This window comes from Phodopus roborovskii, unplaced genomic scaffold, assembly GCF_943737965.1.
Source record: "Phodopus roborovskii unplaced genomic scaffold, PHOROB, whole genome shotgun sequence".
In the NCBI taxonomy this organism is placed as follows: Eukaryota; Metazoa; Chordata; class Mammalia; order Rodentia; family Cricetidae; genus Phodopus; species Phodopus roborovskii.
In genome coordinates, this window is record NW_026126549.1 from 5,968,004 (window position 1) to 6,040,092 (window position 72,089).

The 72,089-nt window shown below is 38.0% G+C and overlaps 2 protein-coding genes across 3 annotated transcripts; one reads left to right on the forward strand and one right to left on the reverse strand.

The window, feature by feature from the left end:
• Positions 1–271: 271 nt before the first annotated feature.
• Positions 272–3,478, forward strand: Scgb3a2 (secretoglobin family 3A member 2). The gene is made up of 3 exons (XM_051200963.1): positions 272–440; positions 2,764–2,963; positions 3,312–3,478. Exons 1-3 carry the CDS (start codon positions 386–388, stop codon positions 3,333–3,335), a joined length of 279 nt encoding a protein of 92 aa, XP_051056920.1. The 5' UTR covers positions 272–385; the 3' UTR covers positions 3,336–3,478.
• Positions 3,479–6,916: 3,438 nt separating this feature from the next.
• CUNH5orf46 (chromosome unknown C5orf46 homolog) lies at positions 6,917–19,894 on the reverse strand. 2 transcript variants are annotated; one of them, XM_051200776.1, is made up of 4 exons: positions 19,794–19,894; positions 13,679–13,844; positions 10,634–10,712; positions 6,917–7,078 (listed from the first exon to the last, which is right to left on the reverse strand). In XM_051200776.1, the coding sequence occupies exons 1-3, from the start codon at positions 19,861–19,863 to the stop codon at positions 10,658–10,660; spliced, it is 291 nt and encodes a 96-aa protein (XP_051056733.1). In that variant the 5' UTR covers positions 19,864–19,894; the 3' UTR covers positions 6,917–7,078; positions 10,634–10,657. The 2 variants fall into 2 exon arrangements, with proteins under 2 accessions (XP_051056733.1, XP_051056732.1); XM_051200775.1 differs by having other exon boundaries at positions 10,634–10,715.
• Positions 19,895–72,089: the final 52,195 nt, after the last annotated feature.

Genomic DNA, 72,089 nt, shown 5'->3' on the forward strand with positions numbered 1-72,089 from the left:
GCATTTCTTTATCCTGACATAAAACCTTCGCATTTTCTTAAGTGTTCTCCCAAGAGAGCAATTCTTTGCTATCTGCCATAGTTTCTATATGAGGGCTTGGGAAAGAACTACTTGAGACTACTTCCGTGTGTGGCTTTCCTTCTCATGAGGATGTGATGAAAAGTGGAAAACCCTCCAGTGTGTTTAGTTAGGAAGCATGCCCTTCATGTTCTTCTTTGCTGGGGTGAGTCAAAAGGCAGTGGTTGAAAGTCAGGTCTTCACTGTATATATTAGTACGTGTGGGGAAGCATCCACTGCTGTGGCAGCAAGCAGAACTGTTGACTCCGTGGAGTTTTTGAGCTTTCGACTGCGTTCCAAAGTACAGGAAAACACACGGACAATAGCCATGAAGCTGCTATCCATCTTTCTGCTGGTGACCATCGGTATTTTTGGTTATTCTGGTAAGTCGCCATCTGGTGCATCGATAGTTCTGTACTTCCCTGTTTCTATTGTAATAACACAACTAAGCCTGGCATACAGGCAGTGGAGTGTGATAAAAAGCATTTCAGAGTCACTGAAGATGTTGGAAGATAGTGGAGATCCTCTATCAGTCAAGCTAAGCCAATGTAAGTACTACCTCCAATGCAAAATAAATTAGCCAGCTCCCGCTGAGGAGCCACAAACCCATTCTGCTCTTGAGCAATGGACATCAGTTTTTTTTTAATCTTTAATAGATTTTTCAAGTTATTCTTGCTGTTATCTACAATTAATCAGGTTGTTTGATGGATTCCCTTGAAACAATTACATTTATCAACTATAAAAATCTGTTGTAAAGGTGCTTATGGTTGGTCATGGGATGAGACTTCTACAGAAAATATTGCACTGCTCCCTGAAGCAGGCAGAGTGCGGTGGGTGTACCAAGGGGTGAAGTGTTTAATTTTTTTAATAAGGCACAGAGGCTGGCTTCTTGGAAAGCCGAGTCACTCCTTCTAGAGAGAGAGTCACTGAAACTATCAGAGTGAGATGTTTGGGTCCTGAGAAAAATGCTTGATAGTAACCATTGTTTACCAAGGGTAAAAGGTTCAAAGAATGTTCCCCAGAAAGATATAGACACTCACAGACATGCTCAATGTGACCAGTATGAAGAATAAACATGAAATGCCAAGTGCTTCCTGCACTTAGGATTGGGACCCAAGATCATTGTTTGTATTGGATTGTTTTGAGAAATTTGGCCAGTTTTGAATATTTCATTGTTACACGATGTACAAAGTTTTTGTAGACAAATATGGCAGCAGAAATGAGCATGGATCAAAATAAGAATCACTCTATGAGGGGAACATTTGAGAGGGGAAATAGGTGATAGAAGATGCAGACAGGGTGTGGGGCAGACTAAGTTTCATAATTTGAATCAGGCAACAAGAAGCTTTTCGAAGAAAAAAATGAACCATGGAAGGAAGGTCTTAGCTAGTAAAATACAGATTCTTATGTGAATGCTCACATATAAGCATGTATTTATGTACCTGCACTGGTTTTCCAAAAAACATATTACATATTTTCTATTGTTTGTTTTCCATGCAAAGTAATTTTCTTCCTTTTTATCTGGAAGGAAACCATTATTATTCTAAATTGCAATTATTAACTTGTCAGTTGTGCTAATTAATGGGCTTTACATGATATGTGCACATATTAATACATCCTGAACTAATCACATGCAGTTTCCCTTCTCTCTACATGCCCCTTCTATAAGTAGCTTGCTCAGCCTCTAAATGTCCCTTCTGATTTCTTCCTATCCTCATCCTCTTTGCCCCTTCCTAATTGCTAGTGACTACTATTCCTTAAACCAAAGAGAGAAAATGCAATCTCCCCATGAAAAACTTTGATAAACCCCATAATTATGGGTATGGCATTCAAGGTTTTTAAAAATCTTATTTTTATGAATTTTCACAGCACCACCTTATAATATATCTGTTGGCCATACCCACTGAAATTCTGCACTCTGGTCTCCCTCTCTGGACAGATGAATCTACTAAATATATGTGTGTGTGTACATACATACATACATACATACATATGTATACATTCATTTTCACATCTCAATGATTTATTGATTTTTGTCTAAGTGCCTTCTTTCTTCTTAATCCCAGAACTGTTCCTCCTCTAACTGGTGGCAATTATGATGTAACACTGAGCTGAATTGATTTCATGGACTGTGATCTAGTCCATTCATGCTTGGCCTTGAAAGGAGAAGTCTCATGGCACCTCTCCTTTGGCCTGAAAGCTGTGGCTGTGGACAGCATATATACAGAGTCCTTCTTACAATCACCTGAATTAGTTTTCAGTCCTTTCTCTTATTACATGTCACAGTCAGTTCTGAGCATCAGGCACAACAACAAACACAAATACCTTACTCTCAAGGAGTTTCTATTCCAGTGAGAAGATAAAGCTGGTAAAATGACACATATATAATATTGTAGGTTAACAATAAGAAAAATGTGAGAAAAGAGTAAGAGAAGATTTCATTCAAATATGATTGCTGCTACAGGCTTCTCTATGGGCTAACATTTAAAAAGAAACCAGAGCACAGGAGGAAGGACTATAGTTATCTGCAGAGAGAAAGTTCCAAAGAGATGGGCTGTCACATGCAAAGTTTCAAATACATAAATATTCATAAAAATGCAAATGAGTGGTGTAGGCTAGAGATTGTGCTGGACAGAGAGGAAGGTGATGGAGCCTCAGACAGAGAAGGGTGTACTGTGCTTCACTCTGTTCTCCTTTGCTCTGCAGCCACTGCCTTCCTCATCAACAGTGTCCCTCTTCCTGTCGATAAAGTACCCTTACCTTTGGACAACGTTATTCCCTTATTTGATCCTTTGAAGATGCTTCTGAAAACCCTGGGCATTTCTGTAGAACATCTGGTGCAAGGGCTGAAGAAATGTGTGGATGAACTGGGACCAGAGGCTTCAGAGGCTGTAAAGAAGCTTCTGGTAATTACAACTTGGATGGGGGAGTTCTTGTTTTCATGGGATAAGCCTTAGCTACACAAATGCCCTCTCATTGTTAATACATATATTGTTTCTTCTTCCTTGATAATACTAATGAAATATGCATATCCCAGAGACTCCAAAAAAGCAAAATATCTGCACTTATGGTAATAACATTTGAACAGTACAAACTGTGATTTTTACCTAATTGCACAGCCTAAGGGGCACTGAGTCTTTGCTTCAACATTAGCAAAAGGTTGTCAAATAGAAAAGTGAATGTGGATATATTAGAAAGTTGCAAATTATATGTAAGCTAGGCCTAGAATTTTACCTTTATATGTTATTTTTCAGGAGGCCCTATCACACCTGGTGTAACATCTGCATAAAGACTGAAGGCTGGAGTGGACAAAGAAGGATGTGCACATCCATGATGGCTGAATCTCATTCTACCATTTGTAGACTGAATGTCCCAAACTGTAGTGGGCCTAGAAAAGAATGAATAAAGCAGTGAAAATATTTGTTGCTCAGCTTGTGTTCATTCTGGAATTTAACATTTAACTAGACAATTTTCCTCTTGGGTCACAGTGTGTAGAGACTCGGTTATTGGATGGATAGTCTAGCACATGAAGGATGTACTCATTACATTCTTTTACCTGTATAACAAATATCTCCACTATCCACCATTATTTATCTAGTGGTATTTCTAGATTCATCATCTTCTTATTCTCTCATTAAAATTGCATTTAAAAATGAAAAAAAACAAGTAATGTTCAGTAATACTACTACCATGTTGATATAATGCAACTCCATAATGCCAATTTATATTATGTCTGTACTACATTAAGATCATCCAATAGCTTTAATGGGGCTTATCTCAAGTTAGGTCTTTATTATATAATCCTTAAGCAAAGTGTTTATAAACTCGTTATTTCTTTTGCTAAATCTAGTATCTGCAACAACATTGAACTTGCCTTTCCAAGGCAGAGTCTTTGCTTATGTTATGGTCACTGGCAGGATAGATTTCAACCTTCTGTGCACAGGGCTCTTTTCTCACATGTCTAATTTCATTAGTATCATTTTTATGTATATACTGTAGTCTCAGACACATAAAACTTTTAACTGAACCCCTTTAATGCTAACAGACTATGAAAAAAAATAAATTCTTTTTTCTCCCTATGGAGACTGTTATTGTATTCTACATCCTTAGGCCTATCACAGTCTTAGAACTATTTGCTGTCAGGCAAATTTCTTTCTTCTTACTCTGCTCTATTTTCTGCTGAAGGAAGACAGCAAATAGCATGTTGTTTGCCACAGATTAGGCTTCTGTGGGTCACAGGTCAGTGGACTTTGGGAGGCCCGGAGAGTTGCCAGGCATTGAAGAAAGAATAACCTACTGTGAGAGTAGCTTCCTTTGCTTCCCATTGGTGGAAGTCTCTAAAAGTTCAGGCCACATGTCCAAGGTTCTGTGTTCTAGTTGTTAGAACTGCAGCAAATCCAGATTTTGCCAGGAGACTCCAGTCTCTGGACTCTGATTTCCTGATTACATATGTAATTTCTTTCTCCAGCAAAGGTGATTGGGGCTTTCCCTCTTGTCAGTTTCTAAGATGTGTCTCTGATACTGACAAAATTTTAAGTTCTGTCATCCACTCAATCAATTCTAATATCTGAATCAACTCCTTTATATAGTCCAAGGACGTAAGAGTACTACTATTTCTTAGTTGAATTTGACTAATACTATAATAATAGAATACCTTGTTTGGCTGACATTGTTTGGATATTTTTCTTTTTCTTTCTTTTTTTTTTCTACTTCTTCCTTTCTTCCTTTTTTCCCCTCCGGATTTTGTCTGGACTCAGTATGGGTTTATTTCACAATAAATCCATTGTAGATAAAAAGAGAACTAAATATTCCAAGCCTACTGAACATTGTAGCTTAGCTTCACAAGATGCTGTGGAACACTAATATATACCTTAGCCACCATGTAGCTGTCTGGAAGCCATGGCTTGACACCACAGCCTGGGATGATCAGAGAGAATCTTATTGTTAATGTTTCTATCTCAAGTTCAAAATTTGAACTGCCATTTCTACAGAATGCTTTTATACTATTGTAAAGTAGAAAACTCATGAAGTCAGGACTATTTGTAGATGTACCTGGTGAAACTTCCTGTTTCATTTTCTCATCTTATCCAAATCTGTAATAACAGATTAGATTGCTAACTACAGTAATAAACAGTCTCAAATCCTAGTGTTGTATGCATACAATATTTGACTCACATTATATGACCAAGTTTGGTTGACAATAGTCTACCACACATTATCTGAATTCTTTCTCCAGCATTTTAGACCAAAATAGTAACAGAGAAAGACAAATTGGTGAAACTATGGTCTGATTCTTAAAACTCTTAGTTGAGGGGAAAGATCATGAATTTAAGAGGGAATGGAGATGAGTGAATATGGGATGATTAGAGAGGGTAACAGGGGATGATGTACATACACTACACATATATGAAAATTTAAAAGTACTTTAATTTTTAAAAGCTATCTGAATGTGGTACATATCATTTGCAATTATTCTTTTTGTTGGCCAAAATTGCCTGATCACTACTAACATATTTTAGAAGAGATATAGTATATAGTTCCTCAATAAGAAGTAAAAGTATCATACACATTTGAATCAATATAACATATTCCCTCACACTTTAAGGTAATTACCTGACATACTTCTATTATATTTAGAGTTTTGTGCCCTACCTATTTTTAATTTTTTCTTTCTCAGCTAATTTTTTTCTATTTGATCATTAACTTCCAATTTCTTTAAATGGCCCCTATTTTCTGATTTTTACAACAACTGTCCTAGGATTCTAAACTTGAGTCCTCCCCCTTTACTTCATATGGAGTCTCAGCATACCATGATTCTAATTGTTTTGAACTTTGAAATCTATCACTGGTCTTCATCTCTTTTTTTGAAAAGAGATTTTGTTATTTTGTTACTTGTCTGACAACTAACTCCAAAAGATGGCCCTTCTAAGGTTCAAATCAATAGGCCTGCATTTAAACTTTCTGTCTTTCAAAGCACAGGGCTGACACACCTATGGATCCACAGAGACTGTAACAGCATGCACAAGACCTGCATGTATTCAAACTAGAAACAATCCTAACATAGAAAAGAGAAAGTGGACACACAGTCCCACTCGTAGCCAAGAATTGATTTGAAATTGAAACATGCTGAGAAAGGGAAAATTGTTTCTCACCAGTGAAATGTCAACCACATTTCAACACAAGCGTCACACCCAGGATCCCAGGAGACCATGAGTGGGTATGTATGCTAGACTCCAGGGCTGCCGTGTTCACCTTGCTCAGGAATTCAGTCTTGTCCTCCTGAACATATTGGGTAGTTGTGGGAGCTTCTGTCTGTTAAGTGGGGACTCAGCTCCATACACTGAAGTGGTAGTGTGAAAAGGGGCTGCACTAGCAATTTAGACACTCTGCCTCGTCAACACTTTGATATTCTAGAAGACGAACATTGGCCATGGAAGAGAAAGAGACACTTGAATGAAAAGAAGAAAATCAGTGGATAAGTTCTGAGTTTACTGACACACTCTTTCTTTAAAAAATTTGTAAAATATTGAAAGGCCATATATCTTTAGAAATTAAGAAGTTAGTTTTTGGAGCAAGAATCAAATCCTCTGTCTACAACATACTGGCTTTTTTATTTTAAATGTGTGACTTCGTCTTTTAGAGTCTGTTATGATACATGCATATTGTATATACAAGGAAGTCTTGAGCTTGTTTATGTACATATGTATATGTAATGTATAATATCATATTTTTAATTAAAAAAATAAACACACCAGGGAAAAATGCCAGGAACCACAAAAATCTCTGTAAAATCAAGTATGTAATTCTATAACTCCAACAGGATACTTTTTTCTGACTTTGTAGAAGGAGGAATGCAAGGTCAAAGAGCTCAAATGAATTATATTTGTCTGAAAGTGGAGATCCAATCCTGGTGACCTGCTGGGAGCCTTGAGGTCTCTGGTTCTGGATGACTTTGTGCAACAGAACTGGATGTTCAGGATCTGGCTGCCCTTGCTTTGTCCAGCTGCCAGATGGGTGTGGCCTTCAAAACACAAGTAGAGAGATGTGAAGAATTGTCATTTTTCCTTAAAAATCAAGTGAAGACTTTCTACCTTTTTAATGCTTCTGTGCTTTAGAGCATGAGAGGATTTACAATAAAATCAACTGTTAAACAGACTTGAGAAAATAATGTAACAGAAATAAACAAAAACTCAAGGTATACAAGCAATTACTCAGCTCCAAAGGTAAGGATGGAGTGTGTGCAGAACAAACTTAAGGATAAACAGAGACATCATTGTCTCGGTGACCTGAACACTTGTCAGATGGAAAAGACACAGTAGTCACATGCATCTTATGATTTGAGGAGAGCAATTTGGCCTAGGAGAGGCCACTAAAGTGGCCCAATTTTAATTCTGATCAGTAGTTGTATTAGAACTTTCCAATTAATTTACTAATTTGTAGGTATGACAAAGCAAATCTAAGCACAAGACTTTGTGTTTCTTAACCAAAGTAATGTGAATAGAATTAATTTAAATTAATTAAAAATTAGTAAAGGGCATTCTCATCTACTGCTTCTTCTAAAGACCTTAGTTAGCTAGTGAGACTTATCTCTTCTGGGAGGGGGAGGAAAGGCAGTTTATAGCCAAATATGTCAAATGATTTAAGATATAAAAAGGAACAAATTGAATTCAAATGGCTTCAAATAATTCAGGACAGTAATCCTATGAGGATTGGAAGTCACATCAGTGTAGGGGAGGAGAAGTTGGGAGCATTTCATATTAATCAGGTGTTCAGTTGCTGGAATACTATTATTTTCTGATATCTGTCCTGCTCTCTCTTCATCCCTGATACTGTGTGTTGGCTTAGCACAGTTCACCTTCTTTGTAAAGCCTTGATCATGCTCACCCGTCCTCCAAGGGTTCCCTGTTTCCCTACCCCAAGACATTCGCCAAGCCCTCCCATAGGTACCTGTCATTTACATGCATGTGATAGCCCAGATGACAAGCTTCCCAGTGGCAGCACTGACAAAGTTAACATGCAATTTGAATAGATTAAATACTCACTAAAGGACTGTGTAATTAAAGTTGATATATGATGTAAAAAAAAAAACATTGCTAAAAGAAATGTAGGACACCTATGGATCCTCTATCAATTATCTTTAATAGTGTATTTTAAAAGATTTATTTTATTACTTATATGCATGTATATGTCTCTGCGTGCACATGCATATGTTCAGGGAAGCTAAAAAGTTCTTGGTTTCCCTGGAGCTGGAGTCATACATTTGTGAGAGGCCCCACATAGAAGCTGGGAAGCAAACAGGTCCTTTGAAGGGCAGTAGGCACTCAAACTTCTTAGCTAATGCTCCAACCTATCTATCTATATATCTTAGTTTAAGAAATAAATAGAAATATGTTCACACTTTCTGAGCTGGAGAAAGAGACATTGCTGTGAATCACTTAATGGTAAAGTAATGACTTGCTTTTGATGAGATAAGACAATTACCATAGAACCGAAACTTTTCAACTACCCATTAGGAGTTATCTATAACTATGTTGTGGTCATTTAAAGAGATGTTCCTTATAAAAATTCTATTTATTTATTCATTTTTTACAACACTATAATGAACCTTTTTTTTTTTATGGATCATTACGGCATCTAGAGTTCATTCAGAAATCTGTTTTTTTTTTTTTTTTTTTTTTTTTTCAAGACTTTTAAAGTGAGTAGCTAAAAAAGAAATCCTTACATTTCATTCTGGACTAATTACAGTTCTTTAGTGTTTCAAATTCAAAAGGAGAGAAATGAGGCATCAGGAGGTGGAGCCAGCCATCCATGGAGGTACAGACAACAGGTGTCCACCGTACAGGTTGAACTTGTACCATCATGCTGCCACCTGAGCATTTACTCCTCCATAATGCCTCATCTACTTTATTCCTCTTACGCCGAAGCCCAGCTTGGCCCTGTAAGAATTTGGGATATGGGCATACATGATTACAGGTGTATGATAGGAGCCTGAATGAAGACAAAGTATTAGGGCACTTGAAAATAAGAGGAGAGTTCTTCCCTGAGAAGAAGATGGAAACATGAACACACAAGTGAGTGTTTTTAGAAGCTTATCTGGCTTTGAGCAAGAGTTGGAATTATGTGTGTTGGGAATATCTTGATTACAATGTCCAGGCCTTGTTTCCACCCTTCAAAGATCATGAAAGAGTAGGCTGTGTTCTAGCATAATGTAATAGTGGCTTTCTGAGCGCACATTGGCCACACCTATATTATGAAATGGAGCCAGTAGAGAAAAGGAACTTTCCCAGCTCAGATAACAACAGAAGTTGGGAAAGGCCATGATTTCTGGAGGTGTACATAAAGCAAACCAACCACCCAAGAGGGAAGTGTTTCAATTTAGCATGCATCATGGCTTAATCATTACTCTCAGCTGCTTCCTCACATGTCCTTCTCTGCTCTCTAGTAGTGACATATGGCTTAGATATAGGACGCATACCCTGGCATGAGACTTAGTTCCAGCCTTTTTCCCCCTTCCTTATTAATGTGGCCATAGCAACAATTGTTCCCATGCCTTCCTTTCTTCATTTGGGAAACTTAAGGAATGATGTTTGTCTTCCAGAGACTTCACCTCAGGTATATATCCAGAACTTAAAAATGGAGCAGTAACTCATTTCAAGTCAGGTACTGATATTGCTTTTCAATGTCTAAAAATGTTTGCTTTTATCTGTCAACCCAAGCTCTTAGGAAATAACTGAGTAAAGAAAAAAAGGGGGGTGGTGTTCTGGGAATTAAAACCATATGGTTTGCACATAAACTAGATGTGTCTATGTGTTCTCTATGGATTAAGAGCAGCAAATTCCTCTCTTCCCATGACTGACTAACTGTGTGATTACATGATTCCTTAGATATTTTTAATTGTTTAGGTGTGCACAACCCTCTTGTTTCATAGGTGCACTGGTACAAAGCAAGCTAGAGTTTGGATGTGGAATATTCCCCCAATGTCCTTGGTGTGAAAGACTCGATCACTAGCTCAGTGCTGTTGGGGGTGGTGGAAAGTCTTCAGCCTTGAGGGTGTGACCCAAGGTGATTATGGGACTCTTGTTTCCCCCTCTTTCTCTTCTTGGCCATGAGCTGAGGGGTTAATGGGCTCCTGCTACGATGTAGCTATCACCTCACTATTGTCCCAAAGCAGTGACACCAGTGCATTGGAGAAAGAAACCTTGAAAATCAAAAGCCAAAGTAAGTGATTACTTTTTATAACCCGATATGTCAGACATTTGTAGAGGGGACAGAAATCTAGTAGCAGGTTCTAAGGATGACTGTAGCAGGGACCAGACCTCTTCATCTGCATTGCTCATTGTTTCATACCACACTTGGCTTCCTCCCCTAAGAGTCCCCCAGTAAGTTGACAAGTAAGATGATAAAAATATAGATATTGCAGTATAACTTTTAGAAACAAACTACAGTTAGGACAAAGAAGGAACAACAACAATGAAAACTTATCTTTCTGGTTATAATTATGTATGAGTTCCAGAAAAATCAATGAATACAATTATCCAAACCCCTGTTTTCTGTGTGTAAAATGCTATTCTTTTACCTGTAAAGTATAAGTTAAATTACCTTAGGATGTCACTTTTGAAGGTGGCTGTCCAGGGTCCTCATCAAGTTCCATAAAACTTCTTGAAAAAGAGAAGAAAAAATTAAAAAAAAGACAAAAACAAGAGTTATGCAAATTAATGGGAATATTAGCATGATCGCACAAGCATACTGTCTCATTTCCTCCTTTTCTTTTTTAATTTCTTTAAATTTAAAATTTTTATTTTATTATATGTTTTAAATTGAGTCTCAGTTGTTCCCTAGCTAACTTCACACTTGTGATCCTTCAGCTTCAGCCTGGCTTACAAGCCTGTGCTGCAGTACCTAGGACTAAAACTCCTCATAGTTGAGGCATAATTTTCTTCTCCAGATTTTCCTATATGAAAGTGAAGTAAGACCCATGATTTCCACAATAGTTTATAGTTGTCAAGATATTTGTGCATGATTATCTCTGAACTCAGTAAAAAAAAAAAAAAAACCTATGAGTTAGTGGTCCTTTAATAGAACCCCATAAGTATTATGCATTTTATATATATATATATATATATATATATATATGTACGTACATATATATGTGTGTGTGTATGTATATATATATGTGTGTGTGTGTGTGTTTGTGTGTGTTTATGCTAGCTATATATAAGCATATATATATATATATAATGCTACAACTTAAAATGGAATTTAACACAATATGAATTTGAGTTTGTTTTACTAATTTTTATAAATAATTTGCAAGTGAAAAGAAGATAAAACCATATTTTCACAACAAATGGCTGATAGACTGCAAAGCTCAAAGGTGAACTCTCTAGAGTGATGATTAAATGTCAGACACACTACCCTCTGTAGCTCATAGTCTGGGAAGCAGGTTAGGATTTGAGAAGATGAAAGATGATGCAAATATGGTTTTATGCAAATGTATGTGTTTTTAATAGATTGTAGTCTAATGAACAACAGGGACAAATTCAGGACAGGTCATTTAAAACAAATATGGGGACATCACACAGATTCATATTAAGAATGAAAACCTGCTGGCAAGAAGCTTCATTTGACTGTGAATGAAAACTCTTGAAAGAAATCTATGTCTTCAGAGACTGACTGGCTGATCAGAATTGTGGAGAGACTGGAATCTTACAGTTCCAGAGACTAATTACTTTATCTTGAGCTGGTTCTCACCTTCCAGAACAGCCATTCCTTACCACCCACACTTCCCCACCCCACCTCATGTGGTAACTATTGCCTTGGGACAGTAGATTAAAGTATTTTGGAATCTTTTAATTTAGAAGACCACTAGTTTCTACCATTCCAAAAACTAAGAATGTCATCAGATAGCATCTGGAGCCCATAGAACAGATTCTCCCATCTCAATACACCTGTTTCTGTTACTTACACATCAATATTTTAAAAACTTGTCTTGATTTATGACTTTCTCTGCCCTGTAACATTATAAAAACTTCATGAAACTGCCTTCATGTGGGAGCATGGAATTTGGGATAACCTAAATCTGTGTTCCTGGGCATGGTCACTCAAAGTGGCTTCAGAATAAACCATCCCCTTTTGAGATTTGCTGTGTAATTGGTGGAAATACACGGAAGAGTTTCAGGAATGATAATGAATGAGCAAATTCATGGTGTTTTAGTTTTGATGATGACATGAACAAATTTATATATAGCTATATTTTATTTGTCTATTTTTAACTATTTAAATTTTAGCTTACATTTCCCCTAAGAACTTTCCTATGGGCATTGGCCCCATTGCCTACTCTGGAAATAGTCTTTGAGATTCAGATAGAATTTATCTTGCTAGTCATTTGTAGTTTTTCTTGTATCAGTTCATGTTATCTAACCACAAAGACTGAGTATTTTTTAAAGAAGGAGTTTACAGACTAGATCTTGTCTTTCACTTACATCCTAAAGTTTCACATATTAAGTAAGACTCTGGCAAAGCTGTTTCTGGAAGCTTCCTCTCATACAGCACCTCCAACAATACCCATGGTCTTCCTTTGTGAAGGATTTCTGTAATATGTTTTACATCCTGACTCCATCCTCAGCTACATTTATTCACTTGAACAAGAAATATTTTGCCTTTGAACAAAAAGATCCTTTAGGTTTCCATAGTTGATTTGAAATGCACGGGCTTTAGGTATAACCTCTAAGTTCTTTTCCTTAACTATTTTATCAAATGAAAAATTACTTATTGATTGTCTGACACCATGGGAAAGATGCTATGATATTATACTGTACTTCATATTTTAATGAAATATGAATAGAACTTCCAGGTTTGGTAGAACTTTGGAGCCCAGCTCTGAAGCTGAGCACCGGATTAGGTGTGACTTTCACAGCAGAATTACCCACAAAGCTTGTTAAAAATTACACTGTTAGCCCTGACTTTGAGTAGCTATACTATGGAAAGTAGGGAGACTAACTCAAACATAATTATCCACTGTATTGTGAAACTGGTAGGAGTTATAGTTTTGCCAAACTCTGCTTAGGTTTCTTGGTAAAACATTACTTAAAATCAGCAGTTTTCAGGGGTACAGACTGAAAAGTATGAAGGATAAGGATAGGTCATGTCAAATCTAATGAGTATGAAGAAGCAGTCTGGGAACATTAGAAAGATTCTAGTGTGTATCACCCTTCATGGTGGCCAATGCACTGCTCCTGGGAGTTCTGCACATTATGGGTAAAGGGAGATGATCAACTACTTCAACTAGCCCTCCTGAGCTACTCATACTAGAAACCAAATACAGGACTCCTCACATTCATTGTCAAGACCACAACTTGTCTTCCATTTCTCGGTTTTGCATCCTTTTGCCCTCCTATTAATGACCCTGAAATTTAAAAAAAAAAAAAAATTGTGTGAAGATCTTGAGGGAGCATTCTCGTTCTAGAATTTGGGGAAATTCATTCATATGTAAAATGTAACAACATTACATTTTATTTTTTCAAAGAAGAATGAATGCATTGGTTCCATTTCTTTTGGTTTCATGAATGTGATCCATATCTACAGTGAGACTGTCAAAAGCAAGCTTAATCTAAGTACTTACGATCCCCTGGACATGGACCGAAGGATGAAATCCACTGCATTCTCTATGATCTCTGAACCCAAGAGGCTTAAAAATTTGGGGAACTCTGGCTCTGGTTTTTTACTTGAGTCTTCTGGATTGTTATCTGATTTCTCATCTGAATTGTCATCTTCCTTTGGTTTGTCATCTGAAAAAAAAAATAAAATAAACAGGAAGGCTTTTCAAATGTAATTCTTAGCAACCAAAACAGAAATTCTGTTTCTCATGTAGGAGCTATTGAGCTCCTTGGTATCCACCTGGTACCAACTCATTAGTCACATCTTCCTGTTTCTGAGCATCCAGTCCTGTCTGGCTGAAGTCTTTACAACATTATCTCATTATTACTAAAAACAAATGAGTAACAGACATAAGTATTTAGGTAGATGTTGGCTACATTTGGTTACCAAGAAAAGAAACAACACACAGAGGTACCTATTTTTCTTTTTGTAAGATTTTTATTCATTCCTTGAGAATTTCATGCACTGTATTTTGAGCGTGTTTACTCCAGTGCCATGCCCAACTCCTGCTTACCACCCTTCCCACGCTCCCATCTTTACCATCCAAATTTGAGACCACTTCTTTTTCTTTTGTTCTCTCCCCCATCAAGTCCAGCTGGTGTTTCCTAGATAGTTTTGGAACTTGAAGATTCCAGTGTCTGGTCAGTCTATCAGGGTGAGGTGTTAAAGACAACTGACTTTTCTCAGTAGTGATCAAATACCAAGAGTTCCTCAGCTAGTGCTGGGTTTTGTGTCCAGCCCCACCCCTTTTACCTGTCTTTGCAGAAAGATTTATTGTCTTGAACTATATTAAATAGTGTAGATGGAAAGTCCAAAACTATCAGTTATATTTCAAAATTAATCAATAGGTCTGTTTAAAAATGAACCTCTTTCATGCTGAGATTTTATTTTGCTGGACTTGTGAAGGTCTTATGTATGCTGTCACAATTGTGTGTTTATATGTGTATCTACCCTGCTGTGTTTGGAAAACAATGCTTTCTTTAGGTTATCAACTACTATCCTTCCAAGCCCTTTTCCATGAGGATCCCTGAGCCTGGGAGAATGGTGATATATGAACCTGCAGGGCTGATCACTTCACAGTCTTTTGTACTCTGCCTGTTGACAATTGTGTGTCTGTGTACAGGATGTCTCTGTCATTTACTAGAAGTAGAGGCATCTCTGAAGAGGACCAAGAGATGCTCTTATCTACAGGTACATTGCATTACACTAATGTCAGTGCCAGGCTTGAGATATAGAAAACTTATTTGTTCATGCATTATAGGACACTACTGTTTCCATGTGATTTATGTGCCAATGGTAATATAAATAAGGAAGATAAAAATCTTCATGGGTTGTTTTGCTGTGCACATATCTCTAATAGGTAATTCACATGAACTATGTCATTTTATTGTCATGATTCTATGTGTTAATAAAATTAATAAGCCAGTTTACAATTGAAGAAGTAGAGTTAGACAGAGATTCCAGAGCTGTTATAAAGAGAAAGAATTACCAGGCCATGTTTGTCTGATACCATAATCTAGATTATTATTATCATTACCAAAGTCATGATTGTCTGATACCATAATCTAGATTTTTACAGTATTCTGTGATAAAACTATGTGCTCTTTGCAGAAAAGGCATAAAACCTGCACTTTATTTATGAGAGTGAACAGAAGATAAATGACAAATAAATTCTGTTAGATTTGTAACACCAATAACTCTACGAACAATGATTTGTACAAATCCTGTTTAATTTTTCTCCCTGGGTAATGCTTTAAGATATGCATTTTTTTTATCATATTGAATGGGGAAATTGATAATATTTGGGAACCAAAAGGCTGTGCAAAAGCAAGAGAAGAAAGTCTGGTGACTATAGGACTCATAACCTTGTCCTTCATCCCTTGGGTATTAATGGTCTTCATTTTTATGAAATGAAAAGGCCTGGGAGAGTGGCATAAACTACAGTGTGCTGCCTTCTCACTGAATACTGACAATAAGATGACAATAGTTTTTTATTTTATTAACAGAAATATGGTGCCACCAGACTCTACATAAAAAATGCTGAGTGCCTTAATCAATTTCAATTGAACATCACATTATTTTTACATTAAGACTGATAAATGCAATAGGTAGAATTAACTCACAATAACCATAATTCATTGCTTATTTAAAAATTCAAATTTATATTAAAGTCAGTTTTAATTGTTTTATTGAGGTATCTACAAGTGCTTGACAAAATTAATTTTAGGAAATTCCATTTAAGTCTATTTAAAAATTGAATTTATCTTGCCCTTGTTTCTAGAAGTTTATGAGATTTAAGATCAATGCTAATCATCGTTTGTATAAAAGTGATTTTTCAGGATACATCTATCTTGTATCCCCAATACAACTTTTGACTCATAAGGTCTCAACTCCTTGGCACTATTTCCCCACACATCTTTCAGGACTACCAAATGATGAAAAAGTGTGGAGGTTTATGATTTGTTCTAAAATAGAAACTATTAGTAAAAAACATATTAAATTTTGTTTTTACTATGTCATAATCAAATATTTGGTAGACTCTTATTCTGAAGTTGAAAAAGATACTAATTAAATATTTATTCATACAACAGTTGAGTTTTTCATTTTTTTTTGCTTTGGTTTCTTACAGTGTAGAGTGTATACAGAACCTTTTCATTTGAGTTAAACTAAAGATGGCAAATCTTACATAGAGGTAGCATGACTGAAGTTCCCAGAATGGGTTTATTTTCATTGTGAGAAGAAACAGATGCCTTTTATGGAGTACCTGCCAAGCAGTACTGGGCTATTAAATCTTCACCGACCTGTATCCTTACCCCACTCAGTGATGGAGTCAAGGTTTCCAGAGGAGAGCAAAGATGCTCTGGGAAATTAAACAATCCACCTAAAGTCACTCAGTACTGAGCCAGTGAATGATTTTGAATTCTGTCTAACTCCAAGGAGCATGGTCTTCACCTCCACAGACTGGTTCTCCAAGGACACTGGCCAAGTGTAATGCAGAATGCCCCTGCACAAAAGAAGAGTCCTCTTTTGCAACTCATAACAGTTTTACTCACTTTTAATGTAATACTAAACACTAGCCTTTCAATATTGGAGGATCCAGGACTAGATTACAGGACATAGGGAATTAGTCTGTTTTTGGTCCATATTCATATTCATATTCATAGAGTCTAGTGTGTGGTATGCCACATGGTTTAAGGTCTTACAATCTGATTTTGTTTTCAACAAAGTGTTAGTCATGTACTTTTGCAAATCACATTTAACCACTGTCTTTTAGTTTATTCGTTGTGATGTTGTTAGGATGAAAATTATTGATGTTTAGGTAAAACTTAGGTAAAAAGCAAAGCATTTATGTAAACCTTCATTAGACATATATTTTGGTTTGATTAAGCTGGTATTTGTAACTACTATCAAGAAAGCAGATTAATAGGAGAATAGGACTCAACTGATAGTAGAATTTTGACATCAACATATTAAAATTTGACTTTACAGTAAAGTCTTATCCTTTACATACTTTGAATAATTTACCAAGGTCATCCATGACTTACTTTGTCTTTCTGGTTTTCTATTCCATTCTGGAATCAAAAATAATTACAAAAGACTCTTATCATAATACTACTAAATAAAATAAACATGCCATTTTCTCTGGTTGGTGCAGATTGGTAAACTAAGATTGCAGAAGTAAAGATTTTTCCAAGGTCAACTGGGTCCAGGCACATCTCTGAAAATGACCTATAGCTCTGGTGAGCCACCTGTGCTCCTGTTTAGGAAGGTCATGGAGCCCACACTGTATTGTCTATAACCACTGTCTAGTCCACAAACAGGAGGATCAACATGGAAGAAAAAATTAGTGTTTACAGGTGAAGTCACCCTCAATCAAGACCTTTGACTTTTTCTCAGAAGTTGGAACAAATCGTAAAAGGAAGACCAAATGATCCAAGAGTTCCTTGCAATCCCCAGAGATCCCTGAGGATCAGAATCTCAACTAGTCTTGAAAAAATGAAAATTATCATTTGTGAGCATCTGCTTGGTCTTATACACCTGACAAGAAAGTACAACAAATGTAAAGAGTAATGTGAGTTAACTGTTCAGAGAATCACACTTGCAGACATTAAGCTTTAAGTACACGTGAGATGGTACTTAGACAACCATGTCTCACTAATACTTTACTCCTTGGTGTGGGAAAATGTCACCCAAGATGGAAGACATCAGGATGTTGGCTCCATTTTAACACTAAACTGTCCACTTGCAGCCAAGAAAGATGGGACCACTCCAATGTTGTTTTCAATTAAAAAGCATACAATGATTAAATTTCTTCTTTTTCTCTCCCTCTCTAGAAGTCATCAGGGAGGAACCTCACACTGTCCTTCTAGCCACTGAAATAGCTACGGAAAGCATATTCTGAGTTGATCAACTCTTTAGCCCAATCCAGAGGGCAAAAGTCAAGAGTAAAACAAGAACCAGACTGATTGGATGCATGCCCCTGTGAGCCCATCAAGATATTCTGGTGGGTTTTGATTTGGGTATTTTGAATGTATCTTCTATTTTGGCTTCCCTTGATTCTTTGTCTAGGGCTAGCAGTGCTAATTACCTTTTGTCTTCTCTTTCATATATCTTTCTGGGCACTAGTCAAGGACTTCCTTTCCTCTCTAAATGTGGCTTTATTGAAATTATGAATGCTCATTTGGGGTTTTGTAGATAGACCCACTGAAGTGGTACCCTATCTGCTGTGCCTAATGACCTCTTTCAGCTATAAGAACCCAGACAGAGGAATTTAGAGTTAGAGTTCTTCTAGGTCATTAATAATGAGAACAGGAGATAAAAATCAACTAAGCAGTTTAAGGCCAAAAAAACAAAAAAAACAAAACAAAAAATCCCCCACAAAAACAACAACAAAAAACTCCAAAACCTAAAAGTACTCAATTCTTTCTCTGCTAAAAGCAAGAAATGTATTTGTGTCTCTTAGCAACTTTGTCTTTACCAGAAGTTAAAGATGCTGGAAGGGTTTGGTCCCTGATATGGCTCCTAAATGATTCTAAGGTTAATGGGTCATATTATAGTAGCAATGAAGATCCCTTAATGTAAGACACCTTTGGTCAAGACGATAGAATTTCTGGCCTGGGTGGATACCTAACATTCCACTTGTACCAGATCAATCACTTGGCTATGAAGGTGAGTTCCCTTTAATACATGCCCCAGAAATGGCTGGAATAAGTTTCACTTTACAGAGACATCGTACTTTTTTTTCTCCCAGAATTCCCACCCCTCGCACAGTTGCTTACCAAGTTCCAGCCAGGCAGCTTGGTGAGATGGCCAGATAGTCTGAAATATGCACTTTCCCTTGTCCCTTGGGTTTTTCTGATACTTCAGGCCTTCAACTCCTTTTCTTAAGCTGCCTTCCTGTCCTGCCACCATGTATCTGATCTCCACACTGGTAACTCAAAGAGCATTCCTTATTTTTGCTCAGCTGAGATGTACAAATTGCCTGGGGTGTTTTTCTTTTAAACTCTAATAAAACTGTCCTCAAACTTAAAAATAATTCATTTACACATGATAAGATTAACATGTAATATTTATTTAGTGATTTTTATTGACTGGGCACTATTCCAAGCTGTTGCCTCTTTTATTTTAATTCCATGGTACATTTGTGTGACTGCTAGCAATTAATGTTCCTTATTTGTATCACATATCACATCTAGAGATATTTGATATCATGCTCCAATTTACATTTCTCTTTAGTAGTGGAACCATTATAGAGTACTACTGAAAATTATATCTTCATCAACATAAAACACTCCACAGACACTTCTCAATGAATTTATAATGTAATAGTGTCCCTTCCTTACTTAAGAATACAAGAAAGGTGTCATTCCAAACACCATACATTTACTGCTGTTGGAGGATACAATCAGAATCAAGTTCAATAAAACTGCTTTCTCTATTAGATGTGTTTCCAACCTCCCAGCCCAATGTTCTTTCTGTGATACCAAAATGTCCCTCCCTTTTTATGTTCCATGCCAGCTCCCGCCCATCACTGCTAACTAAGGCAGAGTTTCTTCTGGGCTGTAATCAGAAACACTTACCTGCCTGGCTTGTCAGGATTAGAGCACACAGTCCTAGGACAACTGTCAGTCGAAAAACTGAGAGGGCCATTCCTGCTGTTCTGGGTATTGGTGCAGATAAATTGCTTGAGTGCACTTGAAGCTTTGCTCCATTTATAGGGCAGCTGTGGTGACATCATCTGCTGTGGAAATTAGGCTGTTGCACAAGACGTCTGCACAGCTTGCTTTGCGATGTCCACCAATGAGCTCGGTCCTGTTTTTTAAAAAAATCAAAGCAATTCCTTTTTTTTTTTTTTCTTTTTAAAAATCTGCATTAGCTTACAAAGGATTGGGTTTTGTTTAGGCATTTTCCAGACAAAATTTGCCTTTGTCATTTCTTCCCCCTCCCTTCTCTAGCTCTTCATTCTCACTGGTTGCACGCCGAATAGCCTCCTATCAATTTTAGTCACACGCGACCGTTTGCATTTCCCCCACTTTCTCTTTACTTCTACTTCTTGTCCCCCTCTCGTGGCTGCCAGTCTAGTTTCATAGTTCACACCCCCCACAACTGATCATTTACACTCACGTAAACATTAAAAGCTAAGATTTTCTTATGAGGCAAACCACGTGAATTTTGTCTTTCTGAGACTAGAGGACCTTCTACTTTCCAGAAACCTTGTCATTTCATTTTTTTCCTTATTAGGCTACATTTCATCATGCAGGCTTATGTGAATGGAATCCATCTCCTAGATGTTGTCAATAGTACAGCAGCAGTCAAGATGAGTGTACACTAATCTCTGTGCTAGTACATATAGTCTTTTGAGTCTATACCCAAGAATAGTGCAGCCTAGCCATGTGGTAGTTCTATTTTTAATTTTTTGGAGGAATGTCCATATTGGCTTCAACAGTTTACATTCCCACCAACAGTGAATAAAGGATTCTTCTTTCTCCATAACCTTATTGGCCTTTGTTGTGCTGGTCATAGCCAAATTGACTGGGGTAAGATGGAGTATCAAAGTGATTTTAATTTATGTTTGCCTTATGATTGCTAAGGGTATGGAACATTTAAAATATGTATGTCTTGTTTTTTGTGATTCATTTTCTTTTCAGGATTATCTGTTCATCAGTTCACTTATTAAGTGACAGTTTTGTGGTTCAGGGTGTTTAATTTTTGCTGTTCTTTATATGATCTGGATGTCAGCTTCATCTCTGAGGTGTAGCTGGTAAAATGATTGATAGTAGTTTCCTAACTGTGCAGAAACACTTTAATCTTATCTAGTCCCATTTGATACTTAGGGATATTATCTGTGTTATTGAAATCTCATTCAGAAAGTTCTTGCCTATACCTATAATTTCAAGTGTATTACCTATGTTGTTTTCTGCTGGAACATCAGCATTTAGGGTTTTAAATTCAGATACTTGATCAATTTTAATTGGTGTTTTCTGTTCAGGGTGAGTAAAGTGGACCTGAGTTCATAGATATCTGGTTTTGCTGGTACCATATGTTGAACAGATGCTACAGACATGACTTGATCTCCTTCAAAATTCCAATGAGTTTCCTCACACAACTAGAAGAAAACAATGCAAAAACATATTTGGAAACAGTAAAGGCCATGCAAAGACAGAGCATTTTAAATTTATTGATTATTTTAAGCAATAGTTCTATTTATTTGAGAATTTTATATAATATATTTTGATCATATTCCTTCTCCCACCCAGCTCCTCCCAGACCTCCCCCACATCCATACATATCCAACTTTATTTTCTTTCTCTTTCTTGAGTAAACAGAAACAAAAGACAAAAAAAGCATGGTGTCCAATTTTTTCTGGCTGGCTGCTCCTGAGCAAGGGGGTGTACCCCGGTGTATGGTTGATACACCTATTGTTACTGCACCGAAGAAAACTGATTTTCCCTTTCCCATCAGCTATCAATTATGAACAGCTTCTCTTAAGAAGAATGCATATTTCTGGAAGTATCACAGTACCAGATTTCAAATTATACTGTGGAGTTGATAAATTCAACCTCCCACTGGCACAAAAATAAACATATAGGTCAATGTCTCTCTCCATGCTTGGTGTTGACTTCCCATTCACAGATGGGCATGCCATCCCAGATCATGTTCCTTTTCTCTACCCATATGCTTTGTTGCTGGGATAACTTTTCAATCATCTCTCTTTAAATAATTAGAACTTATTCCTCAGGTTTGGGTCCAAATGGCCATACTCTGTAATTGTTGTGATATCCATTGTACCTTAATCTTTCTATATCTTCTTCCTGCATTAACTGCCCTTACAACACTTAATTTCATTGCCCAAGAGTTAATTACTTTAATTGTTCTCTTCCTTCATCCTGTGGATCTGTCTGTCTATCTATCTATCATCTATCATCTTTCTATTCATCTACTCATTTACCCATTATCTATCTATATGCCATCTACCAATCTATCTACCCTGTTAGCTATCTATGTATCTGTCATCTATCTTCTGTTTTTTTCTAGTTATCTATCTATAAATAAAACATTTAATAAAAATAGATACATACTATCAAGGTTTTTCAATCCTTTCCTTTCAAAGACCTGACATTGATCGTCCTTAAGTAAAAGTTGTTCTGCAGACTGTATCTCCCACTAGCAAGCCTTCATCAAGCTAGCATTATGCCATGTGTCTCACTGCTTATGATGGGGCTCTGTGCTTATATTGTGGGTCACTGGGAAAAGACAATCCAGTGACCTCCATTAACTGTGTGATAGATTCTGGCATGTGGCCATGTTTGCTGGAAAAAAAATGTGAGAACATTCCAGAGTGGCATGCTTTTTTAATGGACTACAGGAAACAAAAGCATTAGACATTGTAATTTATGATAGAATTTGGCTGGCTTAGTGGGAGATCAACAAGACAGAACAGGTGAAACCCCATGTGAACTGCTTTTATTAGTTGGGTAACAAGAAAATGGCATTGTCCTAAGTATCAGATTGCTAGCACCATGTCTACATGTAGAAGACAACTAATAAATATATAATAAATAAATGAAGTAATGGATATTTTTGAGAAGGGAAACCTAGCACTGGATGCTGCATGTATCTCTGTCAGCTGGTGCCACTCTGAGCTCTGGCTGCTCTATCTGTAAAATCAGAACATAATGTTTTCTGACCCATGTCTCCATAGTACTTTAAAAGCAATGATGAAATGTCTGATAATCTGCACAGAGCCTGTCATGCATGCCAGGCTAATAGCAGTTGGCCAGCTATGCCAGTTGGCCAGCCACAGGCATAAGCAAATGAATTTGACTTAGATACAGAGAAAAGAAAGAGGGTTTTACCCATGCTCGTAAAAGGAAGCAAGGGATCTTTTGTTAGAACACATCTCTAACTTGATTAAGGAAGTATGCAAATGAAAGGACTATGCTTTAGCTCCCATGAACATTGATGTAGTCCTCAGTTTCTCTCACCTTGGGTTCAATATCTGAAAAATAAGAATATTTATATTTCTTGTCATTGTCTATAGTTTTAACAGGAAAATATATGTGGGCAGGTAGCAACCGTCTTGTATACTCTAAGGGAAAGTAAATGATGGGCATATTCTTCTTTCCCCTCTCTTGCCCTTTTCTTCCCTCAACCTCCTCTCATCACCCTCCCCTCCTCTCCTCTCCACCCTTCCTTCTTTCTTCTCTTCTGTCTTGCCTTCCCTTATATTACACTTCAAATAATCCTATCCCACCCTTTCCCATCTTGTTCTCATGGACTGCCCCAGGAAAGAAGTGATATTTAACCATGCAAGAAACATTGAGATTCAGACTATTATTGCTAATAGGATACTCTGGTCACATGATAAATTAGATACAAGACATAAACAAAGCAGCCTAAAGCTGCCATTATTATCTTTATTTTATATAATCAAATACAAGTTTAGAAAGATTAGGTAGTTTTTTTTAAAGGTCACAAATTCTATATTAGACAGAGCAGGGGATTGGACTCAAAGTTGTGTGACTCCAAAGAATCTTCTAGTAACCATGACAATATATTGCACTGAGCTGCACTGGCAGAGACCCTGGATCAAGCAAGGGGAACTGCAGTCCCCAGCCTAGTTCACTAACTCTACATCTGCTCTGTTCTTTGTATTGACTTCTGCGGTTCTTAGTGGCCTCTGGAGGAAGTGTTGGTCTTCTGCATCCATGTTTGGCCTCACTTTGATATAAAGGATGTGAGGTGCCCACAGTGCCTTCTTAATTCCTGGCAAAAGGCAAATAGGAGATGAAACTTGCGGACACCATGTGATAACTAACTACACTGAAGAAGTGCAAATGAGAAGTATATTTCACAGAATATAGGTATATTAACATATTGTTTGAGATAAAATTGGTTTTACCTTTTTAGCTAACACTGAAATTTAATAGGAAAATCCTGTCTATTTGTGGAATCTGGAACTATGCGTGGTTATGCCCTCATAAATGTTTGCATACATAAAATTTTATATCATGGAGTTATGTAGAGGACCAAAGTACATGATAAAGGAATAGTATATTAAAAAAATGAGTAATGTGTGAGGAGCTCAAATCGTGCATGACACTAGATGCTCTTTAATAGGATTCCCTAAGAGAATCCTTCCTGGAGTAGATTTACCTCATTAATACTGCTCAAAAAGTCACAGGACCCTCACATATTCCAGCTCCATTTCAGATGAGGTTTCAGACTTGCCCTGGAAGGGATGTTTACAGCTCAGGTGAAACTCATTCTTCAGTTACAGAGGAGTGGCAGCACTCTGTCACTGTAAGACCTTCCTGTCTGTGGCTTGTCACTTAGCCAATTCTCATGACATAGATTCATTCATTATTTATTCTGTGTACATTTTTGAGCTTGTATTGTTTGCCATGTATTCTGCTTTGCATTGGGAAATATATAGCACTAATCCTATTTTGCTTAAGGAGACAAACTTTAACCCAAGAAGTTCCATTAGCTATAGGAGTGATAGATGCTAATGGAGTTGTGGCAGATTCCTACAGGACATTAATCAGCAGGGTGTGAAGGATCATGGAGGGTCATTTGGGTGTTGAACGGTAATTATGTGAGTGTTGGCTATGCAAGCAAGGTATAGAAAAGACACTTTAGGCACAAGGAATGAAACACATGCAGGCAGAGCCTCCTGGAAGAACAGAGCCTGATTCCAGGAATTAACCTTCCACTTCTGCAGTGATCATGTCGGAAATGACAATTAAAGCGAGCTGACTGAATTCTCAAATTTATTTCAGTTATTGTACATATTCCTGAGAAATAATGAGGTGAAAGAAAAGAAGGAAGAAGAAGAAAGGGAAGGGGGAGGAAGGAGAGAGAGAGAGAGAGAGAGAGAGAGAGAGAGAGAGAGAGAGGGAGAGAGAGAGAGAGAGATGTTTCCAGATAGGGAATAAAAAAGTTCTCTAAATATTAATATTAAAACTCCAGCAGAAGTTAGTATCCTACTATGCTTCCTAACCAGAATTTTCAAAAGCACACTCCCATCCACATCATTACTACTTAGAAATGCAGATTTTCATTAGCTCTTATCCCCCAAAACCAATTTTCTCAACAAAGTCCTGTGGATTTTCTTTTCAGATATCCTTAAAATTTGTTCCTCCTATCTCCACAGGAAACGGTACCTACTCCTGGAACTTCACCTGGTGCATAGTGTGAGAAACTTAAGGTCTCTATTTTGTGACAGTCCCCATTCCAGGTTGCCCTCCACATTGCTTCCATGGTATTCATTTTTAAAGCAGTAATTACATTTACATCCTCTGTCATCTCCCTCACCTGATACTGTGGGTCCTTACACACAAATAACAGGTTTCATCCACATTTGCTGTTAAGGCTTTCTCTCAGGAGTACAGTAGAATCATCCTTAAAGCACAGGTCAGATGGCTTCCAATCAGTGTGTGACTTCCCCAGAGGGAGAATTTGCTTGGCATGTTCTGGAATGCACACACTGGTTGTTTACATTCCATGCACATTCTGGGTTGGTATCTATACCCTACTTACTAAATCACTTAGCGTTCCCTGAGTTCCTGAGTTTTTATATGGCAAGCAGCTTATGCTCTCCAACTTCATGTCTCCATTTCCAGCAAGAAGATTATCAGAGTGTCAATTTCATAAAATTTTATAGGTGTAACTGAGATTTTCAGTGTTTCTAATAAATACTATAACACATCAACATGTTCTGATCATGTATTACAACCCTTTGACTTTTTTATCCATGTCACTCCCTCTATTATCTTACTGGAGCACATCTTCCAGGTAGCTTTACATACTTATTATTCTGCTTAGAATAGCCAGCTCCCACCAACTCATCATTTAAATATTGCATCCTTCTTAAACTGTGATCCCATCTCTGATTTAATCCATGACAAATCAATCACTTCTTCTGTCAGCTCACTGTGCACACACCTTCATGATAACATACACTGCCACACCATATCTGCCACACCAGTTAAGCTACAGGATCCTCGGGAATGAGCCATGCCTTATTTATCCTTGAACACCCTTTGCCTTGAATACTCAGCAATGACTGGTAAGCCAAGAGTGTAGTTAAATATATTGAATGTCCAGTGGGTGTCTATTAAATGTGTGAATAGCAATTACAAACAGAGCTGGTTTCAGATGCCCATTGGAATGAGATTCTAGGCTTGAGTTAAAGGATCAGGCATAAACAAGGTGGTTAGGTGTTGTGAGGCTTTTGTTTTGATAGTAGCTAAAACATGTCTGAGGGAGGATGTGACATTTAAGATGAAGAACTATGACATAGTTCATTTGGACAAATTAGGTGGAATGAGAGAGCCAGATGTACATGTATACATATCTAAATATCTGCTGTCTTCCAAGGAACTAAACTCAGGACCTTAGGTACAATAGATGCTAATCTATCACAGAGCTACCCCCTTAGTCTCCTCTCCAGTGTGTCCTGTATCTGTTTCTGTCTCTCTTTCTCTCTTCTGTCTCTCCATTCTTTCCACATATATGTATGAATAAATACTATTTTGCCAAAATAATTACAGAAAATAGTGATTTTTTTCCTAAATATTGAAAACTAGAGCACTCGATTATCATTATAAAAATTCAGTATGAAAATATGTGAAAAAGGATTTGACAGCAAATGAAAACATTAATAATTACATTAAGTAGAAACAAGAAAGTCAGTAAAATGGTTAAGTGAATAAAGAAACTTGCTACCAAGAATGATGACCTAAATTCAATCCCTGGTACCCGTATGATGGAATAATCCCCATATAGTATCTTCAGACCTTTACATGGCTTGTCCATTGCACACACACATCCAATAAACAAATGAATGCTAAAAATTTTTTGAAGATTACCAAAAGATGTAGCATCAAGGATTATTCAAAAGAAATCCATATTGTTTATGTCCGTATCAAAACACATAGTATTCATAACAAAAAGTATTCAGAGTTATGGTGAGGCATTACAAGTCTACAGGGAGTTAATTAACTAAAAAACATTACATGATTGGTTTATAAAAATAAACCAAAGCCTATGAGGCAAAAGCTAACAGCCAATGACAATCAAGTTTCCCAATGATTCACAGAACAACCTCATGAAGAATACAGAAGAGTTGCTAGCAGTCCTCTTTTTTCTTGCTTTGCTTAACCTCAGTGGATATCCAAAGATGCAGATGGTGTCAATATATATATATATGTATGTATGTATGTATGTATGTATGTATAATGTTTTAATACCCATACATTTCTATGATCAAGTTTAATTCACACATCAGACACAGTAAGAGTCACATAACTCTTGATAGCTAATGATATGGACAATTAACTAACAACATACATGATAATGTTAATGATGGCCTCAGCATACACTTTCCTTCCTTATTAAGGCTTCACACTTAAAGGTGGCTCCTCGGTAGTTCAGCAGACAAGATGACATACTTCTCTTGTCCTCTGGACCATTATAAAGTAAAGTAAGGTTTACTTGAACAAAAGAGCTGTGGCCAAGTGGCACTTGATCTGATAATACAGTCAGCTCTTAAGTGATTAAAAGATAACTCAACAAAGGGATCATTCGTATTCCAAGTTAGTTGTAGCCATGAGATTTTATCGTCATGACACTTAGAATGGAATGTGATCTAACTTTAGCAATTGGGCCAGTTAGATGACTTATAAGGTAAAGGCACCAGCTGCCCCAAGCCACACATAATTCCTGTTCATTGCCCTCTGATTTCCATATGTACCTTGTGGTACACACGTGGCATGCATGAGGGTGAGCCACGGACAAACCAATACTTGTAAAAATTTTAAGACTTAACAATTTCTGCAGTCATAAGCTCCACATCTGCACATTCAATGAGCTATGTGGATATAGTCCTCGCCAATGGACTTCCTCCAGCAGCAGGGAGCAGGAGGAGAGTCTAAATGGGAGGTCTCCATTGGGGGTCCCTCCCCTTGTAGATCAGGGGACCACATGGAACAGGGTAAGGAAAAGACTGTAGGAGTCAGAGTGGATGGAGGACACCAGGAGAACATGGCCCACCCAATCAACCTGAGCAGAGCTCACATGGGCTCACAGGGATTGAAATGGCAGGCACAGGGTCTGCAGGAGTCTGCACCAGCTCCTCTACAATTATGGTATTGCTGTTAGCTTGGCATTTTGGGGGGGGACCCCTAACAGTGGGTACAGATATATCTCTGATTATTTTGCCTGCTTTTGGGAATTTTCCCCCATTGTGTTGCTTTGTGCAACTTCAATATGAGGGCTTTTGCCTGGCCTTATTGTATGTTGTTTTGTCATGTTTGACTATTGTCTCTTGGAGGCCTTCTTTTTTCTTAAGAGGAAACAAAGGGGGGGGGGTAGAACTGGTGAGGGAGGTTGGGGGATCTGGAAGAATGGATGGAGAGGAAATTATGGTTAGGATCGGGATATATTATATGAGAGAAGAAACAATTTTCAAAAAGATTTTAAAAATTAAAAGAAAAGAATTATCAATTTCTGGAATTTTCGTGCACTGTGTAATCACTGTAGTTGATTGTAGATAGGTAAATAAAATTATGAAAAATGAAACCTTGGATAATATAGACAACTAACTGCACTGAACAAATTAATATTTATGAAGCCAGAGAGAAGGCTTACCAATTAAGAGAGTATACAAAACTCTTGTAGAGGAGCCAAGTTTGTCTCTCAGCCTTGTGTCAGATGGCTCACAATTCCAGGAGAACTCATACTAATGTTTTCTCTCTCTTTTCTCTCTCTCTCTCCTCTCTCTCTCTCTCTTTCTCTCTCTGTCTGTCTCTCTCTCTCTGTCTCTCTCACACACACAAAGGAAAATAACTAACTAAATAAATAAATAAAATATTTTAAAATCCCATATAGTGATATTACATTTTACATATAGAAAGGGAACATTAATCAAGAAGATCATGAAGTGGACATTAACAAATCTATCAGAACTGAAGTAATAAAAAGCTTTTTCTCCACCTACAGTGGAATCAAACAAACTAAAGATCAAATTATCACTTACATCGAAGGTCTCAAAATGCTGGGAAATAAAATGTCAAAGTTTTACATAATACTGGGTCAAAAAAGATGTCTCAATAAAAACTGAAAGACATTTAAAGTAGAATAATAATATTCCAAATGAAAATTAGTGGCTGTCAGTAAAAGCAGTGCATAGAGAGAAATTCATGGTATTAAACACTTCTAATAGCAGTGTGGAAAATCAACGGTGTTACTTCTGTCTTAAGATACTAGAGGGGAGAAAGTGAATTCAGCTAAAAATAATAGAGTAATTGAGGTAATAAAGGAAAAATATAGAAACTGAAGGAATGGCTCAGCAGTTAGATAGTACTGCTCATGGGGAGGACCCCAGGTCAGTTTCTAGAACTTCACAATCACCTGTGACCCATGCGCAGGGGTTGGAACACCTCTGGTCTCCAAAGGTACCTCCACTCTTGTTTACTACCCATGAACAGACATGTATGTATATACATAACTAAAAATGGATAATTTAAAATAAGAGATCTATGATTGAAAGAATATACATTAGTTAGATGAGAAGACAACAACAAATGAATCAGAATCTGATTCCAAAATCTCCTTAAAAGTGACAGATCAATTTTTCAAGGTGAAGGAGGGAGACAGGCATGGAAGGAGAGAGGGAGAGGAGGATAGAGAGAAAGGGTGAGGGAGGGACTGGAGAGTGAGAAAGAAGGGATTGAAAGAGAGAGAGATTGAAGGTAAGGTACTAATAGCAGGACTTAATTTAGGTCAAACAGACACTGTCCTTGAAACAAAAATGAGTAAGGATGATTGAAGAAGCAATAGATAGGCTGGTAAGATAGCTCAGAGGCTCCAGGGTGAGGAAATGAATTTGATGTTCAGAAGCCACTTAAAAAGATGACAGTCTACAAACTACAGCACAAGGGAGGAAGATGCCTGGGACTTGCTACCCTGTCAGCCTAGAATCTTGTTGAGCTCTAAGCCAATGCTTATTACAAACGACAAAGTGAACAGCCCCTGATAAGTGATGTTCGAGGTTGGCCTCTGGCCTCTAAATGCATATGTACATACCTCTGTCCAGACATATATCCCTACACACTCACATGCACACATTCACTCACAAAGAAGAGGAAGAAAATGGAGGAGGAAGAGGAAGAAGAAGAAAGAAATAACCTGAGTGTTCTGTGTCTATTAAGAAATTAAACATAGACTTGGAAACTACATTCATGGTGGTGCATGCCTATAATTCCAGCACTTGAAAAGCCAAGGCAGAATGTTCATGAGTTTGAGGCCACATTATCCTGTCAAAATCACCCTGCACTACTTAATGAGACCTTGTCTGAAATAAGTGGAATAAAAGAAAGGAAGGATGAAAGGAAGGAAGGAAGGAAGGAAGGAAGGAAGAAAGAAAGAAAGAAAAAGAAAGAAGGAAGGAAGGAAAGAAAGAAAGAAAAAAAAGAAAGGAAGGAAGGAAGGGAGGAAGGAAGGAAGGAAGGAAGGAAGAAAGAAAGAAAACCTAGGCCTAAGGGCGAGGATAGAACTCAATCAATGGCGAGTCTCTTCCCTAGATGTCAGGAGGACTTTCAGCAATAAAATGTTTAAACATTGTCAAACAAATAATAATATATCCATAACTCATTCACAGTACATAAGAGAATAGAGCAACTTCCAATAAATTTTTAAGGGTTTTTTTTTTTTTTTTTTTTTTTTAGGCTATAGTCCACAGACCACAAAAACCTATGCCTCTGAAGTATTCACTTCTCTGTTTGAATACATTCATAGACCAGGTACAAGCAGTTTTAGAAAATTTTCATCAATTGCAAAAGAAATCCATACACACTAGCAGTTGTGGTTCATCTCCTTCTGAATTTTTCCCTTCCTCACCTACCAACTCTAACTTCTTATGACCTGTTCAGACTGGCCTGTTGCTGGTTTTTATATAGAAATAATGCAACGCACTGTTTTTGTGCCCAGCTTCTTTGACTTATGGCATCATCAAGATTCTTGGGTATTATTTTATGTATCTACATGCCATGCCATTTTATTTCCAGACAGTAGTCCATTGCATGAATATACTAAGCTTTAATTATCAATTCACAGATTAACAGGCATTTTGGCTGTTTACACTATTTGATCATCAAGCTTCAAGAAGCTGGGCATTAATGTGAGTCTCTTAGAGGACATGTGGTGTCAGTTTCCACAGACAGGCACATTGTGATAGAAATGGCCTGCTTATCTCATGGCTCACTTTAGCCTTAAGAGGACTTTTAACCTCTATAAAACAACTTTGCTATTTTACATTCTTAGAAGCATCTTACGAGTCATACAGTTTTCTCTATGTATAACACAGCCACTGTCATTTTTTTTTTTTTTTTTTTTTTTTTTTTTTTTTGGTACTGGCTTTTCTAACTGATGTAAAATGCTATGGGGGTTTGATTTTGATTTGCATCCCAGTAGCTAATGATATTGAGTGCATTTCATTGTGATTATTAGCCAGATCATTTTTTGAGGATAAACATTATCTTGATACCAAAATAAGACGAAGAAATGGCGAGAAAATTACAGCTCAATTGTTACAAAATAGACATACTAAAATCAAACAAAAAATTTTGTAACAGATACCATAGTGACAAAGTCTTTTGCCAGTTTAATATTCATTATGTGCACCTATAGACAAAATATGCAATATTGTGTATATGTTTCTGTGTGTTTGTGTGTGTATATATGTGTGTGCATGTGCTTATGTGTGTGAGTGTGTACTTGCTAGTAAACAAGGAACTGGAAGGAGGTTTCTCAACATGATAAGGCAAATCTATGAAACTCCCTTGGCTGAAATGCTTAGTCATGATAACAGCCTCTCCCCTAAGATTACAAATGGGGTGCAGATATACTTTCCCACTGTTCCTTTGTGTTCTGTGCTGGAAGTCATTCCCAGAAAAGTGAGGCAAGCAGAGATGCATGCAGTTAGGAAGAACTGAGACCAACTCTATTCACAGACACAGACTTTGTAAAAAGTCTGAAAGATTCAACATAAAGTGTTAGCAATACAGAATGAACATGTAGTCAACCAAGTGGCAAGAGGGAGATTTAATACAAGAAAACAAACTGTATTTATATGTATGGGCTGTTTAGAAATTGAAATTTAATTATACTGGTCTCACTAATACCAAACACAATATACTTAAATATACATCAAAGAAAACAAGCATGTTGTGTGTGCATAAGCCTATATTATTCTGTTTAAATAAGCAAAGAAATTTAATGTGTTTATGTTATAAAAATTAATCTTTCCAAAATTATCCATAAATTAAATATAACTTATACTTCTAAGAGGATGTTGTACAAAAACTTGTAAAGTGATTTTAGGAGTGGAATTGACAGGTCATTGAAAACACATCCAAATCTCTATTTGAATAGAAAGGTAAAGAACAAGCACAACCAGAATGTGAGTGTGTGTTCCTGTGTGTGTGTGTGTGTGTGTGTGTGTGTGTGTGTGTATGTATTTGTATGCATGTGTATGTATGTATGTTCTAATAAAATATGAAATGTTTGAAGGGAGGAACACTAAGCTTATATATTGAATAGAATAGAGTCCAAGAGTATGTGACCATTTTTGTGGTCAACTGATTTATTGAAAGTAGAATGGTATCCAATGGAGAAGACACTCTTTTTTAGCACATGTTAAATATGTGGGTTTTCTTAGGCAAAAGGGAAAAGGAAAAATAGTTTGGGGCTATACTCTGTGTTATGTATAAATTAATTCAAACTGGGTCACATGCCTAAATATAAAAACTTTATATTTTCAGGAATAAAATTACAGGGGAAAAATATTTCACCTATAGGTTAGACAAAAGTTTCTTAGCTATAACCCTAATATTAGATAAGCACACGTACTCATAGACACTCTTTAGAAAAGGAAATATGCCATCACAAGAAAAAAAAAACCTCATATTTCTTTGTAAAATTTAAATTCAGGCTATGTAAATTATTTTAAAAGTGAAATAATTAGAAAATTTCCTAATTTTAAAATGTGGACAAAAGATATGAGCAAATGTCTCATTGAAGTATACACGTGGATATATAAGCATGTATGAAGTGATACCTTGCTCCCTTAGCCCTAGAAGAATAAGGCTAAAAGTGGCTCTTTCCACCCATTTATCAAACTGAATAAAATTAAAATCAATCAAACACAAGAAGCAACAGGAAGTAGAAAAACAGAAGCATATGCATTGCTGGTAGAATGTAAAATAGGAACACATTCTCTGGTGTTCTATTCTCTGTGTGTTTGTGTGTGTGTGTGTGTGTGTTTGTGTGTATGTCTCAGCATATCGTTGACCATATTAACCTATTAAACACTTTCCTGAAAGTGTATACATATATATTTTTCCTGAATATTACTTTATATACAGATACACACACCCATAACAAGTTATAGTGATCTTGTTAATAACCCCAAGCTGAAATAAATCAAAATATCTTTCACATGGTAAGTGAATGACTAAGCTGAAATTGCTCCATGAAATAGATGCTTATGCAGCTTTAATAATGAACTACTTATATATGTGACAGTATGAATGTGCTTCAGAGCATTATTATAAATAATAGGGGCTAAATGCAAACTTTTGCACAGATAATTTCACTGATGTAACCTTCTCAAAAGAAGGAAAATATTGTAGATAGAGGAAACAGGTGAACTATAAGTAGGGGGAGAGGAGTATATGTGAGCCTGAAATGGTTTCTTTGAGACATGCATCATGACTATGAACATGGCTACAAAATTTGCTGTGTTTGGAAACCTCCATTGGGTTTTATACCTTAACAATTTAAAACTGTGAAATGTTCGTAAATATTTTGTTCCGTATAAATGATACTCTAACAAAAGAAAAGAAAATAATATTTGTAATAACCTTGAGGATAGTGGTGTGGTAGGCGTGGTTAGGATAGTTGTGGACTGGTGGTAGATGTTATGTGCCAAATATGCAATTACCTCACTGTGTGAACTTGAACTCATCTTTATTTCTGTTCTTGGATCCAAATTTCTACAGTTTTTCAATGAGGGTGGTTGAAAGAATAACGACTGGCATTTATTCTTGTCTTGGCATCCTCTGATGACAAAAGAAGTGATTTCTTAGATAGTCTTTCTTTTACCCAAATCTTAGAGAACTGATTTTTTTTTTGCCAGAGTCTGGGCTGGGTTTATGTCCTTGCATATTACCATACATTACAAGTATGTATATGTTATAGATGACTGGGCAACTTGTGTATGACTGAGCTCTTAACATGCATTGTCATCAGTTAACCAGAGCCTGGGAACGAATTAAAGAAAACCACACAACAAAAACAAATCTCAAGCAATTATCCTGTACACGAGGTGTTCTGTTTTCTATGCCTCTCTTTATGGAATAGTTCAAATAATTTAGTAAGAATAATTTCCATTCTTTAGGCCCACTCCCATAGGGAACTCATACATTCCTCACAATTACCCTGTCCTGAAATATAGGTCAGGTTGGGTATAATTATACTCATTTTGTAACTCCAAAAAAATCTAACAATAACAATGGCAAAATAAACTGAGGTGTGGACATTTTTAATACACAAATTAGCCTCACTGCTGCTAAAAGGCTGTGTGCTGAAATCAGTAAAGGAAGGTCAGATAACTGGTTTAAAACATGGAATGTAAACTCTGGTGTGTTAGTTAGGGTTTCTATTGCTGTGAAGAGGCACTATGACCATGGTAACTCTTATAAAGGCAAACATTTAACTGGGTCTGACTTTCAGGATCAGAAGTTTAGTCCATTATCACTATGACAGAAAACATGGTGACACACGGGGCAGGCATAGCACTGGAGAAGGAGCTGAGAGTTCTACATCTGGATCTACAGGCAGCAAGAAGAGAGAGAAAACACTGGGCCTGATTCGAGCTTCTGAGACCTCAACTACCACCTCCAGTGACACCTCCTCCAACAGCACCACATCTACTCCATGAAGGCCATACCTCTTAATAGTGCTGTTCACTATGAGGTCATAGGGGTCATTTTCATTCAAACCCACCTGAGAAGTCTTTTAGACTCCTTCCTTCCTCCCTCCCTCCCTCCCTTCCTTCTTTATAGCCTTTTTACTTTGATACTTTTGCTGATGTTTTTGTTCATATTTTTTGTTTGTTGTTATTTTCTTTTGTAATACAGGGTCTTATGTAACATAGCCTCAAACTCACTATACAGCAAAGAATATAAACTCCTAATCCTCCTTCCTGTTTCCCAAGTTGTACAATATCTTTGCTTACCCACAAGAGTGTCAGGTGGTGGTACAATGAGCCCCCTGTCAACAGAGTAGTGGGAAGTATTTGTGGGGATAGGGTTAGCATTTCCTTAAAGCCTAGTTTTCGAGTTTATGAGACACAGCGGCTGACAGCCACTTTCTCCCTATGAAGTGTATGGGATGAGGAGGACTTACTGTTGGTCAAAATAGGACGAATTTAAACCTTGACATACAGAAGAGAACAGGAAGTTTGTTTTTTGCTAATTTGGCCATTTCTACACTTAGGATTTTTATTGCTGTGATGCGACAACATGATCATAGTCACTCTTTTTTTTTTCTTCTTATTTTACATATCCATCCCAGTTTCCTCTCTTCCTTCCTCCCTCCCTCCCTCCCTCCCATGCTCCCCCATCCCCAACCACCCTCCCATACCATTCCCCAGCCAACTCCAACATAGCCACTCTTACAAAAGAAAACATTTAATTGGGGTTGGCTTACAGTTCAGAAGTTTAGTCCATAATCACCATGGCAAGATACTTGGCATTGTGAAGGTAGGCAATATGTTGGAGATGGAACAGAGAGTTCTACATCTTAATCTATAGGCAGCAAGGAGAGACTGACTTGAGCTTATGAGACTTCGAAGCCTACTTCCTCAGTGATATACTTCCTCGAGCAAGGTCACACCTACTCCAACAAGGCCACACTGCCTCATAGTACCACTCCTTATGGACCAAGCATTCAAACACATGAGTCTATGGGGGCCATACCTATTTAAACCACCATAATATTTCACTGAATGCATCTCTGTATGTCCAAACTTATCAGGTCTGTATGTTCAAAATATCAGGCAATTGGAAGGCTAGAGTATTGGAATTATAACTCCTGATTATCTGTCCAGAGCCTCTTTCTTGGCTCTCAGTGGTTCCCTGGGGAATGCATTGAGAACATATGGCACATACTTTGAAGTCAGAAAGGATAAAGTTTGGATGTTGCTTCAGCCAAACATTAGCTAGGAAATATTTGGGAGGTTATTGAAGGGTTTTAAGCTTTAATTTTACTGTCTTTTGCTTAAGAGTTGCTAAGAAACACAGATTTGACAATACATATAAAACAAACAACATAAGCTTTGGCACTGAGATCATGTTGTGAAGGGTATCTTTTGTTTCAAATTTTTGGTAAAATATTCTTTGGCTATTTTAGTTTCAAGAGTTTTCCTTCTATCTCCTGGTCATAGCTGTTGCCCTCAGGTCTGAGCAAGGAATATAATACTTCCCACAGAAACTCTTCTGTCTGTCATTAAGTCTTTTCTCTCCAATGCCTGTAATTTTTCTCAAAGGATGGATAATAAGGTCCATTTACAACCTTCCTGCTCTTTCCAAATGTGCTGTAGGAAAGGAGATGGTGCAGATGATCTGATAACTGAAGGATTATAAATCTTTCTTGGAGTTGTTCAGAGATGCTAAAGAGACAAGGCAAGTTAGGAAGAGGCTCTGGGATTAGACATGTTTAAAGTTCCACAAGAACACCATTTTAGACCTTCTTGGGGGAGTTAATTCTATTCTTTTGATAAGGAAATTCCTTGGTGTTCCTGGTGCATGATCTCAGACATTTCTGAAAATTATAGAAATGTAACAGATATTGACATAAAGGAAAATAGAAGGGGAAAATAAAACAGGCAATGGTCGGTCTATGCACATAAAATGAAATCTAAAAAAAATAGTGTAATTTGGTAAGAAAGAGGCCAGTGGAAGGCATTGTTAGGGTTGACTGTGACATTCCTTTTCTTAGAAATTGGAAAGGATGTATTTTTAAAATATTTTCTTATGACAACTAGATTATTGATACTTTTATAAAATTTTATAAATGACAGGAAATTACCAATAAATCATTGTATTATGGGAATTAACATTTCTATATTTGGACTTGACTTACAAGGATAGTTACATTTATGTGATGTTTCAGCAAACAAAGATTATAGTCAGTTGAAAATAACTACATTGAAAAAGAAGGTGGGAAATGGTTGTAATCAAGGAAAATGTCACTATGGTTAAGTTGTACTGTCTAATGCTGTGGCCACCAGATACATGTGACCATTTACTTTAAAATGATTTTACATGAATTAAAAATGCAGATCTTCATCCATGCTCACCACTTTCTGCATGCAGGTGCCAGACAGGGCTAGTAGCTTGCTTACTAGAACACAGCTGCTCATATAACACATCCCAGAAAATTCATTTGTGTGGTGCTGTGCTGAGAGTGATGAAACACGCAGAGAGATTATAAAGGTTGTTTGTCATCAGAGGGTACACACACACACTAGATGTTTAAACTTTAGACTTCATTGTATTGTTGGATGAAGTAAAATGTTTTTCTTGACGAAAAAAATCAATCTGGTCCAACTCAATATGGCTTAAACAGGAAGAGGACTTGCAACTATATAAAAGGTTATAGAAGAGCTCTTTCAAGACTTTCATTCAAGGTTTTTTAAAAAAATCTTCATTTATCATCTGTTTTCATTCATCCTTGGGCTGACTTTCTAACTACAGAAAAATGGCTGGGGGAAAATGTTTGTTTTTTTGTTTGTTTGTTTAATGTGTATGTGTACTTGAGTAGTGTGCACCTGAGTTTATGTGCATCACATGTGAGCAGGAGCCTGGAGAGGCCAGAAGAGGGCATCTAATAGCTTAGATCTCAAGCTACAAATGGTTTCTGAGCTTCCACAAGTGCTGGGAATGGAATTTGGGTCCTGTGCAAGCACAGTAAGTGTGCTTAAGCGCCTTCTCTCCAGCCCCCAGGGTAAGTCTTAAGTTGACAAAAGGCATAGTTCAGACAAAGACAGCATTTCGTCCTCCCAACCATGGTAAAGAAAATTCTTGCTCTTTCCCAGACTTGCCCTTTCATGTGCCTGCCCACTCCTGTGTGATTGTACTGTGCCTATGGGAGTGCCATTTGCTGACAGGTGCCTGACAAATACAGCATGGCACACAAGACAGGGAGTGTAAATAGGCTTAGGCTGGCAGGGCCAATCTCTGCTCTGAGGGTGGAGCTGGTCCCGTCCATCAGCCATCTGGCCATCACCCAGGCTGTGTGGGAATTGAATGGGGCATTGGAAAGCAATTTGCAATGCAGTTCAGGATATGAAACCACTGTATAACCCTTATTTCAGAAAATAAAACAAACACACACACACACACACACACACACACACACACACACACAAACTCCAGTTTATGAAAATTGATTCCACTTCTAAAAATTTAAGGTGTAATATAAAGGAAAAATAAAATTTTATACACTAAAAAACAGGGTTATATTGTTTTTAAAATGCCATATAGTTTTATTTAAAACAACATTCCATACACACACACAAAAAAAATAAATTCAGTGGTTCAAGGTGTGGTTCTCCAGGAACTTTGTGCTTAAGGTATCATACAACTGTCATATGAACATTATGAGGACCTGTGAACTATACGACCAAATAGAATACTTACTATTTTACTGCTTCCCTTCAAGACAAAGAAAATAAACTGCAAAAATGTGCTTAAAAATCATTTAAAACTCTTGCCAAATAAGTCAACAACAGCAGTACCTTCCAGCTGGAGACTTTCAGTTCAGCAGTGAAAATAATGGAGTTGTCACTCAAGAGAGGAACTACTGCCTTTGCACACATGCTGCAGCAACTTCTATTCAATTCTGTGAAAAATAACTCAAAACATATTCTGAATACAATGAATCATGGGAAGCCTATGTAAAACCAACCGATCTTTGGGGACTAATCATCATGAACAAAGCAAAGACACTCAGTGTTGGCCACAGTTGCACTGGCCTGCATTCTACCACCTACTTGGGAATCTGAAGCAGGGCAATCTAAGTTTGAATCCAGCCTAGACCTTACGATGAGACATTATCTCAGACCAAAGAGATGGAATTACTGATGCTAGTCAAGAAGTTATGCAGAAATGGTTCTCATACAGGGCTACTTGACACTAACTGAGTGTTCTAACTTTGGACCTTACTTGCATTCTGCTTATAGTATTGTTTCCAACTTAGACATATTGCACCTCAAGACTGAGGTGTGGAAACAGAAGGCAGATAAATGTAACCAGTCTGTTCTAGGTGAAGATATCCCAAAGAGACGCAATGTCCATCAATTATTTTGCTGATTATTAAAACACTGTATCCCAAAAAATTGGAATTCTTCCAGGATCTCACACTTAGAGAAGAGACAGCGAGAGGCAGCAAAGGAGAAAGTTTTCTCAGAAAGAGATTTACACCTTTTTCAAACAATCTTACCAGAGAGACAATGAGAGATCGACATGGGCCTAGATTTGGCAGGGAATACTTGGCTGTGTATCACTCTGGCCCTCTGCTTAAACCTTAGTCTCATGTTGGGACCCTAAAAATGAACTTGGGAGGGTAACTGGACCCCTTTGTTCCTCTTTTTCAACCTAGCCACATCAAAAACATGTCTCCTTTTTCTGTTCTTCACTATCAGGAAAATAAAATTCAGAATACATATGTATGGAATTTGATAATGGGATCACTAAAACTTTTTTGCTATGTACAACCTCATCATTAATTTAACAGATTAATAAAACTTATTGTAAAAAAATTCATAGTATCACAAAAATGCAGAACAAATTTCTTGTGAAATGTTACATGTTCCTTTTCACAAAAGTGTTTGACAACCAGTAGCATTGGTGAGTCTGGCTTTAACTGAATGTTATTTCTTTCTCTGTATTATCCCTACCATCTGTTTCTCTTTTATCCCTTAACTATTCCCTTCTCTTTCCCAGGGTCTGAGTAACCTCTATGGTGGTCCTGTTGTCCTCCTCTTCCTTATTTAGGTGGAACTGGTCATCCTTCACCTTGGCTTTGTTAACTTTATTTCCATCTTCATCTTTCTCTTAATAGTTGACAAGTAGGATTTTATCAAACTGAAAAGATGGCATTGTGTTGGGATAATCTTTTTGTACACTGTGTGATGATGTGTCTCTGTTTTACTTCACCTGTCTAAGGCACCTTCTGATCAGTTTAATAAGAGCTTAATGGTCAACAGCTAGGCAGGAGAGGGTAGGTGGGACTTCCAGGCAGATATAGGAACTCTGGGAAAGAATATGAGACAAGAGATTTACTAGTTAGACACAGAGAAAGTTGGACTTAAAGTACAGAGGAAAGGTAATGAGCCCCATGGCAAAATGTAGATTAATATAAATGGGTTAACTTTTAAGAGCTAGTTGGAACAAGCATAAACTAAGGCCAAGCTTTCATACATAATAAGAAGTCTCTGTGTCATTATTAGCTATTGATATGAAAAAATGACATATTAAAGAATAGAAAAGGAAACAACAGAGCCAAGAGACAACCTACAGATCAAGAGTCATCTCCAGGTGGTTATCAGACAGGAGATTATTATCCAGGGAATATTAGTAAGCTAAACTATTAAACATCAACCCTCTAAATGTTCCGGTTAGCTCACCACAGTCAGAATGCTTATCGTTAAAATAAAATATAAATAGCAAAAAATATGGAAGTACCACAAGTATTGGTCAGGATATGGAGGGAAGGGTTCCATTTGTTTGGTTGGTGTATAAATCAGTATAGCAGTTACTTAAACTTAGAACAACCATATCACATAACACTAGTTGTTCTACTCCTGAGCACATAATGGAGAAAACAAATAGGCATAGACTTTGTCTGCATATGCATGGTTATTGTAGCACCACTCACAACCACTCAGTCAAGCTGCTGAATCAGCATAGATGTTCATCAACAGAAGAAAATCAAAGAAGCTGTGGTGTGAATATACAATGGAGTGTTATACAATCATTAACAAGAAAGAAACTTGCTGTTTTCCCGAGAATGAATGACTCTAGAGTTCATGTTCACTCTGTTGCTTACCAAAGCCTTCCGTCTTCTGCTCTGGCAGTTAGGATACCTTCTCACTAACATTTAGGACTGAAACCCTTTGGAATTAATAAGGTAAAGTGTTACTGTTTTAAGTATCTGCAAAACACCCGATAAGCAAAGATCTTAGTTTTGTTTCCACTAAGACAGAAATAGCATTTAAGTATTTCCTCACCAGACTCGGAAATGACATTGTCACTATGGTTCTATGTTGTTGTACTTAGTTCACTTCAGTCACACTGAGGAGTCTTGGTTCTTTATAGTGATCAAAATTGCCACAACTTTTCCTTTTATAACCAACCTTTATAAAAAACGGAATCTCTTCCTTCTTCTCTTCTGTCTTTCATTCCATTTATCCCTTCATCCATCTTACAGCAACTCCAATTTGAAAAAAAAAAAAAAGGAAAATCAAGAAAAGAAAGACAAATACATCATTCACCAACAACAGAACTGTGTGGGAAAAAAGAAGCAGACTGAGAGTCCAAAGTGGTGAGATGAGACCTCGGCCTTCCCTTCCTCCATGTTCACACACATCCACAGTTCCTTTCCCTTTTATAACTGTTCAGAGGCTTGCAACATGTTTTAGGTGTAAAACGATTAGATTACATTTTGGAATAATATGGGGTAGAAACATTGAACTAGGGAGAAAAACAACAAGAAGCAGTGAAACATATACAAGTTTTGTAGTTAGCTCAAACAAAGGTGGAGAAGGTAATTAAGAACAGGCTTCGTAGTGTATCTTCCATAGAGGATAAAGATTACAGAGGCATATGCACTAGAGTTTGTCAGGCCTGTCTTTATCAGACTTTGTTAGCAAGACGATGACAATGACTTTATCAGGAAAAAGAAGCAGGGGAGGAAAATCAGAGGGATTAGAGCAATTTCAGTTGATCATTTGAGTTGAGGTTAGGGTTTTCTTAAACATCTGGGTATTTTTCTTTTGGCAGATGGAACTAGAAGAATGATGTTGAGAATGGGCCCCAAAAGATGTGAGGACTAAAGCTTTCAGAAGAGGAAAGTTTGAATGGATAACAATTTTTCTAATCCCTGCACATCAAGGTCAGAGAGTGACCAAAAAATTTGGGGAGAAATGCTAAAATCAACTGTAGGAGACACTTGAGAGTTAATTCTCTGGAGGAGCAGACAGAGGAGAATTTAAAGGAGTAAGGAGAGTTTTGTCATGATGATGCTTATGAAGATTGCGAAAAGGTTCCAAATGAAAAGTTGCATTTTCTTTTCCAAACAGTAATAAGGTCCAGTTGTAGGTAAAATACACTGGCACACAATAAAAAGTACAACCCCTATCCCAATTTAAAAAAAAAAATTGACTCCACTCTAGGTCAAAGGAGAAATGTGAACCAACTTGACCTTTGCTCTAGAGGACCAAAGTCCATCAGATAGCATCAGTTTGCTAATCCAGAGCCATCTACCACTGTATTAATCTGTTCACTGAAGCTGACTTAGCTGGTTTTGTCAATGGGTTTCCTCTCTTCCTGTTTTCCTACTGTATTTGTGCAGTCTGAGTGATTTGCAGGTGGAAAGTGTTGTGGGTTACTTTCCCTCAATTTGTTCCTTGTTCTTTCATCGTGTGCTGCTATATCCCTCTATGGTGTCTTACCTGTAGGAGGGTCCAATGGGATTCTGGCTAGGTATAGCTTACTGTGGTGCCATGAGTATTGATAAATGGCAATAAAGAGACAACTTTTATTATCAGGTTACACATTTGTGATTTACCTGCCCAAGTATGACTTGAAGACTCTTCTATTCTCTGAGTACAGACTGTATAAAGAGTAATGTGTGGACAGGAAAAAGCAACTTCTGGTAACTGTAAGAAATGCCATTTCAGACATCATTAAAACTATCCTTTTGGAATCTACCCTTAAAAAAGATTTTTGAAATAGTGAGTGAGGAGAATTTAAAGGATTAAGGGAAGTTTTTGTGATGGTGCAAGAAAGACTGAAAAAATGTTTCAAATGAAAAGTTGTGTTTCCTTTTCCAAACAGGAGTATGGTCCAGTTGTAGGTAAAATACACTGGTACACAGTAAAACATATACTCCCTATCTCCCCTCCTCCTCTTCCTCCTTCTTCTCCTTTGTTCAGTTATGATCATTGGAATGAGATTGATTTGGTTGTTTATTTATTTTGGGGGTATTTATAATAATCGGCTGTATATAAATGAATAAAGTTACAAGTTACTGCTTCCTTCTAAATGTCAAATTTCTATTTGAAAACTACATAATATTAAGATTACCACAAAGAGACACGATGACTATGTGTTTCTGTATTGTCATGCAGCAATTACTCACTAGCCAAACACAGTTAAAACAAATATCAGGACCTTAGCCTACAGCTGTTTCTGTGACCAGCACACCCACACAAGCAAAGCAAAACCCAACTCCATGTGAACAATAAAGCAAAACAGAAGCCTAAACAACCAGAAACTACCAACTAATTTCTAATTAGAGACTCTCCCCTGGATTATGCATGAATAAGGCAGACACCCACCTGTATCCAATCTACTGTTTTCTGCTCTCTTTGTTTTCTGTCTCTGGAAGTCTGCCACCCACCCAGGCTACAGAACACAGCTTTCTGCACTTCTTCTGGTTCCAAACTCTGACGGACTCCTGAGTCATTCTTTACTAAGTCAACTGTGTTAAATTTCAACCAAAGTTTTCGTTTTAAATTACAGAGACATTGACTGTGCCAGGCACTGTGAAATGAGTTCAAGAGTTATGAAGGCTGCCAAGGCTCCTGACCTCTGTAAACTGAGGCTAGGTTTCAGTCTCCTGGACTAAAGTTTTATGGGATAGTGTAGTAGACCTGATATTGATCTCAAAGGGGAGGGCATGTGGATGGCAGGCATCATTTGAAAAGCCTGTGGAGGAAGCTCAACCAAGTTACTTCAGCTGTAGTTATTCCTCAAGGCTAGTAGACTTCATTAGCCTTCCTAGAACATTGCCCTTATGAGCTTTTTTCCTGATGGGACCAGAAAAACACTATGATTCAAAAGCTTGGGAATTTAATTCTCTCCCAGGGAATCAATATCTTTTAAAAAACATTAAAAACCCTAGGAGCTATCAAATAAAACATAGTTTTAAACAATGCAAACCAACATTTCTGTCACTTATTGATAAAGCCTTCTCTTGATCCCCTGCTCTCTGTCTCCTGCTGTCTCTACCTGTCTGTTTGTCTATCTGTCCATCTCCCCTCTCTCTCTGTCCTTTTCTCTACCTGTTTGCCTTCCTCTTCCTGTTTGTCACAGTAATTTGTGGAAATGTGAGACCGCTTCTCTATGACCATTCATACACATGGTGGTTTGAGACTATCAGTTAGTGAGGAAGGAAGGCCTTTTCCAAGCAAGGATAGCACTTCATCTCTACTGGATCAAATGACTAAGGTAAAGCACTGGGCTTAGTAGGAGGGCAGGGACTCCAAGTGAGCACTTCATGACTTGTCTCACATTAAGTAAGTCTCTGGTCTTTGACTTCTGTGTCTGTGAGAGGGTGTGAGAGGGTGTGGAAACACCCTCTCAGCTCAGAGGCTAGATCTATGTCTGAGCTGTTTAAAACCAATACTGAGGACCCCTCCCTGGCTAGGTGTAAGAGGGAAGTTATGCATGGGTGTCTGCAAAAGGCAAACACAATCACTGGTGCTCTTCTTCCTGTCAACTGGGAAGAAGTTTCCCGCCAGTGAAAGCTGGACTTCCTCTGCCAGTGGAAGGGTGGGGTGGCCTACATTTGGCTTGACAAGAGCCCACAGCCTTTGATTAACTGCCCAAGCCTGTACTACTTGCTTATCATGTGTTTCAGAAACAGGACATGATCTAGAATGAAGGTCATCTTGTCTCAACAGGTGTTGGAGTTTTGTATTCTCTCATGCAAAGCTCACAAGCCCTCATTTTGAGGCAAATAGGCCTAACAGCTATCTTAGTCTGCTCCCAGAGCTCAATTTTCCTGTATGCTGATACATGGAGAGTATGCTGGCAAGTTTGTTCTGTGTTGGTGCCACAGAAATGGAAAATGGTTGGTGAGACATACAGCAAAAGACTAATGAGCTCAGAAGGGAGCATGGGCAAGAGGGTATTGAGTTAATACCTGAAAATTTATGTTTATTACAGTTTTATTCACAATATCTACCCTTAATCCATCAACGGGTGAATGGATAAAGAAAATGTGGTACACACAGTATTAGTTTTTCCTCATTTCTGTGAATAAGTACCTAATAAAAACAACGTATGACTGGCTGCTCCAGCAGCCATCCTCCCCATCTCCCACCCCTTCACTTCTTCCCCACCCACTTTCCCTCCTTCTCTTCCCACTCAGGAGTAACATCTTACAATAAGAGAACAAAGTTAAAGGCTGGCTATGCCACTTACAGAATGGATGACCTTGTGCAAGCTATATGTGACCTTGCAAAAGCCATTCAACTTGAGTTTGCTTCCATGCCTCTTGTACATTGGTATCAGTGTCCTTGTTTGCTTTAAACCAATTTGGTTAAGTTCCCATGATCTGAAACAGACATTTGAAATAATGAAATAAATAGCAGATGTACTGAAGATGTAGGCTTACTACATGTGGCGAAGGAGCATATTTGCCTAATATTGGATTATTAGTATTAATTTATGTGTATAATTGCTTTGCATGCATGTATATCTGTATATCACACATATACCTGGTACTCAGAGAAACCTTAAGAGTGTGTTGGATCCCCTCAGACTGGAGTGATAGGTGTTTGTGAACTACTATGTGGGTGATGGGAATCAAACCTGGATCCTTTACACAAGTAGCCAATGCTCTTAACCTCTGAGCCCTCTTTCAAACCTGGCTTATGAATGACTAGATTGAATATACCTGCTACGCTCTACTTTGGAGTCCAAAAGAACTCAAGAGATCACTATTGGTTCACATTAGCCAGATATGAGCATGGGTGCCTCCAACAGGGTCACTGTGTGAACTCAAGTGCAGGAATGTGCAAGCCCAGCATTCAAAGCAAGTGAAAGTCATTCAGTATTTCCATGAGTCCTTTGGTAGAGGTCAACACATATAGAGCACATAACTAAAATCATCTTACCACATCTTTTCCTGGACCTCAGAGTCATGGTATCTCATTCTACTGCAGCAATTCCAAGTCTTTCTTATTTGAGCTTTCGTGATCTCCCAAATCGCCACTTGATGCAACCACATCAACAACTGTGAAACAGAGACTGACTGACCCTTACTTGTTATTTCTCTTCTCTCAGTTTCCATACTTTATGCTTTTACTTTTGTAAATATCTGCCTTCTTGGTGAAGATTTCTTCTCTGTATGTCTCTATTCATCTCTTTTCCCATTTACCAATTCTACATTAAAAGCAGGGCAGAAGCAAATACTAGAGTGTTCTGAACCCACCTGTTGAGGAGGGAGAAGGAAGGAGACTTACAGATGAAGAGGATGTGGAATTCACCCTAAGCAGCTGTGGAGAGCAGAGCTAATAAATTTGAGTCGGCCCAGACACAACTCTAGTTCATGTGGCTCATTTCCATCTGTTCCAAAGAATGATTGAATGTGGATGTTGACTTGTAAAGTTTGTACTCTGGGACATGTATGGGTTAGTTGTACCAAATTACTCATCACGTGATGGATAGTCAATTGTTTTTCTTTTATGTCAACTTGATATAAAATCATTTGAGAGAAGGGAACCTCAATTGGGAAAACTTGTTTATTAGTTTGGGCTGTAGGCAAGCCTGTGTGAATTTTTCTTAATTAGTGATTGATGGGGAGGACCCAGCTCAGGGTCCCTGGGCCGGTGGTCCTGGGTTCTATAAGAAAGCAGACTAAGCTGGCCATGGGGAGCAAGTCAGGAAGCAGCACCTCCTCAGTGGCCTCTACATCAGCTCCTGCCTCCAGGTTTCTGTCCTTGAGTTCCTTTCCAGCCTTTCTTTAATGATATGGAAATGTAAATCAAATAAACCCTTACACCCCAACTTGCTTCAGCCATCACAGCAATAGAAACTCAATCTGAAACAACACTCCAACCCCGTATTAAATATTTTAATTTACCTTTACAAAAGAACAGATACACATCCTCCTCAAATGCTAAATAAAAGCTTTTCTCTTAAAACGAAGGTTCTTTGTTAGTAAAGGAAGTAGGACTCACCTCAGTTGTTCCAGAGCCACTCTGTTGTTGAGCGCCATCTTGTGGCTCAGTAAAAGCAGAGGTCATGTGTTGGAATTGGCTTATTACTTTAGACTGTCTTACCTTAGCATTTTTAGACACCTGAGGACATCCACCAACCTCACATCACCCGATTTAATGGTAAACACACACAGAGCTACTAGCAGAATAGCTTTGTGTGTTTCAATTTATAATACACTGAGAAGAAATAATAGTCTTCTAGAGAAGAGTAACCATAGTAACCAGTAAGAGCAGTAACAATAAAGCATAATAAAGGCCAGGGTTTACTAATTGTATACCTTGTATACTATATTCTTCGTGTGAAGTACTTCATTTAATGCTCACATTAAATGTCATTTTCATGGAAGTGCTTTCTTTTATTTTAGGCTTTTGTTGTTGATGTTGTTGTTTTGACAGAATCTAACTATGCAGCCCACATTGGCTTGGACTAACAATCCTCCTACTCTAGATTCTTGATACAATTAAGTATGTATATGGCCATGCCTGATTTTCACTGAAAACTAATGGTGTATTTACATTGTAATTCACAAGTTGGAAACCTTGACTATAACTGACAAGACATGAGACAGACAAGATCTGTGTGATTTGTCACATAAACAGCACTGGAGTGTAAATGGTTCTGAGGTGCTTGTGAGTTAAGTCAGAAACATCATTTTAAATTTACTTTTTAGGTTAACATATGAGGTGATGAGTTTCATCATGGCCTCTTCTTATATGCTTTGTCTTTCTCCCCCATGGCCTTCTGAGTACGCCTCCCCTCACCGTCCAGTGATTTATTCTTTTCCTCTGGTTTGCCCCTCCCCTATTCTACTTTTTCATTATAGGTGTAGAAGCATCATTTTATAGGGAAAAGATTGTATATATATGCGTGCATAGGTAGGTGTGTGTGTGTGTGTGTGTGTGTGTGTGTTCATAGAATAGGGAAGAGTATGGCACACATGGCCATGATCTCTAAATGGATAAACAGCTCTTATAGAAAAACACATGTTTTTATTCCCAAATGAATCTAGCTATTGTAGCAGTTTGGATGAGGAGGCTTATGCCCATTCATACACAGTATCTTTCTGTTAACCACAGTTGTTTAAATATGTCTATGGGAGACTATAATTTCCTCATTATTAATAATAGTTATTTAAATAGTGTGAGATGATACTCGGAAGTAAGACAACGTGGCTTATGACTTATGGAGTTGTTTCATTCACAACCTCTCAGAAAAGCCCATAGAGGACTCAGTTTCTATAGTAAATTTCAAAATGGAGTCCTTGGCTCAGTAGACTTCATGGCCCTGGGATTCCTTGGCTGGAGTTGTGCTCTAGGTAGATGCCTTTGATTACAAGTTACAGGGTAAAAACTCACACAAGGAAAAGCAAAGCACGATTCCTGAGAAGCAGAGTGTATCTGAAAAAAAAAAATACATAGGTAAGAATTCAGAAATTAGAGTAGTTAAAATAGTGTCTGTTCCTTTCCGGACAGAATGCATGTTTTTGCCATGGATTTCAGCTCTCTACCCTCTGTGGAATGTCTTCCTTGTGTCCCCCATCCACTCATCAGGCAACAGATCCTGTTGGATAATTTCTAAACTATCATGTCACACATGCTGACTCCTGGAGAATTAAGACCATCTTTCCCTTGCTTTCAGACTCAACATGTGCTAGTAAATACTTATTACAAAAGACACACAACTTAGTATTTGCCACTCCACTCGGCACATTCCCATGGCATTTAATACCTTGGCGAGAGACTGCAGATTCTTCTATTTCATTCCATTTTTTTCCCCAACATCCCCAAGTGAAACTTCTTTTCTGTTAAGTAGCTCTGCATCTTCCTCATGGCACCTGGGGTCACTATTACACTATTACACTAGGTGTCTCACTAGAGTCACCTAGTAGATGTACAAGCGTAGATTCACATAAGTAGATGTACACAGTAAGTGGATGCATCTGTGCAGATTCTTTCCTTTAGCTTAATGTTATAGGTTTGTGGGATGCCATTTGGTCCTTCATGTCTCTAAAATTTGCTTCCTTGAATTCAACTAATAATTATATATTTATTTATTTATTACAATGTGTCTATAACAAGCATCTACAAACATTTTCTTACAATTATTACCTAAGTGATATGGTCAGACAGCTATTTGCATAGCAATTACACTGGAATGGATGCTATAAAAATCCAGGGATTTAAAGATTATAAGTAATATGCAAACAATATATGTCTCCTTGTGATAGATTCTGTGGTCTGAGAAATTTGGTATTCACTAAGTACCCGGGTATCAATTCTCTTGGCATATGGACTGATGCCTGTACTTCATTTTTATGGCTGATTAGTTCTGAGTATAAATACAATGCATAATGTTTATCTATTCAGATGTTGACAGGCATTTGTGTTGTTTCTGAATTTGCTGCTCTAAGTCATGTTGCAATTTTTGTTTGAATAATTTACTTACTGGGAGTAGAATTGCTGGTATATGAACTCTGTTTTCTTTTATTGCTTGGCCTTAGTTTAGGCTTATCCCTCTAGCTCATTTAATTTAATTTAACCTGTTTCTATTCATCTACATTTTGCCTTGGGGATTTTTACCTTTCATTCTGTATGACCTACTTTCCTACTTCCTCCCTGTCTGGTGGGCTGGCCCCTGTGTCTCTCTGTTGTCTCCTTTTCTTTCTTTTCTGAGTCTAAATTTCTTCTCCTACTTATTATCCCTGTCTGGAAGTTTTATCTATCCTCCTTCCTTGCTATTGGCCATTCAAATTTTTATTAGACCTATCAGGTGCCTCTGGCCTGATAAGGTAAACAGCAGCACATCTTTACATAATTAAACAAATGTAACACATCTTTATATAATCAAACAAATATTCTGCAACGGGTGATCAATTTTCAAAGAGTTGACAGGAGCAAAATAGATGGTATTTTTCTGGGGTTGCTGTTTTTATTGGTGCCCTGAACACAATAGAGCAGGACAAATAAGCAACGACACATCTTGATGAATTCAACTTTTTTATTTAACTTTTTCATTTTTCCCTTTTCCAGGCTCCCTCACACCATTCTATCCCACCCCAGTCCACTTCTCAGAGACAGTAAAGCCTTCTTTGGGGAGTTAAAGTCTGGCATGCCAAGTTGAGGCAGGACCAATCGTCCCGCCCTGCCACCCCAGTATCAAGGCTGAGCAAGGTATTATACCATGTGGAATGGGCTCCAAAAAACTAATTCATGTACCCGGGATAGGTCCTGGTCTCACTGCCATGCTCCAGGACAATAGGTCAAGTCACATAACTGTCACCCACATGCAGCGGGCCTAGTTTGGTCCCATGAAGGTTCCCCAGCTTTCAGTCCAGAGCCCACGAGTTCTCAGTAGCTCGGGTCAGCTGTCTCTGTGGTTTTCTCCATCATGATCTTGACCCTCTTGTTCACATGATCCCTTCTCCTTCTCTTTAACTGAGTCCACAAGCTCAGCCCAGTGCTTGGCTGTGGGCCACTGCATCTGCTTCCATCGATTACTGGATGTAGGTTCTATGATAACAATTAAGGCAGTCATTAATCCGATTAAAGGGGAAGGCCCATTCAGGCACCCTTTCCACTACTGCTAAGAGTCTTAGCTGTGGTCATCCTTGTTGACTCCTGGGAATTTCTGTAGCCCAAGGTTTCTCTCTAACTCCATAATGTCTCCTTCTGTCAAGATATCTCTTTCATTATTCACCCACTCTGTTCCTCCTTCAACTCGGCCATCTGGGTCCCTCATATTTCCTTTCCCTATCCCTTCCCTTCTACCCCTTCACAATTTACCCAGGATATCTTAATTATTTGCCCTTCCTGGGGCCCTCCATGTGTGTCCCGCTTAGGGTCTACCTTTTAATTAGCTTCTCTGGGGTTGTGGATTGTAGCCTGGTTATCCCTTGCTTTATGTCTAATATCCACTTATGGGTGAGTACATACTGTGATTATCCTTCTGGGTCTGGGTTACCTCAATCAGGATGTTTTTTTCCTAGTTTCATCTAGTATTATCACCTAGTATTATCCTAGTATTATCCTAGTATTCACCTAGTATTATCACAAAGGTGTTTGCTCAACTAAGTTCATGGCGGCATTATTTGTAATAGCCAGAACCTGGAAACAACTTAGATGCCCCTCAACCAAAGAATGGATAAAGAAAATGTGGTACATTTACACAATGGAGTATTAATCGGTGGTTTAAAAATTTACACTTTGCAGGTAAACGGATAATACTGAAATTCAACTTTAGCCATGCTTAGTATTTATTAAATAACAGGTTGGCAGTGTGATGACTACATATGGACACAAGAGGGTGCTATAAGATCTCAGGTCTCCTGGTTCTTCAGTTCTAGATATAAAAACATCCTTTCCCCTAATTCTATTTCCATTTATAATGAGCTTGGATTTAATGCTTTGATTTCAACATAACTCTGATTTAGTTCCAGGGTTTTGATGATCTGGTGCCATTTTAGATGAATGGGCCATAGTTCTATAACTACAAACAGTATTTGAGATTACCTTTCATTTCCTTTCTTCCTCCTTTCCTTCCTTCCTTCCTCCCCTCCCTCCTTTTTATTCAGATACAGATGCAACCTTTCTCGTTTGGAAAACAAAACAAAACGTAAAGTGGAGCTTGAACACAACTGCAAGCCTTTTATTTTGTTTTCACACCATGCCAGGTCTGCAGGTATATCTGTGGCTCTCTTCATCCCATGTAGAAGAGGTTGCCATGGAGAACATTACTCAAAATCTGGGAGCTGGGCCGTCAGATTCAACTCTACCTTTGACTTTATTGTTGTTGTTATAACCAGAGTACTAAGATGACTCTTGCATGTTAAAGTGTTTGTGATAACAGAAGAACGCCTCCCCTGTAGCTCCACAGTTGGAGACCTTCCTTCAGTCCTTCCAGGCCTCTGTATGCTCTGGCCCCTTCCCCAGTCCATTTCCAGGGTTGCTGGGACAGGCAGGCAAGAATTTGAGTCCTGCTTAAATCCTGTCCTTGCCTTTCTCCCGTATCAATTTCTGGCTATCATCAGTCACCTTCCTTTCTTCCTTCCTTCCTTCCTTTCTTCCTTCCTTCCTTCCTTCCTTCCTTCCGTCTGTCTGTCCTCCGTCCCTCTCTTCTTCCCTCCCTCCCTCCCTCCCTCCCTCCCTCCCTCCCTCCCTTCCTTCCTTTATTTTTCAATGGATATCTTTCTATGTCATTAATTCACTTTTAATTTATTCTTCCTCCTTTATACTTTCTAGCGATTTCAGTTCAGCTTTTTTAAAATTTTACAAGTGAGATCATGCATCATTCATCTTTCTTTGTGCATTTCTATCTTACTTTAATTAAAATAATGAACTCTGGGCCGGTCTATGCTGTTATGAATGACAGGATTTCCTTTATTTCCACAGCATAGTAGTCCACTATGCACACATCACATATTTTGCTCTTCATTGGAAAACACCTGTGTTGTTTCTGTATCGTGACTATTATGAATGGTTCTGTGTAACAATGAGAGAGTTGCTAATGCCTCCCACTTACAGGCTACATTTCATATGAATATACTTATATGTACACAAATGCATGCATATATGTAAGTGGTAAGTGGGATTTCTGGTTAATAGTAGGATAATTTCATTTTTAGTTTTTTGAAGTCTCTCAACATTTTTTCCAAAATCATTTCACTATTTAAAATTTGGGATACACCAGGCAATGGTGGTGCACACCTTTAATCCAAGCACTTGGAAGGCAGAATCAGGTGGATTTCTGTGAGTCCGAGACCAGCGTGGTCTACAAAATGAGTTCCAGTACAGCCATGGCCATTACACTGAGAAACCATGTCTCAAAAAACTAAAAAGAAAAGGAAAAAGTTAGGGAGACATTATTTTTATGTTAAGAAAATACAAAAAGATTGAAGGTGAAATGAAACATCATGTAAGCAAGAGACTCCAAGCAAACTGAGTAGTGACATTTTGAAAAAGTCCTTAGAACACTTTGTATGTGGCTTAGGAGGCCTGAAATATATGCCGCCTAACTTTATTAGAAAAATGTCAAATGTATGGTAATTCAAAAGAATGTAGGAAGATGTATATAAGTGTTGTTTTGTTTAAAATGTATTTAGTCATTTTATTTTTATTAGCTCTTGTATTCTGAAAACATTAGAATAGTTCCTGCATGTAATGTAATGCTTATTTTAATATATGAAGAGATGTTTTCCTAATTCACATCATTAAACAAATACCTCAGAAAACTGTTCTGGATAAATCCTTCATCTTACAATAGAAAAAATTGAATTGAAAGTAAAAATGATTTCTAATGGCCCAAATCATTGACTATAGCTTCTGGTTTTTGCATAGCATCACTCTTCATTCCTTGATCCCCAGTTCTGTAGTTTTTGCAGTAAGACCCAAGAGAGTGATTTCAGAAACTTGCTAATGCTACAGAGGTTGGCATGTAATACATTCAGTATCATTTCCTTTGTTTTCATAGCACCCTTTGACCTCTAGAGAGAGGTTGAGACATGCACGTCCTAAACAGACTCCAGACATCTTCTCTGAGCTGAAAGTGTCTCATAGACAGATGGAGTAGTTATCTGTATCTGCATGGTCCCATCCTAAGTTAATATAGGAAAGTGGTACCAGAACCAGTAGGACTGGGAATGCTTTAGTGACTCACTTTGCTTTCCTTGCTTGTAATAACAAAGATCTCTTGTTAAAGTCAAAGTCAAGAGAGACACAGAATAGATTGAGTATTCATAAAGAGGTCCAGTATGATGAACAGTTGAGCAATATCATGACTATGGATAGGAACAAAGGAATCAGTGGTTCTTAATCTAGAGATTGCCCAGTTAGCAAGATAATCTTACATTCCAGTGCCTGAATGGCTCCTGAGAAAGGAGGTACACAGATGTTCCGTTGTTCCAGAACTAGGATCATTTATGGAATTTTCTGTGGTTTAGACATGGGTATAGCAGTTAGAGAAGCCTAATGGTGAAAAAGATGTCCTAGAGAGCAGCATCAGAAAGTGAGGGCATAATTCCTGGCTTCTTCTCATTACCTGTGTGACCCTGGAAATTATAATTGTGAGGAGAAATAGTATTTGACAGTGTTGTAATTTTTCCCTTCTTGCCTTTCTCACTCTCTCCACACTTTCAGTTCCCTCTGCCATCTTATACAGGGTTTTGATACTCAGTGTTCACAGAAAAGTTTGGCAAAAAAAAAAAAAAGAAAAAAGAAAAAGATTTTTAGTACCCAGTGTTTACCTTTCAGAACTAGAGGGCAGACTGTCTGGAAAGATATAGGACATAAAGAGTATACTACAACAAAATATTTGAAAATATAGAATAGGAATCACATTCCATTCCCTCTAATAACCAATAAAAATGCAAAAATGCCATACCCTAGTTGTTAAGGCATGGGGGAAGATTGTTGGTGGAACTCCCTGTGCCTAAAGAAGCCAGGGGAATAGAAAGGAGTCAGCACCAAATTTACTGAAGATTATCTTAACTGAAGGTAAGAGAACATCTTCATTCACAAACAGAGAACCCAATCTCTGTAAGGATCATGGAATCGTGAGGCATTTGGGCCAGTGTCATAAACCATCCATGCCATGGATTTTCTTCCCTGTCATCATTATGTCTTGTGAAGTTTTTCCACTGGCAATACCAACAGAGCTCTGTTCATTGTGACAACTTTCTGGTAACCAAAGTTCATTTCTCTTGAATCTAGGTATACAGCATCTGGAAACCTATTCTAGATCTTGATATTACGATGGGAAAAGATATTAAAGTTCTTTAAAAATATCAAAATTCATAACAGGGGTTATGGAAAATAACTTGGCTTAGATTCTGTATGTTTTAGCCATAAGTTACGTTAGGCTAGATCACAATAATCTGGGCTCAAATCCAGGTACCATGACTTAGCAGATCGAAGACAAGATTCTAGACAGTGTGCTACTAAAGAAAGGCTTGGTCTTTGGTGTCAAAAAAGGATACATTTTATTTCTGCTTTTAAATTATTCTAGAGATTTTCTATACTGTATGGAGCATAACTATAGCCATTCAACTTCTGCTTCAGTTTTTTAGCCTCTTTCCCTGGCTCTGAACCCTATGCACTTTTCCTATAATATCTATTATGATTATGGTGGCCTTTCCAGGACAATCCAAGGTAATCTTCCCATTTTAAAATGTTTAACTTAACCACACAAACAGAGTTTAATTGTTCCACAAAAGCAACACATTCTTACATCTTGAGGACATCCTTTGGGAGTCATTCTATGCATTTTAGAGGTTAATTTAATTTTTGACCGACAAATATATGAAGAAATCCTCAGATAATCTGCTCCATCCATGCCTTAGTACATGTACTCCTCTAAATGTCCACCCCGTAGGTATACAAGTGTCCAATGATGCTCATGAAGACTTGACACTCCTATGGTAAGCTAGATGGCAGCAATCTCAAGTTTTAAAGGCTGTCCTTCCAATCAAATGCTGAATTCTGCCAAAGTGGGTAACTCCTCACAGTTATCAGTCAAAGGGATGTTTGCATCCCTCAGATGTCGACTCATCACTGCCTTTGTGGTCCATCTACCTATGTCTCCTCATCTTTATCCAGCTGATGTTTACCTTTAAGTCTCTCCTATCTGTTTTCTTCCTAGTCATGGAAATTTACTGTCTTGGGAATCTGAACATTTCCTGTTAGTGCACAATCTCTTGTTTTGATTATTGGCCAAGTCATAGTACCTGGGTTGGTAAATACAAGAGCAAACAAAACAAGTGATTCTGCTTTTTGCTGTCAATTCATTTCTTTCCTTTTTTTTTGTATTTGAATCAATTTTATTGTCCTCTGACCAGCTGCAGTTATAGTGTTTTACTCTTGCTGGCTGCTGAACTCCAGAACCTTTTTACATTATTTTTTAACTTTTCATTCATTTTACATACCATCCACTGTTCCCCCACCCTCTTCTTTTCCCTCTCCCACCTCTCCCTAACATATCCCCTAGCCACTCTTCAGAAAGGGTAGGGCCTCCTACAGGAAGTCAACAAAGCCTGGCACATTCAATTAAGGCAGATCCAAGAAACCCACCCCTGCATCAAAGCTGAGAAAGGTAACCCACCATATGGAATGGGCTCCAAAAAGTCAGATCACACACCAAGGATAGGTTCTGATCCCACTGACAAGGGTCCCACAAACAGATCAGGTTACACAACTGTCACCCACATGCCGAAGGCCTAGTTGGGTTCCAGGCAGGCACGCAGCTGTAGGTCTCGAATCAGTGAGCTCCCACAATTTCAGGTCAGCTGTGTCTATGGTTTTCCCTATCATGCTCTTGAGCCACACACCCCCTTTGCTCAAATAATCCCTCCTCCCTCTCTTCGACTGAACTCCCAGAGCTCAGCCTGGTGCTTGACTATGGATCTCTGTACCTGCTTCCATCAGTTAATGAATGAAGGTTCTATGAGACACTTAAAGGATACACCAATCTGATTATAGGGGAAGGCCAATTCAGGCACCTTCTCCATTATTGCTAGGAGTCTTAGCTGGGGTCATCCTGGTGAATCCTAGGGTTTCCCTAACACTGGGTTTCTCCCTAACTCTACAATGGCTCTCTGTATTAAGATGCCTTTTTGATTGCTCTCCCACTTCATTCCTCCCCCAACTTGACCATCCTGTTCCCTCATGTTCATCCACTTCCCTTTATTGCCCCAACCCCAGTTTACATGGGAGATCTCATCCGTTTACCCCTTCTCAGGAAGATCCATGTGTGCCTCTTTGTCCTCCTTGTTACCTAGCTTCTCTGGAGATCTGGATTGATTGTAGCATGGTTATCCTTTGCTTTATATCCAGTATTCACTTATGAGTGAGTATATACCATGTTTGTCTTCCTGGGTCTGGGTTACCTTACTCAACATGTTTTTTTTTATTCCATTCATTGACTTGCTAATTGTATGGAGCAAAGATAGAGAATGCTTATCTGACTTAATGAGGACAGATAAAAGCATTGAAACAAATTATAGAAACCAGATAATTATAATAAATATTTTTAAATTTTAAATCAAATTTTTAGGATATTATGTACACAGTTTTTAAAATTTGCCATATTTGGAAAAGTAAAGCATATCATTTCCTAAGCTGCAATGAGAACTTGTTCTCCTACTCAACATTTCTTTGTGTGTTGTCTTTAGAATATTTATCTTAATATTATTTTCATAATTTTAAGCCCTTCCATTTCCAAAATGATATCTTCATGTTATGCATTTGCCAATAAACCTCCCCAACTGTTACTCTAGCTCTGCACCCACTCTTCAGCTCTACAGTGTCTGGAGCAAGGGATGAGTACCATCCTGGGTTCGACTCTGCTGCTCTGCTTTTTCATAACTCCAGTCAACTCTCCTTGTGAGTCACTGCTGTGTGTGTGAGGCCAGGCAATGACGTGTACAAACTGTTGCCTTCTGCTTCTGGTCTCCCACAGAGACTAGCACAGGGGACTCCATACATTGGGCAAAGGGCAGCTCTGGCTTAGTTTGTTTGTCTGGAATTGCATGAGGAAGGGAAGTAGCTTAAGGTCCACAAGAGGCTCTTCCCACAGCCACCTGCCCACCTTCTAATACCTGAGTAGCCATCAAGAATGTGGACTCCATCTAGCAGTACAACTGGTCCAGCTCCTTTAATGCAAGTGGGTGCTTGTCTCAGCATGTCTCATCATTCCACTCTTCTCTTCCAACTTCATAATGAAATACTTAATACAGGAAGTCAGCCTAGATTAGTGTGCAAGTTACCTTTTGTTTGCATCAGACAAAATATGGATTGAATCCCAGTTCTTCCTATTTACTAATTATATGGCCTTAGGCAAGTTAATTTCCAACAGCTTCAGGTTTTGCCCCTGTAAAGCAAGAATGAAGACATCTTGTTGCAAAGATAAAATTAAATAAATAAATAAGGGAAGGGAAGCACTTAGTGTTGTACATGACACACATTGCTGCTTAAATGATACTATTTAATAAGAATGCATGGAGATTCTTCCATAAGAAATACCATGCTTAGAAATGTGGAAATAGGAAAAATAAAGGGAATACATGTCTGTTTTCTAAGCATGCCTTAGACTAATGAGCAATATAGGCAATATCAAGGCAAGTAAAAGCCTTGCATGGAGGAAGTAGTCAAAGAAATGAGAAAGGAGTTGGATGATGACAAATTAGAACAACACAGCTGGTAGGAAACTGTGAGAGAAACCTCACTGACAAGATATAGGCAGCATCTCACCCCTGCTCTCTCTATCCTCTGATAAGAATTTTCTTTTCAACAGCACAGCCTCAGAACTGTGAAAATACACACTTTTGTATTTTCTGCAATACTAACAAACCTAACTTTCTGTAGGTTGATAATTTCCTGTTCTTCCAACCTCATAAGGTGTGGATTCTAAGTCCTCAGAACACGTAAGCAAATGAACAAAAATAACATCTTTTTAGCTGGCCAATCTGTCTTTCCGTGGTATCACACTCTTTTTCATGGTTAAGATTATTAATGATTGTGTGTGTGTGTGTGTGTGTGTGTGTATCAATTAGCATTCATTAATAATTTCCTAAACATATATTAGTAGGTTCTAACATTTGGAATGAAGTCTGTGTGTGTGTGTGTGTGTGTGTGTGTATAAACCATGAAGACAGAAGGTTGTCTACATACTTGATGACGTAGTTGCTGGCAGGTGTGGGCAGAGTTCCCTGAATAGTTTGTGGGCAGGTGGCTGGATCATCTCTCAGCTCACTTACACAAAAGTTACATAATTCCCCTGTCCTATGAATATCACAAGGAGACAATGGAGTGTTGTAACATGAATCAGGACATCTAGCTTAGTGTTAGCCCAGCTGTGACTATACCTAAAATCAGGCAGATTTTCTTCAATACTTTCTCAATCAGCAAAATCAGTGATATAACACATGTCTTCAGCTTTGTAGAATACAAATGTAGTTTTCCTTGTCAAATCTGGTGCTTCTTACAAAGTGACAGGGGATTGGTACAATTTGGCACACTTTATTTGGTGTTTGGAAAGCTCAGAGAAAGTTGGAAAACTCCAACTTTATTTTTGGTTGTTTTTGTTTTGTTTTCGGTACCAGAGAATTGTCATTATTTCTATAAAGGCTATGTAGGCTGGTCATTCCTTCTTTTTCCAACCTCCTAAGATTTGGTTTCTAGGTCTCACTAGACTTTCCCAGCCAGCACTCCAACATGTATCTCCCACACACATGTCTAAGTAGAGTGTTAATCAGTCCCAAATGTTTTAAGCATAACAGAGTGACAATGAGGGGCAGAGATTTCCAGAATTTGAATAAGACACTGGGCGAATTGAAAACTACATTTAATATATTTAGATTATTCTGATACTCTCCCTTTTCCTTTGGGATAAAATCCACACTTTTAACAAACAACAAAGCCACATCCTCTAGTCCTGGTCTATTTGGGACGAGCTTTGTTATGACCCAGGCACATGGTACATATTTCCAATCCTCTGGTCTGTCAAATCCATTTCTGTCTGGGCTCTCTCCTTTCTTCTTTCCTGTAATGCTCTTCCTTTAGAGATTCGTGTAGCTCTATCAACTCCTTGTCTTCATTCTTAGCTTCTTAAATCTCACTTTCCCGTGGAGGATTTTCTTCGCATGCTATCTAAGGTTCCTGATCTCCAGCCCCAGCATTTTACAGCTCTTATCATGATCTGAGATTGAATTGGGCACTCTTTCACTTGCTTGTTTACGTATTTCTTCTCTGGAAAATAGAACCTGTTGTTCCAGGTTGATTGAACAACCCATGACCACGTGTCACTATTCAATCAGAACTGACGCCCAGTAAAGCTCCCATTCATGATCAAGCAAGTCTGGACTCTTAAATTGCTGGGAATGGAGAGATCTAGTAGTCCTGGGTGAGGGACCAAATGTATGGACAATGGGACTAAGAGGGATGGTATGCACTACTTAATTTAAAAACAGTTTAGCAATTTATCAGTCAGTATGGGCTCTAATTTGTACTAGTTGGATACCAACTCTCTTGAACTCCCATAGCCAGCATTAGCATTCTGTCCCATTATAGTCCATCACATAATGGCATACTTAAGTACTCAAGTCTGTTCCATGCACCATTTTCTCCAGTTTGATATGAGTTAGAAAAGTTAGAAGATTAATATTTAGAAGAGTTGTCAGACAACTTATATTCATGTTACTGTATGGAACATACTTAGTCCTCAAGGTCTGCTCTAATGACAACTAAAACCTATAACTCTTCATTAGTTATAAAATGTAGACACCATTTCATTCTAATAGCCCTGCTAAGAGGTTATCAAGACAATAATTTTATTCATTTTCCTTTTGTGTCTTGCATGTACATGTATGTGCAGGTATGCATACACGTTTATGTGTATTCAGGCACATTTGTGTGCAGAGGGGTGTGTGTGTGTGTGTGTGTGTGTGTGTGTGTGTGTGTGTGTGTGTGTGTGTGTGTAGAGGCCAGAGACCACCTATGATTATCAGGTGACTTCCAGGTTGTTTTGGGGAACAGTCTTTCACTGGGACCCAGGATTCCTCCTGTTTCTGCCTGCACAGAGCTGGGATCCCCAGTGTGAGGCACCCGAGTGCTTGTCTCAAATTCAGGTCCTCATACTTACCTGATGAACACTTCACTGCCTGAGACTCCTCCCCAACCCCATGCTCATTGTTTAGTAGAGCTAACATAGCTTCCTATAAGTCAAGCACTTGCCAAAGATGGACAGAGATAGGAAAAGCTCATATCTTCAGGGGTGAGATACTGTCTTTCTCACTGAGCTATAGGTTCCCAGACCTGGGTGGGTCAAGCCTGAGTAAGGATGCAGCAAAGGCATAGGTGTAAAGATCCTGAGGTGTAAACAGCTGAGATTGTAAATGTTTTTAAAGAACAATTGTAGCTGCTCTGTAGAGAGCAGTTATTCAGACAAGAGCAGCATAGCCTCAGAGAGTCTCAAGGGGTCAATCCTGCCCCAAAGACTAGAAGAGCAGAAAAGGATCAACCCCAGGGATTTGTCATGGGCAAAGAATAAAACTTCTCAGACATGGTAAAATCAGCTTTGGGAACACAATTACCAAGAATATTTCCTCAGCAACCTCATGTGGCAACAAAGAAAGGCCATGATAGAAAATTGTTACAGTAATCCATTAGATTTTAGGTTTAAAAATAAACATTTTCAAAATAAGAAGTAATTGGACTCAGAGTGCTGTTTCCCCCCCACATGGAGAACAGAAAAACAATGTCAAGATGTTTTTAGCCAGAACATGAATGAACATTTTTACAAATGTTTATTAGTTATAAACTATATATATATATATATATATATATATATAAGATGTATTTTATAAAATGAATTATAATTAAATGATATTGTGAGTTCAGTTGTATGACAAATGTTTACATAGTAATTTGTCCCTTCCTCCACACTTTATTCTGATGGTTAATCTCAGGGTCCCTCCTCATACATATTAGGAAAATGCTCTATCATTAAGGTGCATCTCCAGCCCAAGGCATTTGTGACTTTTATGGATCGCTTAAAGAATAAGTGAATAATAGTAAAAGTTTTTCACAAACACACTACAAAGAAAGTTATAAATCAATGATTAACTAGTAAGTATTCTTTGAAGGTAACTCCATCACTTCATATGATGAACTCATTTCTAATATTCTAATGCTTAATTTCATCACTTGCAACTACACGAGGATAGTACTAGGGCCTGATAAAGAAGTTTGTGGAAAGTATTCAACAGTTTAATACATGGAAATATTCAACACAGCACTTGGAACAAATTGAGAGCCCAATAATTGTTAGCTGTTGTTTGAACCTTTCATGTGTAACAATGTGATCTTTGAACTGTGGAAAGTTGCCATGTAGAACAGAAAGTCCATAATCATTGAAGGTATGCAACTGGACCAGGTGAGCCAGTGCCATGGATGCAATACTTAGCTCAGGAGTGGAGAGCTTAGCTCACATTTGGAGGGCCTTTCCCTCAGAAGATTTCTGTGCTTCCGCTTTAGGTGAATTCTAGGATGCAAGAGAATCAGAAGACCATTATTTCCCTCCTTCATCTTTGGAAGAGACTTAGTTATTGACCATCAGGGCTGAAAGGGCCATTGCTCTGTAGCTCTATGGTTGGAGGTGGCACTCAGAGCAGGTCTCATCATTATCCACTCCATTATCCCAACAAGCTGTCTGAAAACCACACAGCTATTGTCCCATACTTCTTGCCCAACCAGGAAAAGTGACTGTTGTGTCTTCAGATCCATCCCCACAACCGTGGGAAAGGGTTTCTCGTGAGTACAGAGAGGATCCATCCTGTCTGTCCCTCAGTGGAACTTGGCTTCTTCCCAATCGTGGCTGGTGATGGGTACCAAAGTCTACCCTGAGAACTCAGCCTGTGGGAAAGCCTTCTTTAAACAAGCTGAAATATGTTCCTCTTTAGAGTTCACCTGTATGTCCCCACTCATCTCCTCAAGCCACAGAGAGCAGGTCTCACCCTGCCTCCCATGAGAATCCATCAAAGGCTTACAAACTGCTGGAGTGTTTGCTTGGTGGAATTTGGCTCAATGTTGTTCCCCCTATTCCTGCAGGCATACTTTTCCTGGCCAGCATAGATTCCAGTGCCCTGCCTCTCCTAATCAACAGCAACCTACTCAAATACAGTTCATCTGTGTTTTATCATAAAGATTGGAAAATTTAAGGTCACTTTTCTTCCTCAAAGCAGATGGCCTGTTCTCAGTAACAACTTAGCTGAAAAGTAGAATTGACATGAATCCTTCAGTGACAAGATCATATAGCATGTTTGATGCTCTTTAATGTTCTGGCCTAATACACACATTTCTAAATGATTTCTTCTAATCTTGCTGCCCCTATACACATGCATACACCAGGGACTCTAAAAATCTCATGCCAGTGCTAGGTCAGTCTTCTCGGTCCTAGGCTCAAGCACAGTGGCATGTTTCAGTGGCATTGCCTTCAGAACATTTGCTTTTACTTAGATTATCCAAAATAATAGTATACTTCATGAGGCTATTAAAATGTGTAAATCAATGAATGTGTGTGAAGCACTTAATATAATATCTGAAAATAATAGGCAATTTACATGTTGTTGGTGATTGAGGATAGTATAACTAGCAGAGAAATGAAATGTACTGAAAATGGAATTTTGTATAAAATTTAAAATTCAGATGAGGGGTTAGAGAGATTGCCAAATGATTAAAAGTGCGTACTGCTCTTAAAGAAAACCTTAGTTTAATTCTCATCACTTACATTGGAAGTCTCACAATTGCCTACAATTCCAGCTCTAAGGGATCCAATACCTCTGGCCTCTGTGGGCACTACACTCACATACATCTACCCACATCTAAACACACATTTAAGTTAAAAAAAATAACAATACAGAAGACATTGAGAAGTGCTGGTCTAGATTAGGAAATACCATAAAATAGATTTGGGACAATAACTAAATAACCTTTACTTTTGATTTCTCGGGTTTTCTGTTTGTTTGCTTTTCGTTTTTAATTATTACACACTTTAAGCATGAGCAACACTATGTCCTATGGCTAAATTCACCTCTAGATCCAGAATCTATTTCTTTGAACTCCTGAAAGGAAGTGAGTTCATGGTGAGGTTAATAGACAAGGAATAGGGGATTGTATTCGGAAGTGGTAGCAGCCTGCCTTATAAGGGCTGATGCAAGACAAGCATCAACTCGCTATGGAGAAGGATCACGTGAACCTGGAAGGGTGGTTAGTTAGGCAAGATGAGTTGAATAGCCCTACTGGAAGTTCTAGCTGAGGTCTTGTGCTTGCTTTACCAACTCCTACTGGTCAACCATGTTACAAGCATAGATACTACTTTACAATAGTAGTGTAGAAGCTTTCCAATGAAATTTTATTAAATTGCAAAGTGTAGACATGCTGTTGGCATTTGTGTATGCATATTCATTTGATTTATTGCATTGCTCTGTGTTGAATAGAAAACATACAAAAGAAAAGGGAAATATGGAAGAAAGTAAAAGGAGTCAGGTCTTCATATCAACTTATTTTTTAAAGCAACGAGGCAGAGTTCAGCACCTGCACTGGATCATTTTTTAACTTTGAAACTCTAGTCATTTCTTTGGGAAATATTTCCCTTGCCTATAAACAGCTCTATATAAATTTCCATTTAGCTTTGATGATTCTATAAAAATAAATGCTCACGATATTTTTGGGAAATAAATTAGCTGAGTGGAATTTCATCACTTGATTTTGAGGCAAATAATCCTACTCTCTAGTAAAGCTTTAACCATAGACTATCTCCTGCCTGTGTTTTTTCTGATCTCCAATGATAGTATCTGTCACCCTTCACTGCAAACATTTGGTTTTCTTAGTATTTCCCTCACATCTAGATATCTTTAATAAGAAGCCGTCCCTTGTTCAGTGTTCATAGACTGATGATCTTGAAGTTGTAAAAGTTCCCAATGAAGACATTCTCTGAATAAAAAGTAAATATCTAGCCACTATGACAAGCTTGAATCTCACTGCAGGAGTAATGGGGAGTCCCAGAGTGAAACTAAGAATTTTAATGAAGTGATATGATAATTGCTTATAGGCATCTCTTTGGCTGATATTTGGAGGCTAGACTGTAGAGATCAAAAATTACTACATAGAATAGCTCAATTACATTAATTAGGTTCCATCCTCATGAGGCTTCAAATGCTAGCTTATTTGCCTTCATTGAGTTACAGTTGTAGAACTGTGTATATATTCAACACACTGCTTCATTTAGCTAGATAGGGATCACTGTTGCTTATGGGATTAACATTAATTATTGTTTACTGTCATGTTCATGTGTGTATAACAGTGGTTCTCACCCTTCCTAATACTATGACCCTTTAATGCAGTTCTTCATTTTGTGGTGACATCCAACAGTAAAGTTATTTTTTGTGCTACTTCACAACTATAATTTTGCTAATGTTGTGAATGACAACATAAATATCCATGTTTTCTGATCTTAAGCAACTCTTGTGAAGGGGTTATTAGACCTCCAAAGGTATCTAGACCCACAGGCTGAGAGCTGTTGGTGTATAACAAGAGGGATAGGGAAAGAAGCATCATAGGTTCAGGGTTTTGAATGGGAAGGCCTTTTACATTTCTCTCTTTCATTTAGAAGATGAAAATGGCCAATAAGAATACTACCAAGTGGAAGTATCAGTCAACCCATAGAAAGTGCTGGCTCACTGGAATCTTAGCCCCAGACTTACTGAGTAGGTTGAAAAGCCTATCTTTGGGGTTCAGCTGACTCCACATTAACAGGCAAAGAACCATTCAATACATTTTATGTTGGTCCAGACCCAACCATGTTATGTAAAGTAAAGGACTCAGAAAGATCGAAGACTCCTCCTAGGAATAAATGTTCTGACAACAAAAGTGATCAGAGGTTTCTATCTTGGGAAATGTTGGGCTCTACTAAATGACTGATGTCAGCAATTGCACAGCAAAATGAATATTGAGGACAAGGGAAAAGTTCAGGAAGAGTAAAAAAAGGAGGCAGTAGGAAATGATATGCAAAGCCCTGGCCTTGAAATTCAATTGAGCCAACATTCACTTCTCTACTCTTTGCTCGACTAGGTAAGGTGTACAAGCCATCATCTGTATCAGAAGCTCTATACTTATGCAAAATGGAATAGTTGCTGCACATTCATGGATGGTGCAAGCATGTGATGAAAACTAAATAAACTATGCAAGTAGAAAGCTGCAGTCCATGTATGGCTGTGGCTGAATTACATCAGAATTTCAATACTATTTGTGGAATTCTCCCAATGTACTCGTTCACAACACTGCTGAGAGAAACTTGAAAGACAGTTTGAGAAAATTCCTATAGGTGTGAAATTGCATAATGCATAAATAGTTTATTATATGTTTGTGTTTGTGTATGTGCTGGCACTATATCAGTGCTTTATTTATGCCACAATGTTAATTACATCTTTTTCTAGAGGAGATGTAAGATGTAGTATGGGAACAAGAGTTCATGAACAGGGCTCTGAAGTCAGTAGAATGATGTTCAAGCTTTGTGTTATAGGCTTGAGGTGTTCAGACCTCATATAATTTGTTTAAACTTTTGTTTTGTCACATACAATATGGTCATCGAATTACTTAATTAATGGTGTGATGCAGATGTGAGCAAGTGAGAAGAACATCAAATACTTAGCTAATAAGTGAGAAAAACAGAAGTGAGAAAAACAAAAAAAGTCAATAATAATGGCTGTTATGTAATTGTTATTATCATTATTAGTAATAAAATTAATTCCATACATCTGTCTGAAGAGATGATGATGTTGGCTTGAATAAGATTCCCTGGAATGAGACAGATGAATGGAGATGACAGTTTTCATGGAGAAAAGGCATCCTTTATTGAGTTGGCCTCTCCTGACTTGTGGAGAAAGTTTTTCATTTAAGGGATTTGACTCAGTCTTTTTGTCCCTAGCCTCTTCTAGAAGTGGTAGGAACCAAAGAGCTCAGGGTAATTTCAGTGAGGAAAACAAAGAAGCAATAATGTACACACACACACACACACACACACACACACACACACAGAGAGAGAGAGAGAGAGAGAGAGAGAGAGAGATCTAATAATAACCCAAACTAAGCACAGAAACAAGCAAGAAAATAAAAGTAATGTTATTGTCCACTGAGCAAGGAACTTACAGCCAGAGCTCTCTACTGGCAGAGTATGGAGACATAAAGGCTGTCAGACATGCTTTCCATAGCAGGCAGTTCACATTCCAGTTCACATAGGAGTTCACATTCCAGTTCTACCACTATGCATAAATAGTTAAGCAACTTACTTAGATTGTCTGTAAAACACAACATGAAAAAACACTTTCTCATTGAGATGTGGTGTTAAATGTGAAATGCTAGAACAGTATTTTTGCTTGTTTTAATAGCTAGAAATGAAAACTCCTCTTAGAGATTTGACACTTTTTTGATTCCTCAGCTTATTACTGTGTTGCTCATTACCCTTGCTGTGAAAATTAAAGGAAAATAATTTGAGTTTAAATAAGGACACAATTGTAAGTATGGAAGGGAATAAGACGTGCTCAGTTCTGGGCCCAAGAATGGTACCAGGTGTCAAAAAGAAAAACAGCCCAGAGGAAGCAGAGAACACTAGACCACTGTATTGGGCTACTAGAGCAGTTATCTTTGTTCAGGTTTCCATAGCTGTGATGAAATGCCATGACCAAAATCAAGGTGGGTGGGAAAGGGTTTATTTGGCTATAACTAGCATGTGGTATTCCATCACTGAAGGCAGTCAGGACAGGAATTCAAGCAGGGCAGGATCCTGGAGGCAGGAGCTGATGCAGACATGGAGGGGTGCTGCTTACTGACTTGCTTTCTATGGTGTTTTCAGTCTTTCTTATAGAACCTAGAACCACCAGCCCAGGGATGGCAACACCTACAGTGGGCAGGGCCCTCCTCATCCATCATTAATTAAGAAAATGACTTACAGCTGAATTTTATGTGGGCATTTTCTCAACTGAGATTCCCTCTTTTCAGATGACTCTAGTTTGTGTCAAGTCGACACAAACCTAGCCAGGACAGTAGTAATGCATCTTCCGGCAACTGAAATGTTGAAGTCTAGTGATGCTTAAAGTACAATTTACATAAAGAATTCCATGTCTGGTTAGCAGTCTCTCTCTTTCTTTTCTCCATTGTGGTGATATATTGTTATGATCTAATAAAGCTTTCCTGGAAATCACAATGCAAAGCTAACCATAGAAGCCCCACAGTGGTGGCACACACCCTTAATCCCAGGACTCAGGAGGCAGAGGCAGATGGATTTCTGTGAGTTCAAGGCCACCCAGGGCTCCATAAGAGTGAGTGAGTTTCTCTAAAAGAGTAACAGCGCTAGAAAGAATACAAGGAGCCCAGTGCAGTCTCAGGAGCAGTCTGAGGCTTGGTGGAGAGAAGCACAGTCTGGAGACTCAATCCGAGTTTCCGTGGATCATCCCCTTGGTCTGAGCATTGGTAGAGGTGAGAGCTCTCAAATAGCTTGGCGACATTACTTTTCTGATCTCCAGCTTGAACCCTAATATCTGTGCCTGGGTTTTATAATTTGTACTCCACTCCATCTTTATTTTCTCTGTTCCACAAATAAGAACTGAATGGCTGCTCTGAATAATGACTCCTTCCACCTTCCAAGACAAGGTTTCTCTATGTAGCCCTGGCAGCCCTGGTACTTACTCTGTAGGCCAGGCTGGCCTTGGACTAACAGGGATCTGCCTGCCACTGACTCTAGAGTGCTGGAATTAAAGGCATGCACCACCACCAGTTGGCCAAATAATGACTTTTCTTAACATGGAGCCAAAGAACTACAATTCCTGTCATCATATTGCTAAAGTGTGAGGTGGCAAATGACAAGAAACCCAAAGAGAGAAGACTGAGAAAAGAACTTCAGAATTTCATAGGGAAAGAGTGCCTAGACCCAGCAAGTAAATTACTGGGCAATTTAATTATTTTTAAAAACATAATTTCAGAAAGAGGCAAGGATGTAAGGAGAACTCAAAGGCTTTTTGTCTGTTTACTTTGCAGATTCATAAATATTTAGTTTGGAGGGGGCACTTCTTAGTATTGATACAAGAACCAATCTTTTTTTTTTCAGTCTTGATACATATGTGAGCATCAGCACTGGCGTCTAGAAGGTTCTGTATTAGTTCAGCTCTATTTCTCACTAGACCTACAGAACATCACCCAAGTCCTTATGCCTCAGTTTCTATTCCCATAAAATTAAATCATAACAATAGTGCCACCTCATAGTGGCTGCAGAGATTAGGGTAGGGTGTGAATACTGCCTTAGCTCAAGACCTGGCACATTTGAAAGCCCAATGAGTGTATGCAGCTACTATTAGTCAAAGAAAAATCAAAGTTTATATTAAGGTTTGTTAAAAATACATTAATTTCAAGAATCCTGGGAAGCAAAGCTTTGCTTAGAGGGTGTGAGATCCCTTTGAAACACCCATCCTTGATGAAACGGAAATCGGATCTGTTTGCTTATAGAAAACACATTTAATATCAATGTTTTTATGCCCATTGTACTTTCCACCAAAAGAGCATATTATACTTCAGCAAGGGAGCAGACTTCGATGGGGAAATTTCAAAGTTTGTCATATCATTTGGAGCAGGGCCTAAGCCCTCCCCCATGTGCCTAGGCTGTGAGAGTATCCCTCTATGTGGAATGGGCTCCCAAAATCTATTCGTAAGTTTTTATTTAGAGTACAAAATCCTTGGTTTCATTCAACATTTTCATATACCTATGTGTGACTACATACATTCATACACATAATAGAATTATAATTTGCTCATATACAACCTCCCTCATTATTCCTGTCATTCATATTGTTCTCCTTCCTTAAAATACTTTTCTCTACCTGGATGTGGTGGTATACCTTGTAATCCCAGCACATGGCAGCTAAAGCTAAAGGTCAAGAGCTCATGGTCATTCTTAATTACATAAGGAGTTCAAATTAGCCTTGGATAGATGATATATATTTCAATAAAAATGTCTCCTACTTTTACATTGTGTGTGTGAATGTAGTATGTCTCTGTGTATATATGAGCATTTGTGTTTTTAAATGTAGAATTTCAGACAAGAAAAAAAAATGAGATTTATCTGAGTCAGGGTGATTTTGTTTAATATGATGATCTTAAGCTCTACCCATTTTCCTGCAAATGACATGATTCCATCTCCATGGTGGAATAATGGTCTATTATATGTATGCCAGTATATATTAACAGCATTCAATATGGTGATTTAATATATGGATGAAGTATTCACAGATCAACTCTAACCTCTTTTTAATTCTCACACTCTCCAATTTGTAGCCTCTTGCATTCACGATTCTGTAGTCAGGTCATCTGGGTTTTAAACATCTAAATATGGCAGAGAGCATGCAACCTTGCTCTCCTATGCTGGGCTTACTTCACTTCAAATACTTTTCCCAGTTGTATCTATTGTACGCCAAGTTACAGGACCACTGTATACATGTGCCTCATCTGCATTTCCTCATTCCCTTGTTCATGGATACCAGAGTCAATCCTGTGTCTTAGCTGTTTTGGGGAACACTGCCACAAACTTGGGCATGCAGGTGTTTTTGGCATGCTGACTTAGTTCTATTTTGAAATATATTCTCAGAAATAGGTTAATGCTATTATGGTTCACAGTCTCGTACTGGTTTACATTTGGTATGGTTTCATTGTCTCTATATTCTTATCAGTATTTGTCAACTTTCCATAACAACCATTTTTACTGGGTGAAGGTGTGTTTGACTTACATTTCCCCAATAGCTAGTAATACTGATCATTCTCTGTGTCTTTTTGACATTTGGTATCTTCTAGGAAACCTACTCATGCCGGGTGGGGTGATGGCTGTTCACAACTTAAATCCCAGAGATAGGTGGACCTCCGTGAATTAGAGTCTTGCATGGTTTGTAAGGTGACTTCCCAGACAGCCAGAACTGTTACACAAAGAAAGCCTGTCTTAAAAAAAATAAATAGATAGATCGATAGATAGATAAAAAAGAAATCTATTCATGTAACCTTTCCTTTTAAAGTGGAATTACTTGATGTCTTAATCAGTGCTTTATTACTGTGAAGAGACACCATGACCTTTCTGACACTTATAAAAGAAATCATTTAACTGAGGCTTTCTTACAGTTTCAAAGATTTTGTTCATTATCATCATGGTGGGAAGTGACATGCAGGCAGACATGGTGAAGGAGGAGTAGCTAGAAGTTCTACATCTGAATCCATAGGCAACAAAAGAGAGTTACATAGGACCTGGCTTGAACTCTTGAAGCCTCAGAGCCTATCTTCAGCAACATATACCCACCTATAATAATGCTATACCTTCTCCACCAAGGTCACACCTCCTAATCCCTCCTCAGCAGCAACACTCCATAAGAACCAAACATTCAAATACACGAGCCTATGGGGACCACCCTCATTCAAACCACCACACTTGGGTTTTGGTTTTTAAGGTGATGTATTCAGATAAAATTTTCATCATCCACATATGATCTAGAACACATAGTATTTGTCTGTTTTTTAATTAATTCACAATGTATACTGACCCCCAGTTTCAATAATATTGCTATAAATAGGAAGACATTATTATTCACAGCTGAATGAGAGTTTATTAATGTACATACACACATATCACACACACACACACTTAACCACTTAATCTGTTTGATCATTTCACACTGTATAAATTTAATTTTACATATTTGTGCTGTTATAACAATAAAAATAAAAACAAAACTGACTTAGCTGTTCTTAAGCACATATGCTTCAATTTTAATTTTGAAATAATTTTATAAAAATCCATGAATAGTTTTATGTGAACTTTGTTTTTAATTTTCCTTGCATATAATTAAATGAAGAAATCACATCTTCATGGCATTATGTCTTATTACTTATGAATATGACACATATTCCATGATTGTAAAAACAATGAAATGATGTTCACTGTCCT

What these genes read in the sequence shown, in the direction of transcription:
- CUNH5orf46 (XM_051200775.1), bottom strand. Translation starts at nt 19,863, where the DNA reads ATGGCCCTCTCAGTTTTTCGACTGACAGTTGTCCTAGGACTGTGTGCT. An exon ending in AATCCTGACAAGCCAGGCAG is followed by an intron (nt 13,845 to 19,793) that starts GTAAGTGTTTCT and finishes TTTTTTTTTCAG; the next exon opens with ATGACAAACCAAAGGAAGAT. An exon ending in CGGTCCATGTCCAGGGGATC is followed by an intron (nt 10,716 to 13,678) that starts GTAAGTACTTAG and finishes CTCTTTTTCAAG; the next exon opens with AAGTTTTATGGAACTTGATG.
- Scgb3a2 (XM_051200963.1), top strand. Translation starts at nt 386, where the DNA reads ATGAAGCTGCTATCCATCTTTCTGCTGGTGACCATCGGTATTTTTGGT. An exon ending in CGGTATTTTTGGTTATTCTG is followed by an intron (nt 441 to 2,763) that starts GTAAGTCGCCAT and finishes TTTGCTCTGCAG; the next exon opens with CCACTGCCTTCCTCATCAAC. An exon ending in AGGCTGTAAAGAAGCTTCTG is followed by an intron (nt 2,964 to 3,311) that starts GTAATTACAACT and finishes GTTATTTTTCAG; the next exon opens with GAGGCCCTATCACACCTGGT.